Source organism: Budorcas taxicolor, chromosome 11, assembly GCF_023091745.1.
Source record: "Budorcas taxicolor isolate Tak-1 chromosome 11, Takin1.1, whole genome shotgun sequence".
Taxonomy (NCBI): Eukaryota; Metazoa; Chordata; class Mammalia; order Artiodactyla; family Bovidae; genus Budorcas; species Budorcas taxicolor.
The window spans coordinates 36,524,480-36,585,427 of NC_068920.1; the positions used below are offsets into that span (position 1 = coordinate 36,524,480).

Below are 60,948 nucleotides of genomic sequence, written 5' to 3' on the forward strand. Positions count from 1 at the left end.
TCATGGTAATTATTGAGGATGTGTTAGTTGTTATTGGTCTTAATATACTATGTATATAAACAACGTGTTTAGTAAACCTGGTTGAATTGATAAGGGTATGAATAGAAAATGCTTTCACCCCTTCCACCGTTGTTTTCAAACGTGCCCTGATAAAGGCCATCAACCTTTCCTTCATTAGTAGTGGTCCTGGTTATGAGATTACTGTCACTGCCTCACAATGCTTGTGTTCAAGGAACTTATTTTACTCAATAATGATCCCAAAGTGCAAAAGTGGTGATGCCAGCAATTTAGATATGCCAAAGAGAAGCCCTAACGTGCTTCCCTTAAGTGAAAAAGTGAAAGGTCTCTACTTAATAAGGAAAGTAAAAAAAATGTATGCTGCTCTATGGTGGAAACTAATTTTCTATCCATGAAATTGTGAAGAAGGAAAAAGAAATTCAGGCTAGTTTTGCTGTCACACCTCAAGCCATCACACCTCCAAGTTACAGCCAGAGTATCTGGTAAGTACTTAGTTAAGATGAAACAGGCATGAAATTTATAAAAAGAAAGAGACCACATTCATACAATTTTTATTACAATAAATTGTTATAATTGCTCTACTTTATTATTAATGTTGTGCTTAATTTAAATTAAACTTCAGCAGAGGTACATATGTACAGGGAAAAATATAGTGAATGTTTCAGGTATCTACTAGCAGTCTTGGAACATATCCAAATGAGATTCATTTGGATAAGGGGGAAGTACTACATATATCTATATGTATTTGGTCATCTAATATTTAGATGCCCAAATGATCAAACATATATTTCTTATAAATCACAATACCAGAACTATAGACAGGGTGGTTTATGAACAACAGAAATTTATTTCTCACAGTCCTTAAGGCTGGAAATCCAAGATCATGACAGACTCAGTGCATGGTAAGAACCCAGTTTCTGGTTTGCAAGTGACCTTCTTCTGGCTACCTTCACATAGTAGAGGAAACAAGGGAGTTCTTTAGGGTCTCTTTTATAATGGCATTAATCTCATTCATGAGGGCTCAACCCTCATGACCTAATCACCTCCCAAAGTTGCCACCTCCAAGTACAGGCAGAGGGAGGGAACATTTTCATTCTACAGCAACGCCTCCAGTGTACTTGTTTGATTCAAACAATGCTTTTCGTCTGTTTTCATTTGAATGACTTTAAACTAGGTATGACTTTTCAGGTCAGCACAGTCCCATCACTCCTGACTGCCTCACGTGCCTGCCCACTTCATTAATTTACATTACCTACCAAATTATGGACTTCCCTGGTGGCTCAGAAGGCAAAGACTCTGCCCGCAGTGTGTGAGACCGAGGTTCCATCCCTGGGTTGGGAAGATCCTTTGGAGAAGGGAATGGCAACCCACTCGATTCCTGGGTTGGGAAGATCCACTGGAGAAAGGTTAGGCTATGCACTCCATTATTCTGGCCTGGAGAATAGTCCACAGGGTCACAAAGAGTCAGACATGACTGAACAACTTTCACTTTCACCAGTATTCTTGCCTGGAGAATCCCACGGACAGACGAGCCTAGCAGGCTACAGTCCATGGGGTCACAAAGACAGACACAACTGAGTGACTAACAGTTTCACTTTAACCAAGTTCATAGAGACTTTTGGGTCTGCAACTCCTTCCAATCAACCTAATCTCATTCCTGTCCTTGACCCTCATCCTTTAATCAATGACTATATTCATCTTTCTTAATCTGGTACATTCTCCATAGCCTCTTTTCTAGGTCAACTGCCTTACTCAAATCTAGCTCAAGACCTAGCTTGAAGCCTTCCCAGGTTAATGGCAGTAAACAATAGTTTTTCACATCCTTTGCATTCCAATGGCACTCAGTGGCTGTGGATTATCCACTCGCTCAGATGCTTCATTAAAGTATACCTTGTCTCTCCTTCTTCCCAAGCAAAGTGTAAATGTAGTGTGATTGCTTGTTTGATATGTCAGCTTTGCTAGTCTATAGTCCCCAGTTATTCAATCAAATGTTGATTATTGCAAAGGGATTATGCAGATGTATTTAACATCCCTAATCAACTGAGTTTAAGTAAAGAAAGTATGCTGGAAAATCTGTTAAGAAATGGGTCAGAGTTAACCATCTGGGAGGCCTGAAAATAAAAGTTAAAGATTCAGAGACAGAGAATAATTGAGTCTGCCTGTGGACACAGCTCTGGCCGATGCCCACTGAGTACCACCCTGACCATAATCGTCCCTTCATGACTGCCTCCCCTGCAGATTTTGAAATTGCTTAAGTCAACCTTCACAGTCATGCAGGCCAATTCTTTATAGTACACACACACACACACACACTCTTCCTACTAATTCTATTTCTCTGCGTGAATCCTGATACACACAGAAAGAAAGTGGAAAGAACCATCTCTTCTTTTTTAAACTCGCACCATATGTAACATACAAACACATATACACTTAAACTCCTATTTGGGAACCCAGCTGATATCACTGAATAAACCTAACACATTAAAACTGTGACAAAGTATCACATGCACAGAGAAATATGCAAGATAAACTAGATGAACAAATGCTGAGTAATAGAAAAAATTATAGGAGTAAGCCATTAAATCACAGACCACTTGGGAAAAAAAATTTTTTTTAATAAACTCACTGAGTAAGACTTGAAAATAGGCTGGTAGTGATAGGCGGCTTCCCTGGTGGCTCAGATGGTAAAGAATCTGCCTGCAATGCAGGAGCCCCAGGCTCAATCCCTGGGTCAGAAAGATCCTCTGGATAAGGGAGTGGCTACCCACTCCAGTATTTGTGCCTGGAGAACTCCATGGACAGAGGAGCTTGGCAGGCTACAGTCCATGGAGTCACAAAGAGTCAGACTGAATGACTGACATGAACGACTGAATGACTAACACTTTCACTTTCAGTCTAGTAGTGCTACCAGTTTGAAGAGACCTTACAAATAGCTGAGAAGAGAAATGAAAGGCAAAGGAGAAAAAGAAAGATATACCCATTCGACTGCAGAGTTTCAAAGAATAGCAAGGAGAGATAGGAAAGCATTCCTAAGTGAACAATTCAAAGAAATCCTGAATATTCACTGGAAGGACTGACGCTGAAGCTGAAACTCCAATACTTTGGCCACCTGATGGGAAGAGCCAACTCAATGGAAAAGACCCTGATGCTGGGAAAGATTGAAGGCAGGAGGAGAAGGGGACAACAGAGGACAGATGGTTAGATGGCATCACAGACTCAATGGAGATGAGTTTAAGCAAGCTCCAGGAGATGGTGAAGGACAGGGAGGCCTGGCGTGCTGCAGTCCATGAGGTCGCAAAGAGCTGGACACAACTGAGCGACTGAACAACAACAACAACAAAACCAGTAGAGAATGAAATGAGAAAAATGTGTATATCCATGTTATTTATTGGAAATTTTTTAAATAATTAAAATGCAACAAAACACATTTTATCTGTCTAGATTCCTGACTTTTTAGTTCATTCCACCAAGTTGTCATTGTGGTGGCAATAATTGATGTTTACCATTTTAATATTAAAGTTTTTTCACTAAGAGTATTAGATATAAATGACTTTGATTTGTGATTTTCCCCCAACACTGTTCTTTTAGAATGCATGACATGATTATTTATGAAATGGGAATTGAAAACTCCCTTAAAATCCATAAGCATGTATTTATGCAGTCCTTAAAATTTAGAGTTATGTAGGGTGCCTAAGCACTAAATTCGAACATTCAAATATAAGCGATTATATATATATATATAATATATATATATATTCATACATACATAATACATATATTACATATATATATATATATATGGTAATGGTCCCATAAGTGAAGGAATTGCAAGTAGCAGGGAAGGAGCAGTGAGTACAGAAGTTCAAGGTTACAACTTTCTGGATATCCCACCATCTACAGAGTATAGACATTTGACTCAGAATTGGCATACATCATCACTAAAACCAGAGGATATGCTTTTGGTTTGAAAATTCGTTTCTTGTATCAGTTAAAATTCAGAAACACATTTGCTACTCCATGCCAACCTCATTCTACAGCACCACTATAATTTAAAATTATTTTAATCAAATGAAACTATGTGCATCAAACTTAACTTTTCACCAAGTTCAGTTCAGTTGCTCAGTCATGTCTGACTCTTCGCGATCCCATGGACTGTAGCATGCCAGGCTTCCCTGTCCTTCACCAACTCCTAGAGTTTACTCAAACTCATGTCCATACAGTTGGTGATGCCATCCAACCATCTCCTCCTCTGTCATCCCCTTCTCCTCCTGCCTTCAATCTTTCCCAGCATCAGGGTTTTTTCAAATGAGTCAGTTCTTCACATCAGGTGGCCAAAATATTGGAGTTTCAGCTTCAGCATCAGTCCTTCCAATGAATATTCAGGACTGATTTCCTTTAGGATGGACTGGTTGGACCTCCTTGAAATCCAAGGGACTCTCAAGAGTCTTCTCCAACACCACAGTTCAAAAGCATCAGTTCTTTTTTTTAAATTTTTTGTAAATTAATTTATTTTAATTGGAGGCTAATTACTTTACAATATTGTAGTGATTTTTGCCATACATTCACATGAATCAGCTATGAGTGTACATGTGTCCCCTATCCTGAACCCCTCTCCCACCAAAAGCATCAGTTCTTCAGTGTTCAGCTTCCTTTATTGTCCAACTCTCACATCCATACATGACTACTGGAAAAACCATAGTTTTGACTAGACAGACCTTTGTTGGCAAAGTAATGGCTCTGCTTTTTAATATGCTGTCTAGGTTGGTCATAGCTTTTCTAATCTAAGGAGTAAGCATCTTTAAATTTCATGGCTGCAGTCACCATCTACAGTGATTTTGGAGCCCAAGAAAATAAAGTCTGTCACTGTTTCCATTGTTTCCCTATCTATTTGTCATGAAGTGACAGGACCAGATGTCATGATCTTAGTTTTCTGAATGTTGAGTTTTAAGCCAACTTTTTCACTCTCCTCTTCACTTTTATCAAGAGGCTCTAAAGTTCTTCACTTTCTGCCATAACGGTGGTGTCATCTGCATATCTAAGGTTGTTGATATTTCTCCCGGCAATCTTGATTCCAGCTTGTGCTTCATCCAGCCCAGCATTTCTCATGATGTACTCTGCATACAAGTTAAGTAAGCACGGTGACAATATACAGCCTTGATGTTTGCTGGCATATTGAGTGAAGCACTTCACCAAGTTACAAACCCTGAATGCAAGATGTTGTAGAATAGAAATATTGATACTGCACCAGGGAAAGAAGAGGCAGTCTTATATTATTTTAGGAGCTACAGAAAGAGCTCCTACTCTAAAATATTAAATTTAAGTTCAAATTTGATTTAGCAAACATTTAAGTGTCTATTTTTTACCAGATGCTGAGTTGACAAATATGAATAAACACTGTTGTTGCCCTCGAGATGATCACTGTGTAATGGAAAAAACAGCCATGAAACATGTGATAAGTATAATAACAGAGATCTATAGAGAGGATTTTAGGACCAGAAAAAAGGGTCTCCTAGCCTTCTGGAAAGGACAGGAGTGTGTAGGATGACTTCCTAATAAGGTTACCTCCAAGCTGAGTCTCAGAAGATGAGCTGAGATAACCAAGTAAAGACCAGAAATGAGAGCCTTACAAAGGGGGCCTCTGGAGTACAGCAAAGAGCGGAGCCAGCATGCTGGGTTTAGGTTACCATCCATAACTCAGGGTTGTTGGAGCCTAAGGAGCAAGAATAGGAGGGGCAAAGGGTAATAATACCAATACACTGATTTATGTCCATAGCGGATTATACATCTGATGAGTAACAAAGACTTTCTAGACTGAGTAGCTGTACTTGGCATCTGAGAGTGTGGAAAAAGGGAAAGCCATACCAAAAAGAAGCTTAAGACATTAAAGACAAACATTGCCCCTTTGTAATTTTGGTTAGGCAGAGCCTAAGCAGTTGTAGAGACAGATAAACAACTCTACCACTAACATCAAAAAACCCCATCCACAGATGGTTAAGCTTGCCTACAACATAAACAACGAAGCCACAAACACACTCAGACAATCTCAAAAATATTGGCAATGTTATGATTAATCAAAACATTATTTTGACAGCTGTATTCATTCTCATTACAGAAAAAATATCCAAGGCATATAATATCTCACATACTCTTAAGTCTTTATAATGACACATAGCTCCCTAGAAATTAGATTTGCTAATAATTTTCCATGTAAACAAACAAAAACAATGACAATGGACGTAACAAGTAATGCTTTCCTCCAAGAGACCTTAACTGTTACATTATGTCTAATAGCCTGGGAATTAGCCCAGACAGGACATAATGACATTACAGTGTTTATAAAAGGTGCCATTAGAGATCAAAACTATGCCTGATAACTAAAAATGTGTGATAGTTTTACTCTTACCTATCTGCTAACCCACCTCTAGAGAGGTGGGTTTTGCATAAACATTTGATTATCATAAGGAAAATATGCAATATAAGCAAGCACTACAGCCTTACATTTAACAGATAAAGGCCTGGGCAATCAGCTAGACCTGGATTAAAATCTGTTTTCAGTCTCTAATAGCCCCGTGACCTAAAGAGATAGACCAAACTTCCTTCCGTAAATCTGGAAGATAATGAAAGAGACATTTCACAGGGTTCCTCAAAAGCCCTGGCAGGATGAAGCCCACATCATCCCTGGGTAACCAAACTATAATGCAATCTACTGCAGTCTTGGGGCTTCCCTGGTGGCTCAGCTGATAAAGAATCCGCCTGCAATGTGGGAGATCTGGGTTCGATACCCGGGTTGGGCAGATCCCCTGGAGAAGGGAACAGCTACCCACTCCAGTATTCTGGCCTGGACAACTCTGTGGACAGTATAGTCCATGGGGTTGCAAAAAGTTGGACATGACTGAGCCACTTTCACTTTCACTGCATTCTTGAGTTCACTCTCCCAGTTCCCTACATTGGCCTTCCCTGGTGGCTTAGCGATAAGGAATCCTGCTGCAGTGCAAGAGCCGCAGGAGACATGGTTCTCTCCCTCGGTTGGGAAGATCCCCTGGAGAAGGGCATGGCAAACCACTCCAGTATTCTTGCCTGAAGAATCCCATGGATAGACGGGCCTGGTGGGGTAGTCATGGGGTCGCAAAGAGTCAGACACAACTGAAGTGACTTAGCACGCAAAGTACACACGTTATTAAACCCTTCTCCTGAACTCTGGATCCTTACGATGAAAATGCCCAAATAAAAGACCGCCACCCAAATGCTACCCAAACATCTGTCGCAGGCTCTGCTCTCAGGGGAACCCAGGACAGTACCCTAACGTGACTAAAGCTTAGCTTAGGGACCTTAACTGTAAGAGTGAAGTCAGAAGTTTCCAGTTTCTCACCACATCAGTTTCCCAGGGAAACAGGGTCATTCTTCGACTGACTGGAAAGGAGAGCGCAATTCTGGATTAGAGACTTCTTATTTCTTTCAGGATATTTCTTTTCCTCCAGACATTCCATAGGGGCCAGGAAAAGCCTCTTCCAGCAGCGCCTCCAGGCATTCTCATCCCTCGCCACTCCCCACGAGGGGTGTTCAGGAAACATGCAGCCTCCCAGGCAGGCATGCCCCTCAAAGTACATGGCAATTACCACTCCACAGGCAACTCCGGATCCATGCGGTAGGGAGCTAGAGGGCACCCTGCTCTCTCACCTCCTAGCTGCACACGGTTGTGATCATGATTGGTTCCATTACACACCCTTTTCTGTCTTCCTGATTTCTCACCTCCCAGTCCCCCGCTCCTTTTCCTTGGGTTCACTTCCCCATATAATGACCTCAATCAAGTCCTTTCTCAGTCTCTTTAAGGGAGATCTAGGCTAAGGAAGAAGAAGGCAGTGGCACCCCACTCCAATATTCTTGCCTGGAAAATCCCATGGATGGTGGAGCCTGGTAGGCTGCAGTCCATGGGGTCTCTAAGAGTCGGACACGGCTAAGCAACTTCCCTTTCACTTTCATGCACTGGAGAAGGAAATGGCAACCCACTCCAGTGTTCTTGCCTGGAGAATCTCAGGGACGGGGGAGCCTGATGGGCTGCCATCTATGGGGTCACACAGAGTCGGACTCGACTGAAGAGACTTAGCAGCAGCAGCAGGCTAAGGAAATGTCTGTCAGTGGATTGGAGGACAGCGAACACACCCTGGAAGCAAGTCGTGGCCTCAGGCTGTCCTAGGGGAGATGAGGGGGAGTTGGCCTGTTGGTTGGTTGGAGCCCTAAATGGACAGGCCCATGAAGTGTCATTCTTTCATTAAAATACATGCAAAAAGCCACATATAGGAAAAACCACAAATTCATTTCACGCACAACATGGGAACCATATTCAAACAGTTTATAATTGAATTATGTCAGCCAGATTTATACTGAAGGCCTCCAGTCTTCATCTATGTTAGGGGCAATCTGTTGACCCAAGTAAAAAAGTCCCATCATAGGTAGCTTTAATTTGGAAAACACCTGCCTGCCTCAGTGAGATATCATCCCTCCCGCCAATCACCACATCAAACCCCTACCCAGAAGACTGTGTTTAAAAAGAGGAAACAAGAAACATAAAATTTAAAAAGAAATGGTACCAATATAATTCTATAGATATTATAGTTTGTATATTGTTTTATGTATTTATAGTTATTAATATAAAAGTTAAAGACTAATAAAATCTTTAATTAAACAAGTTAGACAACAGAGTGAAGTTTAAATGCAGAAAAAGTACAAAAAAGGTTATAGTTTAGCGGGTAGTGGGTTCTGTGTTAACCCTCCAAACCGTTCATTGAAGGCCACTTGGAAAGAGTAACCTTGCTGTATAACCAACAAGAGTTGAGTTAGTTTACACTCAGAACAGAGATCTGTGGCCTGAGTAGGCAAAGTAGAAGAGGCAGGTGCTAATAAGAAACAGAACAGGTGGGAGACATTAGGGGCCCTGCCCATGAAGTTGGGAGTACCACACTTCAGAGCCAAATACAGCTGCATTGCTTACACACTACTAGAGTCACCTATTGTAGAGGGAACACAACTCTGTTCATGTGACTACAGTTCTTAGTCAGGGGGAAGGAGGGATTGGAGTAGGGGGAACTTGCTAAACTACCAATGATTTGAATTCTGTAATCTGCCAGGCATCGTGCCGAGTGATTTATGCTGCCTACTCACTAAACTGTTCAGAATGTTTCTATTAAGTAAATACTATAAACCCATTTTGCAGATGAGAAAGCTGAAGCATGCGTTTTATGTACTTCTCTCCAAGATCTAACAATTAGTAAGTGGTGGAGCCAGACACGCCTCTCTGACTCCAGGGTCACTGTTCTTTTACACTACCCAATGCTGCTCATCTTTCTTTTTGTGTGAGTCAGAACAAATTATTGCCAAACTTTTAATCTACAGTTTTCATTTCCGGAGAAGGACAGCTTTTTCTTTACAAGATGCCTTAAGTGTTATATGTAACATCTAGCTAGCTTAGGAACAGAAGAACAATTCTTGTCGGTTCCAGTACTGACACCTACGTTAAGAAATGTAGGCTGTCTTTCAGAATTGAATTACACAGAAATTGCCTATAATAGGCCTGACTTTTTGACTTTTGAATATAAAAAAATTGAAATTAAAGAATTACAATTTTTAATTTTATAAATCAAAGAAACTCTTTGAAGAGAAATTAGTAGTCAGGGCTGAAATCTTTCCTTGAAAAGAGAAAAAGCAAACACAGAAAAAAGAAAGGCCATTTCCAGTGAGAAACTAAGCAGCGAAGGATGTTTAAGTGCCAAGTCTTCAACGCTTCTGACTCTAAGACCACTCTCCAGAGGATAATAGGGAGAACTCTGGCCACATCTCTTCTGAGACCACTCTGCATCTTACTGCTCAGCTGCTTCCCTTTATAAAAATGTCTCAGCTTGTCTTTCAAATACATGACATTAAGATGCTATTCTGCCTTTTCTCTGAACAGCAGTCCATAATTACTCCCTCTACCACCACCCATAAACCCCTAGAATGTCTGCATGTATAATATATCATGCATGTGTTCAACAGAATATGGTTTTTCTGCAGAGAGAAAGTCTTGGAAATCTGACAAAGTCTTCAAGTTTCTATAACAGAATTTTAAGCACAGTATCTTTTTTTCTACATTTAACATTGACCCCAGGCATCCTTCTGTGGCTTTAAAGTCTACAAAATTATTATTCAATTTACATTCTTCGAGTTACATGAACACAGTTCCTTGCAGGCATTGTGGTTGGCTTGTCCTGAGATACTCGAATTGCTTTATCCCCATTTCTCTTGCAAACTTTGTCAAGATTTTAAAAGTCATTTTGATTAGAATTGGGGATGTCATGTTTCATGGAGTGCTTCATCCATGGTCTGGAGTTTTAAAGAATATGCACCATCACCTGCATCACTGACAGAAGCTACTCTGCTTAGGGTATTGACCACTTGGGAAAGTTCTAGGTAGAGAAGAATTTGTCACAATAGTAATACAGTATGAAACGTGAAAAGTAAAGGTCTTAGTCTCTCAGTGATGTCTGATTCTTTGTGACCCCATGGATTGTGACCCACCAGGCTCCTCTGACCATGAAATTTTCCAGGCGAGAATACTGGAATGGGTAGCCATTCTCTTCCTCAAGGTCTTCCTGACCCAGGGATCAAACCTGGGTCTCCTGCATTGCAGGTAGATTCTTTACCACCTGAGCCATCAGGGAATATAGCATGAAGTTATTTGCAAAACAACATATTACAACAGATAAATAACCACCGTGGCTTTCAGGGTGGATTAGCACTATATGTCATTTAAAGAAAGAAAACCACTTTGTAATAGGAAAATTATTTTTATATCTCCAATCTCACCTGCTGCATTTCCCTTCCATTCTGCTGATAATTTCATACACTTTTATGAAGAGCAATTCCAGACTCCATTATTGTTTCAAGCTCTGACAGTCTTGTAGAAAATGAAAAACTGCCATAACCTTCCCGCCTGCTCATAAAGACCTCGAAGAGGTGGATCAGACCAGAGAATCTTCTGACTTAGGGTAAATTTTTTATTCTTTTACATAAATCCCCCAGGCAGGAATAAGGAAGAAGTATTTCAAACCCAATTCCAAATATTTCACTTGGAATCACTCCCTGAGAAGAATGGAGCAGCTGCCAATTAGCATATCTGTAGATCTTCTGAACAAACTCAGTAATATTTTCATTAATAAGCTGACAGAACAGAGCCCCCAGCTGTCACCTGGGTACATACCCCAACAGGGGAACTAAAAAGTTAAATAAAATAAAGAAGGTCAGATGATTATTATTTCTTAAAATGCCTTTGTAAGGTATAGCGAGGCAGGGTGCACAGTCCAACTGGTCAAACCCAGCTCTCTCATTTTATAGGTGAAGAAACTAAGGCCTGAGGAAGTTAGTAGAGGTTTACCAGGTCAAGTAGCTACTTAGTGACAGAGCCAGCACTGATGCTCAAGTATCTTGACCACTAGTCTAGTGTTCTTCTCACACTGACAAAAAAAATCTCTAATGTGCTGTTTACCTATTTTCATAGCTTAGAGAGATAACACAGCAATTTGTTCTGGCTTTTTCAAAAGCTTAATTATATCTAGTAATCACATATCATGGTTCTTTCTGATGTTCATTGAAACAACTGTTATGTTGTGCTCAGCGTGTGTACCCAGTTGTGTCTGACTCTTTGCAACCCTGCGGACTCTAGCCCACCACATTCCTCTGTTCACGGAATTTTCCAGGCAAGAATACTGGAGTAGGTTGCCATTTCCAACTCCAGGGGATCTTTCCAACCCAGAGATCGAACCTCGGTCTGCTGTGTCTCCTGCATTGGCAGGCAGATTCTATACCACTGTGCCACTAAGCCCCCATAAAATAAACATGTTTTGGTTCCATTTCCTTTTTCATTTTTGTCCAAATATGTTATTAGGATGGTTTTCTACTGATGTGATTCAGGGTACTTTCAGTGTTTTTTACCTTAACTAGTCATAAAATGGTCCTCTTTGGAGCTGCCCAGGGCACAGTGAGTAGCCACGGCTCCCTACTTCCAGAATACCCATGACAACAGGGAGAAACCAACAAACCAGAGTATTCACCTGGCTCTTTCAGGTACCCTCAAAAATAGTACCAGCTTTATACTCTGGGATTCCTAGGACATCTGAAACTTGGGTTGAGATCAAAACAAGCCAGTAGCCAGGGGTAGGCTTTCTGAGCCCCTTACATGAGCCAGGGAGTTAGGCACAAGCTGGTGAGATACAATGTCTGAGGTATAATTTACCCATATTAGAAGGAAACATTGATTTAGGCCCAGGTTAAAAAGTAAAGGGATTTCTCAGAGAGTGTCTTAGCTCAGTCAGCTACAGCCAAAAATATCATAGACTGTATGGCTTTATAAACGACAGAAATTTAGTCCTGGAGGCTAGAAATCCAAATTGGATGCCAGCATGGTCAGGTTCTGGTGAGATTCTTTTTTATGTTTCAGACTCCCGGCTTCTCCTTATATTCTCAGAGAGCAGAGAGGGGAAGCATGTTCTCTCTCATCACACATATAAAGGCACTAATTCCATTCATGAGGTCTCTACCCTCACAATCCCATGTAATCCCAATACCTGTCAAAGACTTCACTTCCTAATAATATCATTGGGGGTGTGGATAGAGTTCCAATATATGAATCTGGGAAGCGGAGATACACAAATGCTCAGTCCATAGAGGGAATGTTCGCTCAGTTACGCATAATACAATATGAAAGTTAAAATGCTTCTCATGAACTTCACCTTATTAGTTACTTCAGTTCTTTCGGGGAAAAGGAAAATCTCAGGAATTAAATTATCCATTTCAGGAAAAGAATGTAGTATTCCTTTGGGTTTCAGTAGATTTCTGTTTGCCCTCTGCACTTCAGTTTTAAAACATGGCCAGATATCATTCTTAGCAACTTCAATCATATGAAATTGCCCATCATCTGCTCCAATTTTAAATGCTCTTACATGTCAGCATAGACAGAACTTTTTATCAATAGAAGTTTTCCTTTCTTTTTTAAAATGCATTTGCACCTCTAGGACAGAATCTCTAACATATTCTATGAATCCCATAGAAATTAAAATACGATGTGGCCATTACCAAAATCTAGAGAAAGGAAATAACATTCCACAAAATTTCAACCATTTGACCATGATATATACTTTCAGATTTAAAAAAAAATTGTATCTGTGAATTCTAACAGTTTCCAAATTACCCTTTGATGACAGGCTTCAGAGACCGATTCAATTGGGTTTTAGTAGGAGTAGGTACTAAGATGCTGTGTTAACAGGAACAGTAAAGTGGTCCCCTCTTTTAACAACATCCTCCCTTTTAACTTAGTGCCAAATAAACACAACTCCTGGAATGAAGATTTAATAGGGGAAAAAAAGGGAAAATTTCTCAACAAATAATAGCAGCAGCACTTAAAGCACATGAGGAATTAAGATACATCTCTGCCACCAGATTAGTAACGAATAAATAGGGCCCACTAATTTTTACTGTGCTTGCAGTAAAACAGACCACACAGGCCTTCTCTTCTGGAATTTGTAAGTAGTGCTTTAAAATCCTTACATGACTTCAGCACCTGTAATGACTTAGGATGTTCAGGGATGTCTAAAGGAAAAGGCACTCAGCATTTTCTTACACACACACACACACACACACACACACACACACAGTTAAAAAAAATAATTTCCTGACTGTTAGCTACTGTGACTCAGAGGACAACTTTAGGCCCAAACATCAGGGGCATTATTTTCTACTCACCTATTATCTAGATTGGCCCCCCTATTTTTTTTTAATGTGACTCATCAATTACCCAAGTAGAAACTCATCCTCCAGCCCTAACGATTGATATAAATGTTCCCCATCCATGAAAACATAATTGACAGTACTAGCTCCTTTCATCTATGATTCTACATAGGTTTTGGACTGGTACTAAGATCCCACATCACTTTAATTTTTCATATTGAATTCATTTCAAGAGCCGCACCCCGGGAACCCCTCACATGACATCTCATTTTCAGGATAATCTATAAACACTTTGACAATCTGTAAGCCAACCTGATAGCAGGCTATGTTTATAGAGACCCCAAGGACCTGCTGCTGCTGAAGGAAGAATCGCTCTCACTGTGTTGCTGCCCCCACATTTGTGACAGTTCCTGCTAATGGTGACTGATGCTGGCACAGAGCTAACTCAGAGATAGCAGAAATTGCTCAGGTGGACGCTTCAATAGTCGTACCCCCATTAGCTGTCTGAGAGCAAGGCAGGGCTCAGAATGTTTATAGAGAGGCAGAAACATTCCACATTCCTCCTTTCTAATCCCCAAATTCCCATGTCATTGTACTACCCGGATGCACCCTTAGTTATGGCAGAAATTTGACATTAAAAAAAATTTCAGGAAAGCCCCATGGATTCTGTGCATTTGCCACGTTTTATTTCTTATAGCTCAATTCTAAACCTGCTAGTTTTAAAAACAGGCCTGTCTTTAAAGATTAAGACTTCAATCTAGAACCTATGCCGTCGGAAACCTCATTGAGAGCACTTGGAAGTGTGGGTATATGACATTTTCAAGTGGGCATGAAACAGTTAAACAGTAAAAGCCTGTCAAGGGAGCCAGTGAACAGCTTTTAACCAAAGGCTGCTGATGTCATGGGGGGTCGTTGATAGCAAAACACAGGAAGTAACAATAAAGTAAATGACTTCTGAGTAGTGGGGGAGACTTTTTTTTAAACAGTGCTCAGCCTGAAGTTTGTTCTGTTTCCCACTCTTACATCCAAGAGAATTTTTAAAACTTTTCCATTACTATTGCAAAGAAAACACATTTATTTCCAGTCAGCTATAGAATAACTAAATAAATACCAAATGAGAGGCTAATCATATGTCCAGGATTTACATGAACCCATACAGTAGGAGATGGGCTTCCCTTGTGGCTCAGCTGGTAACGAATCCTCCTGCAATGCGGAAAACATGGGTTTTAATCCCTGGGTTGGAAAGAGCCTCCGGAGAAGGGAAAGGCTACCCACGCCAGTATTCTGGCCTGGAGAACTCCATGGACTGTATAGTCCATGGGGTTGCAAAGAGTCGGATACGACTGAATGACTTTCACTTTCACTATACAGTAGGAGATAGGAAGCAAACAGCTAAAGCCATGCAAATCAGTAGATGAGGAGTTTGCACTTCAAATGCTCAAGTTTGTTGTAGAGGAGCTAAGAATTCTCCATAATTCATGTATCATTTCTGACACAAATAAGTGGCTATGTCTATATGGGCCACTGTAATATGGAATGCATTAACATGGGGCATGGATCAATGTCACACCAGGTGATAACAGAAAAAAACAACAAGTGACCAGACTTGAACCAGGGCAGTTGGGTGTTTTTCAGGAGTGCAGAGCACTTCTCATGCATATTATCCTTAGATTTGGGTTTATCTGATGTTTCCTCATGATCAAAATCAGATTATGCATTTTTTGCAAGATATCACAGTCCACAGCAACAATATGTCATTTTCTTCTTCTCAGGGTATTACAATAGGAGACTCATGCCCCCTGATTAAGACAGTTAAGGCTAGGTTTCTCCGCTGATGTATTAAGAGGCTCCCTGATTTCCTCCACTCATTTTCAGTTCAATAGCAACTCCATTCCATTGTCAAAGGCACAAAGGATATTTATAAATATTGGGTTAGCCAAAAAGTTCGTTCACATTTTTCCATAAGACATTACAGAAGATCCCAGAGAACTTTTTGGCCAAACCAATGCTCCTCTTATATCCAAACAAGAAATAAATTGAAATCATCCTTTATACTTTGATTGAAAATCATCCATACTATATACTCTTTTACCTGCACATTGTCATTTAAATTTTTAAATTTGTAGTAGAGAATTGAAAAACTGTCTGATGGGAAGGAAATTTCTGGCATCCAAAACCAAGTAAAAGAGATCTTAAAAGGGGAGGAAGTCTCTTCTTTTCTCAAAGTCTTATTAAATGTCTGGCCAACTCTAATTTAAACATAATATTTTAGTAATCTAAATATCAGGCTTTCCATGAGAAAGAACAGTGGTATTATTACCATCTCACTAGCCCATTCCTGAATCCAGTCTTTCCTTTTTTTCTTATTTCTGTCCTGACATCTTGCTTTTCTTTGTTATCCTTATATTCCCTTAATTTCTTCTCTCTGTGGATAATCATTTAATCTACCTTTCGTCCTCCTGTGCACAAAGCCCTGATAATTAGAGGCCAGAAAGCACAGATACTTCTCAAAAATCAAAGCCCTCTCTTTCTCTTTGTAGCACTGCCCTTGACCTGAACATCTCTCTCCTTAGGAACTAGATGATTGGAAACACATACATACACACTGAAAATTCACCTAATTCATTCTTTCATTATTCACTTATATTACTGTAGTTGAACTGATAAGTGATTTTCTGTTGTAATTTAAAGGACTCTGGTGTAGCAGTCTCAAAGAAGACTACCAGAGAATCAGCTGAAAATCTCTTCATTTCTTGTCACTGGACGAACCCTATTCACTCTCAACGACTTCCCTTTACTCAGCCAACTCTGTGCAGTTTATAATATTCCAGACAACTTGCTGTGGAAAGTTAAATGAAACACAACATAAACTGTAAAAACCTAAATAAATAAAAACTACTACTTTCATTATACTTTTCCACAAAAAGCTTTCCTTTGAATTTGTTTAAGTCACCAGTCTAACGCATGTGTTACGCAATGGTTTTGAGGATACCAGTTAAAAGAAAAAGACATAGTCTCTCAAGTGGAATGGTAAAACTTCAAGACAGAAAAGAACGTGAGATTTCCCCTACATATATCCTGAGAGTCCTATATCTGAAAATGAAGACTTGGTTGTGAAGACTCAGTGATCTAGTCAAAGGAGAAGGGGAAGAAGGAAAAGAAGATCATTTGGTACTTCTATCTTTATGTCTATCTGAGATGAGGAAATAAAGAGCAAGAGAGGAAAAGAGAAAGAGGGGGATTGAAAGAGAGAAGGAGTGAAGATCTAGGCTTCACTTATCAAAAGAAAGAAAAGAAAAGAAGAAGGAAAAGGGAGAACACCATGGAACAGAATATCCCTGAATCTGGCAGGTCTGACTGAACACTCCGAGGATTTCTCCCTGGGGGACCTGATTCTAATGCTACTTCTACAGGATGCCTGATGACCAGTGTCTACTGATGAAGGTTAATTGTCAAATTGCTTTTCCTTCCCTAAACAGAGAGGCAAATGCATTGCCTGTGCTGTGCTTTCCTTAATACCACTCTTGTGCGGGTATTCTCGCAGCAAGCAAGAGAAATGGCTTGTGGGTATTGAATGCAAAGAGGCAGTAGGTTCCAAACACAGCCTCCCAAAGACAAGACCGTCCTTGCACCCTGCATGGGATGGAATGAAACTGTGTTTTGTCCAAAATTAAAAAGCCTGACCTGCGGGTGCTCAAAAGAGAAAAAGATTTCCTATGAAGGTGACATCTGGACTCCCTCCTTGCTTCTACTACTACCGCTGTTTTTACCACCATTTTCTATATTCCCATTTCTTTGCTGCAACTGTCAAAAGTTAAGTTTGAAAGTATTTTATGCAGCCCTCTTATACTAAATTCAGGTGAGGAGGGAAGTTTATGATTTCTCCAGTGGATATATTTTAAAAGGGTTTAAAGGCTCCACCATTTCTTCCAGAAATTTTAATAAGCATATAGAAATAGCCAGCTGGCTAATCCTGGGAATATCCCTTCTCCCTGTTCATTTTATAGAAAGATCCTGTGGTCAGGAAATATAAAGCTTTCAACACATTGACCACAGCTAGGATTATAGCCTCATATGGTAGACCTTTTTCCCACTGTCTTTTTCTGGGTGTTGGCAATATCCAGCCATTCTTTCATGGGTGTCGAAGCCACCTTCACCCTTCACTCACCAGGGAGAACTTCAAGATTGACTGCACTAATGAGGGAGTCTGGAATTGAGACATTGCATGTAAATCCATCAGTGTGATTAAACTTAGCATGCACACTGTGTATGCTCGGTATTTTCAAAGAGCCTGGCTATTAAATGGCTTCATATTTTTATACCTTTTGGCACCCTCATAAAAGGACTTAAGGAAACAGAATTTTTCCTCCACTGCCACAGATGGACTAAGGCAAATCTATGCTAAGACGCTATAAAATAATTTGAAATGTCTCAGGTTCATCGGTAAATCAAGTTGGTAGCTCTGCAGAATATTTTTACATGTATAAAAATACATATATTAATAAAGTTATAAGTGTATATAAAAGCAGATATATGGTGCAAAACTTGTTAAGTTGCAAGTAAAGTAAAACCTCATTAATTCAGATTCACTTAAATCAGAATTTCTGGCCTGACAAAGGTCTGGCTGAGCAGAAGTTTTCTTTACCATATCAATAGAGAAAAGACGTGCTGAACAAATGGCCAGTGTAAACTACAGATTACAGGGAGAGTACATAAAGTGTATAAGAGAATACACTCTCTTTAGTGCTCTTGAGCACTTGAGGATATCCGTTTGTATACAAATAATTGATAGTACAGTTATAAAGCTATCTTATGCATTAATCAGTACTCTAAGAATTTCTAAAATGATTCTTTAATTATTGCAGGTCCACTTCTTCTGTATACTTGAAAGAGGTAAAGCTGCATCCTTTTAAAATATTCTATAGTTCAAACCTCTTACAAATATATGCAGCTCTTTGTTCAGTCGATATAAATTAGCCTGTGTTGAAATATATACCATGCTGTTATACATTAATATGCTAGCCTTGTTGTTTTTGCATTTCAAGAACTGTAACAAAACAGTATTTGCATATTTCTGTGGTTCCTGCAGATACATCATCACATTAAGTATGGCAGTATGGAATAATAGAAAGAGCATGGATCTTATCTGTTCTCTGATTACCTGTAAGGAGAGCTTCAGTCTCAATCTGAGCCTAGGTTTCTCACCTGGTAGAATCAAAAGAAGTGCCTTTGCATCCATTTTACATCTCAGATTTGTTGCAAGAATCAAATTAAATGATGTTACTTCAGTCAATGAAAATACTTCAGAAGGTAAAATGCAAATGTTATAACTATTTTAGCTATATAAATGATACTTTGATTTAGAAGGAAATGTTGATGAGGCGTACCATATTAAGATATCCAGATATAAATTTCAAATTCATTATTACCTGAAAAATAGACTATGTCCTAGCTTGAGGTGAAGCCAGAGTGAAGGAAACTGGAACAATCTATAAATACATGGGCTTTGCTGGTGCCTCAGCTGGTAAAGAGTCTGCCTGCCAAAGCGGGAGATGCAAGAGACTCTGGTTTGATCCCTGGGTCAGGAAGATCCCCTAGAGAAGGAAATGACAACCCACTCCAGTATTCTTGCCTGGAAAATTTCATGCACAGAGGTGTCTGGTAGGCTACAGGCCATGGGGTCACAGAGCTGGACAGAATCGAGCATGTGCATGCAGGCATAAACACTCGTTCTATTTACCATCTTGCTCGCTGGCTCACCATCTAGAGTGCATCAACAGGGATTGAAACCACAAGCTATTTTAGCAAGGCATCATCTTTCTCTGTCATGAGCTTCAATCACATTCACACTAAGTTATGTTAACTTATTGGCTCACAGGTAAAGAATCCTCCAGACAATGCAGGAGATGTAGGTTCAGTCCCTGGGTCAGGAAGATCCCCTGGAGAAGGAAATGACTACCCAATCCAGTATTCTTGCTTGGAGAATCCTATGGATAGAGGAGCCTGGCAGGCAACAGTCCATGGGGTCACAAAAGAGTCGGACACAGCCTAACAACTAAATAACAACAGAAACACTCACTCTTATTTAAAATAAGTGAGCAACCTGGTCTACCATGTTAGGAGGGGAAAACTATGGAGTTCTTTATCTGATGATCCTGACCCTCCAATCCCAACTACTAAGTTGGAGAAACAAATTTCACCCTCTTTTTGAAACTAATACAAAAAATTGTGATGCCAGAAGAGTATCTATTCTAAGGGATCTACTTTTAAAATACTGTACTTCAGTCCTATGGGATCAGAATTTGTTAAGGCCTCTTCTTCAAAACTACTGAAAGATATGTAGAAAAACAATTTGATGCTATTATCTAAACTAAAAACCAAAGTCCTAAGAACTTCTATAGAGGAAAGGGCACTTTGGAACTAAAGTTCTAATGGCAGTTCTGCCAGGAGCTACATGCATGAAACTGAACAAGCCGTTCTCTAAGCATCTGTAAAATGGAGCGGTCAGGCTGATGACGTTAAAAGAAACGTTAACATGTTAACATTCTGTCTTTCTTTTAATTCAACATATTAGCAATAGTTTCCAAATGCATCCAAGTCAGGCAAGAGAATATCCTGAGGTAAGAAAAGGCCAAGTCTCCCCTAGTGCTTTCAACATTTGTTTACAGATTTTGACATTAAAAATCATTTGAGGTTTGATCTCACCACCCCATTTGCACAGGTTCTTTTATGTGGACAGGTTTATACTTAAGTGGACAGGTTTTTCACTTAAGTATCTTAATACCAAGGCAGTTCTACCCTGACCAAGTTCTGAAAAATCCTGGAGATGATATCTATATTACTTTTATGAGTATAAGCAGCCCATATGGACTTCATTGGTCCTTAGAAACTGCTTCCTACACAGCAATTGTTCATCTAAATGAAAGAGTCACAGCTCATGTGCTTTATTTCCCTATGGAAAGTAGGCTATTCGGGCAGTAGAAGGCAACATACAAGAAGTACTGTTAACATTACTGTTTTCTGTCTCATCATACTTACTCAGGGACTATAATGCAGTGAATAAAAAAGATGCATGAATAGAGTGACAGGATGGGTCAGTTCTGAAGACAGTCATATGCTCCAATAAAAATTTTAAAAAAATTTAAAAAAGACAGTCATACTTTCAGACCCACCACCAACGAATCCAACAAGTATATTCAATACAACTGTTCATTTAAAAGTCTCACAGAGCTAGAAAAAATTCATGACCTCCCTTGCCTGTATAAACTCAAAAAAGGTGTTTCTGGGGAACATAAACTTTCCCTTCACATCCATATATTTCATAGACCTTTCTCTCATATTAATGAGGTTTTAGATATTACCTACAGGATCTCTAAAACCCATGCTATATGTACTTTTGTGGCCAGATGCTTATAGAGCCAAAATCTTGTGAAGAAACCAACTGGACAGAAAGGAAACTCAACATGCATTGGATCAGCATCATGAATTATCTTATTAAACCAACCCAGGGTATGAATGATGGCAGGTCCAAAGAAGAATTAAAATCACCCACCTCTTCCCTATAGCTGAGAAGGGCCACAAAGGACCTAACTGATTATGAGGTTAGAAATTATGTTTTCAAGTTCCCATCTGGAGGCATGTTTGTTTCTTGCTGTGTGAGTTTGCTCCTCAGTTCTTCAATGGTCTGTTTTAAAAGGGTGAGACTGACTGAAACAAATGCCTCTGTCTTCAGGACTTAAAAAAAAAAAAAATCACTGAAAACAATGTAGGGATATAAATGTCTGTGCCCACAGCCAAGATAAAAAATGCAAAGTCTGGGCCACCTTGCCTTTAATTTTCTAACTGCTGTTTTGTAAGGCTGTGTCATGCTTCTCAGTTCAAACACGCTTTGGCTCTTTATTATTCATGGACCTTTTTCCCAGTCAGTGGTGTTGAATAATAAAACAGCCCAGGATCAAATGGGCCAATTCTCCACGCCTGACACCAACTGCTACTGTTCGCTGGGCTCTGCCAAGCGTTGCCTCTGATAATGAGTGGGATTTGGTTAAACAGTAAATTAATGAATAATGAAATATCCAGGTTGATCAGTTAGAGAGCACGCTTGCTTTGCCCTGGGCTAAACGCTTGGGGCAGAAATTACTCTCAAACGGCACTTGCCTGGCTGCTGGTCTGGATAACTATTTTACAGCCTATTGCTTGACAGAATGCTGGGGAGGGGGAACCAGTGGGGGAGAGGAAAGGAAGAAGGACAGAGTTATTAAGAGCAAAAAATGGGGGAGAGAGAGAGGAAGAATAACCTAGTTATCACCTTGTAGGTTTCTAAACTGCATGTGTGAGAACAAAGTCACAAATATGATCTGGAGAAGTCTGAGTTCCAAAATTCCCAACACATGTTTAACATCAAGGAGAAATGATGAATGAAAACAGTCTTCTGTGTGTGCCTGTGCACATATGAGATTAAATGCAGAATGATTCCACTGAAGATGCACGTTCCTGTGTACATGTTAGAGTGAGGACATGCAGAGAAGGCGTTCAGTGTCTACTTGACAAAAAAAAACTCTACCCTTATTTTAAGGTTTCATGCTCTGATTCTTAGACGTACCCCCCTGTACGAATTTTAGAATATTAAAAATAGGGCTTTTCCAAAGAACTCCCTTAGGAAAAATGTTTCACTTCAACTGAGCTTTCATATCTGTGTGTGTGTGTGTGTATGTGTGTGTGTGTAGTTTATCACTTTTCAACTTTAACTTCACCCGAGTCTTGAATTGTTATGTAGTTTTATGCATGCATGAGTAATAGGTTTTTCTCATTCAAGATCAGCTATTTGTCCTTTATAAGGAACAAACTTTGGATCATGAAAAACCCACAGCAGAGTGCCACGAGGATACCATGGACTAAGAAAATGTGTGATTTCACTAGACATTTGTTCTGGAGATAACTTTCTCTAATTGGTCATCTCTGGAATATCTTATTCTTTCAGAACTTGAGCCCCTTTCAAATGGCCTCAAGATGGGTGGACTTTGAAGTTTTACACAGTAGAAGCTGAAATACTTTTCAACAAACTGATTAACATGCGGTGGGTATTGGTGTTTTGTCAAGTCGTTTGGGTTGGGCTTTGAGTTAGTTTGTTCTTAGGCGCAAGTGAGAGAAGGGCCTTCACAAGAGTAGGGGGGAAGTGAGGATGTGTTCAGGAACCTCATTAACTGTTGTCAGTGCTGGAAGCAAACTCAGAGCAAGGCTAGGGAGAGAGAGGTGGACATTGTCTTCTTCTGGTGCATAGGTGACAAATGATGGGACTGTAAGGAAAGACTGCCTCATCAAGAAAGGAGCAGTATGAAGTACCTATAGCTTCAGTGTACATCATTACTACACTCAACTCCTCAGGGCCTACAAAGCAGCCAGGCCAAGTGACCGCTGCTTCCCTAGTTTCATCCCTAGAGCAGTATCATGAGCAAAGTTTTTACCTCTCTACGCCAACACCCAAACCCCTCTCCCTCAAGAAAAAAATAAAATGCTCTAATTGTCTTTATTACTTTCAGACACTGGCCACCAAACACAGATGTTCACTATTGAGAATTAAAGGAAGGGCAAAGGTCACAGGGACTCAGATCAACTTGATCCCTCTTTGGATTATTTGACCCCATTGTCTGAAATGGCCCTTATCTTTGAAGAAGAAAAGAATATTTAGATTGCACATAAAAGCAAATGAAATCATTCAGTGGGTCTATTTTGTTGATATGGCTCCGGCCTGTGCTCTCCTCTCTTCCTAAAAACAGCAAAAGGGAAAATGTGTGAAGACAACCCAAGCCAGAGTCAACTGTGCTTCTGCCTCAAATCTTGGTAGTTTCCTATCTTTAGGAATCTCTGGCCAAAAGAAGTCTCTTAAAAGTCCCTAAAACCTAAAAAACAAAAGCTAACAAAAACCACCAAAAAAAAAAAAATCTTTTCTGGGTTCCCTTAACTCATGGGACTCCTGTGCAAAAGAAAATTCACATTGGTAAATGCTCTTTCGTTGTGACTTTTTGTAGTCCTACTATTAGGGGAATTTCCATATTGTGATATCGTGTGTATGCGGCAGTAGGGTATGGGTGTGTGTGTGTGTAACTACAACTCTCCCCCTACCCAGGTCTCACATGTCGTTTCTAGTAGAATTATTTATCAATGAAGATAATGTATACAGAAAATTCAAACTGGTCCAAGATTGATACTTCGTTCTCAAAATTAGCACTACCACCTTTTGACACAGGGGTGGTAAAGAGGAGTTGGCTAGTGGAGCACAAGATTTGGTTTTACACTTGTTTTCTTCACATTGACTGGCATTTTCTCAGTCATTCTGTTCAACCTCTCTCCTCTTCCGCCCAACCCTACATGGGGTCAGTCTAGCAGTAAAATCCACTGCTGTGTAGAAGCTATCTAGAATCCCATTTCTTTCGACTCTCAGATTATAGTCGCACTCACTTTGCCCACCTGAACAGCCGGCTCACCAGGTTTTTCCAAGCTGCCTGGCCTCAACTGGCACTTCTGGACGCCAGGTTCTAGCATTCAGGACCTGGTGGTTCACACAGGGAGTGCTAGAACTCATTGGGTTGACTCGATCCGGTCCTCCACCTCATTCTATGTAGTGTCTGATTTGGGTCCGAGTTTTTCCCCCAAAGTCTTGCAGGCGCTCCTTCCACACCCCCGTACCCCACTGCTCATGTGCCAGCTTCTTTTCCCCAGTCATTTGATAAAAGTCTGCACAGGAAGGGACATGTGACTGTTACAGAGGGTAGACTCTGACCTCCCCAGAATATTCTATGCATACACGCCATGGTGGTACCCTCCTTCCAGTAAAACGTGTGGGCTAATGACATTTTACAGCCACATCCTTTAAACGTTTGCAAATACGTCCGCGAACAGGCACGTTTCCGACGTTAACTGGTGGTCCAGTCACAGATGACTGCCAAGCCTGCCCTCCGTGTGGCCCGAGCAAGTCACTCTGTGCCAAGTCCATTGCCTATTATGCGGCTTTTTTAAATTTTTAAAGAAGCATCTTTATGCAGAGGCCTCTCCTGGCAGCAAGTGTGACCCCTATTTGGGTCTGGACGCCTCTCTCTCGAGTCAGCTCCAGAAGGCAGCAGCCCTTCTGAGAGAAGAGAAAAGGCGAAGAGCAGCACGGTGGGCAGGAACAAATAGGTTCCGTACAAGGCCAGAAATCGCGACCTGATCTTGCTAGTTTGGAACCAGCCTAAAATGTGTTGAACTTGTGTGACAAAACGGCCCCCTCAATCTCAACATAAATAGTCTGAAGAAAGAAAAAAGGGTTGCCAACACTGCGGCAGTTCGCGAACTTGACCCCAAGGGCGCGCAGCAGAAAGCCTGACGGTCAGACTGCGCCCTGGGCAGTAGTTGGGCCACGAGATACGCGCGCTGGGGGGAGGGCCGCAGCGCGTGCGTGCGTGCGCGTGCGTAGGCGTCCGCGCGTGCGTGCTCGTTGACGCTCGGCCCTGGCCCTGGTAGAGCGTGCCTAGACGCGGGCCGCGGCGCCGCGTGCTTGCGCTCAACTTGGGCAGCGGCGGCGCACGCACGGTACGTGCACACGCTGACTGGGCCCCGGGTGTGAATATCGGAGCGCGGACGCCCAGTTTCCGCATTGGCGTCTGCGGCTGTGTCCTGGAAATGTGGGATAAAGGCGGTGGGAGAGCGCCGGCCTGTGACCTGGGGGAGGGGCACGGAGGGACCCGAGCCAAGAAAGTGGACCCGAGGAGGCGATTGACTGACCTCCTCTTCTGGAAGCGCTGAGATTATTTATGAGGCCTGATTTAAAAGTAGTGGCTGCCAGAGAAGTGAAAAAGGAGCTCACCCCAAGCTATAAGAGAAGTTATAGTCGCGAGAATGCTGTTTATGACAGTATAAATCAATGTGGAGCTTGTGATGGGAAATATGGAGAACGTGAGTTTGGGATAGACTCAACGAAACAAAGTCAAGAAGGAAAAATGAGTTTTCTCCCTCCGTGTTCTGCCCTCGCGCAATTGCTTTCCAAGGAGCCCAGGATTCCTGCCGGGAAGCTGGGGCGGGGAGATCCCACTCCATGGCCAAGTGTCTTCCCCAGCTGAAATGAGGCTCGTTGGAGGACGAGAGAATACATGTAAATAAACAACGTAGAAGATTTATGGGAAGGCGTTCAATTTTATAGGACTGTATTTATAGAGCCAGCGCTGGCTCACTTATAAATAGATTAATGGGAAGCTAAAATTAATGGACTTCTGAGCCGCACGTTTAATTTCTGAGGCTTCGACGTGACAGGTAACCGCCTTCGAAGTCCAGGCGTGGAAGGCAGCCTTCGTTGGGAGTCATGAGCGCCCCCAAGAAGATTACACGTCCCATCCGTGGTGGCTTTAAGCGCTGGTGCCTGCGATCCCTGGGGAAGGACCCCCATGGGACTTTTTTGCAAATGAAGAGAAAGAACGTGGCCGCATTAAAAAAAAAATAATCGGTTCTTCTTCCTCCTAGCATTATTTTTAATGGGCCCATAAGCCTTTAATGCGGGCGGGCGAGCAGGCTGACTTCGGGGGCACTGGAAGCCTCGCACCCGGGATGGCTGCCTCCAGGCAGGCTGGGGGCGGCAGAGACACCTCCTTCAAGGTCACCCAGGACCCCCGCAGGGCCCGTGATCAGGGTCCACGGCCTAGCGATTCCAGTTTCCCTTCTTTCCTTACTACTTCCGCGGCCTGGTTAAGGCAGTAACAAAAGCACGGGAGGAGGAGCTGTAACTAGCAGCCCAGGGCCATTTTTGTTAGGCAAGGCTCTTTGGCTGCCTACCTCTTCCCTTTCTTCCAGTTCTTTCCACACATTCAGGCCCCTCAGGACTTTGAGTTTTGCCTAGTAAAGGTGATTGTCTTATGGTGGTGGAAAGAGAGGATGATTTGGAATTTACCTATGGAATAATAGATGGCCGGTCTGTTTCTCCAGAGCTGGTGTTAACCCTTCAGTAGGTAAGTTTGCGGTAGGATATGGAAATTACTCATCACTGCCTTTGTGAATTCCCAGTAGTAACCAACCCTTCGCTGGCCAAGAAAGCAAAAGAAAACGAAACTCAATATACCTGAGGCAGAGACAAAGGCATATACCTATTTTCTTTCTAGATAAATGCATTGCAGGCCCTCTTAATCACGCATTTTTTTTTTGAAATTCCTTCTACTTTCCTTCTCTTGATTCAGTCATTTATAGTTCTAGCCATGATAATCCCCCTTTTTTAATTAGTAAGGAAGCCAAGAAGTGGAAAATCTCACAGAAAGCAGATTCCATTGTCCCTTCTGTCTTTCCCTATAGGGAAGTCCAAGTGGGAATGAGTCATCTGAAAAACAGAAAATTGATATAGAAGGCATATTATTAATTACCTGAGTACCAACTATATGCGAAGCACTGTCCTAATCTGGGTTTACCAGTTACCTAGGTTTAACTTTGCTAGTTACCCTTAAATATATATACATGTTGTTGTTCCTGCTGTCTATAATTAAACCTAGACAATGTTGGAAAGGAACTTTACAGATAGAGACTTTGAGGTCCAGAGAGAAACAGTGACTGGTCCAAAGTGTGCAACAGCTTGGACAAATTTACTTTCCTAGCCTTAGGGAAGACACCAAGCCTTGGGATGCAATACAGATTGAGAAGATGTTTGATTACTGCAGCCCATTAACCCAAATGAGAAATGCTCTGGCTTCTCTGGTCATCCTCTGAGCCTAAGGTAGGAACCCTGTTTCCTCCTCTGGTCAAGGGAGCTTTTCCTCACTTATTTACGGAGGGCCTGGCACTGCTGGTGAGGTCAGGGTGGGGTTCAGTCCTGACATGAGCCAGTTAACTTCCCCAGATCCCAAGGTGTAAGGCACAAGAGCTCTGGTCTGGTGGGCTACTCTCTTACACCATCTCCTTCAAAGAACATCATGCCAGAATGCCATCTCACTAGCAACAAGAGGGGAGCACCTTCTTTGACTTGGACCCAGAGATCCATAGTGCCTGGGACACAGAGTCTTTTAATTATCTAGAAAGTAAATAATTTGACAACTTGATTTTTTTAAGGGCAAAATAAGCCAAGAGATGCAACTAACAAGAGTTTTTATTGCAAATTCGGTGAAAAATAGAGAATAGTGTCAATTTGGAATTTTAAAAAGTCAAAAACACCTAGTGAAAACAAAAGTGTCCATTTTTCTGAGAAGCAAAATTTATTGTATTTATTGTAAGAAAAACACTGCCTGTGTTTATATGATAGAGTGGGGGACAAAAAGGAAACCTTGGCTATACTCTTTCTGTCTGTAGAATTAAACAGTATGTTCAAGAAACTGAAGATGAAAACACAACAAAAACACAACAATCTTTTATTTATGTAAATCAGATCAACACTGGACAATAAACCAATTTCTACCCATTACCATAACAGCTTGTCTATAAAGAACAGAAAAATTCAGAGAGGATTCTACCTAGGGTCAAGCGGTTTTTTTTTTAAACCACCCATTCACAGAGGTATAGATTCACAGATAAATAATCCCAAACTACTTGCTCGCCATATTTACACATTCCCATTAAATTAAGCATAAATAAATATATACAAACTTAACATGGATACCCTCCAGAGCTCTTCTCCTGAAGAGTCAATAGATTGATATTTCTCGATTGTGTGTCAAAAACGTTAGTGAGTGAGAGACCAACTCAACAGAGGAGTCGATTTTGGCATTTCAAGAATGGTGGTCATTCTACTTTTTAAAAGAAAACAAAATGAATTTTGTTATTTTTTTTAACCCTATAATTTAACATACATCGGCACAGGAGTGGGGGAAACACTGTTTGGGCTCTTGAGGCAACATCAGATGGTTTAAGTTTATTTCCTTTCCACATAATGTATTATGCATACAGAATATCAGATGTGATGACAAGTTGTCTATAAACACGCTAAGTAGGAACGAATTGCCCTTTTAGGTAAGGCTTTGTACCGGAGGAACAGCGTGTAGATAAGTTGGGGGTTTCAGGATTTCCATTCGAACAAAGTTTTCATAGGATCTAAAATAATTGCTTGAGAGAAAGTGGTTTCCTTGGCCAAAGAAAATAAAACAGCCATGTCTTTGAAACTTTGAAAGTGGAGAAAGCTAAGGATGCGGTGTCAGAGAGAAGGAAAAGAAAATGCAAGCTAACTGCGAGGGAGAAAATTACCTTCCCAGTTTGGGAGAGAAGTTAACGATCACTTGGATGATGAAATCGTCACTCAAAACAGCCCTTCTTTTCTCTCTCTCTCTCCTTCTCCCAGGAGAGCCACCATATATATAAGAGGAAGCAGGATTGGACAGACGTGGTCAGAAAACCTTTAGAACCTCCAAAGGAACTTACAGAGTGGAAAGTGTGAAGGCAGCGCTGCCATATCCTGACTCTTCCTTCCTACCTTTAGCTCTTACTTTGGGACAGGGCACTTAAGAGGTTTGGATACAGTGTCTTAAGAGGGCAGGGGTGCAGGGGAGAGCTGCGACTCACCTGTTTAGTTTGAAAACAAGGCTCAAAGGGACTTGTTTTAAACGTTTCCCTTGACTTTAAAGACAAAGCCTTGCGTTAATCCCACTGTTTATTGATTTATGGGCCCAAGGAAACCAAATCGTTTAATAACTCAATTATCAGATAAACGTAGCAGGCCTAAGGAAAGCAAGGAGGCGGGAGTCATACATGAAAGGAGAAATGAGGGAGGGAAAGGGGGCAGTGGGCTCTATCCACGTGTGTGTGGGGTGGGGTGGGGAGTTGCAGGGAAGGGATGCCAAGGGCTCTGTTCAGCCCGGGAGGGAGGAACGCGCACTGAGAGGGGCGAAGGGCGACGAAGGAGGCTGCGCAGCCCAGTAAGACAATTCCTACCCATGACCCGCCTTTAGGAGCCTGAGGGTGGAGAGTTTTCATCCTGGCAAAGGCGGGGGAAGCTTCCGATCCCCTGGACATTTCTAGGCCACTCGCCCTCGGGGAGCAGGCGCCCCGGGCAGCCGCTGGCAGTTAGGGGCTCGAGCAGCACTGAGACCCCTCTAGCCTGCAGCCCTCGGGGCGCCGCCCCATTACCTACTGGAGCACCGGGCTTTCTCGGTCGCCTTAGCCCTTAGGGTGAGACCGAGAGCGGGAAGGGCCCGCGCGGCCCGCGGCCCCTCCAGCGGCTGATTCTATGTCCTCAACACGACTGGGCGCGAGTGGCCCCCACGCTCTCGGGACCTGCACAGTAAGAGCAAGGCGCATCCATCGCGTCTCTCGCACGTCACACGCGTGGGGCGCGTTGCCCTGCAAGGAAAGGAGACGATGGTTTTCAGTGGTTTCTCCTTTCTGCCTTTGGCAATCAGAATACGTCTTATGCAAGCGGCCAGGCCCCCGGACAAAGGCGCAGGCTTCTAAGCTAGGAAGAGATGGAGCATCTACACGCTCCAAGAAGTCTAGCTCCCGACCTTTGTACTCGTATCAACTCATCTATGTTTGGGCCCTGCACATCCAGAAGTCCTCAAAGGAGCTGACAGTGGATGGACTGGGGTCTGACATCAACCGTTGCTTGGGCCCTCCTGATGACCTAAAACCAGGTCCCTAACTCCCTCCCCCATAAACATGTCAGCGCAAAACTTTCATCAGGTTCCTAAGTCCCACCCTTCAACCTTCCCCCTCCCCAGGCCAAGGCCCCAGGGGTGCCGGCCTAAGAGTCCCAGTGGGTCCTAACTGTAAATTCTGCAGAACAGACCTCTGGAGCTTTATCTTCAAGAGATGCTGCAAAGCTCCTAATGCCTACTTTGGTTAAAGAGATGCGTTCATTCACATTCTATTTTAGAGATCTCACCCACTTATACCCCTGGGGATTTCCCACTGCTTTGGGGATGGTGGGAACAATGGATTTCAGATTTTATTTCATGATAATGCTCAGGTAAAGCCCAAGAAAGGAGCTGGGCTGCCAGAAGTGAGAGATATTAAGTGCATGAGACTTTATCCACCGGGAATAGCCCCAGTGTATCCAGACGGTAACATTCAAAGCTGAAGTACATCTCCTTTCACTTTGCGTTATTTTACCATTATTGTCAAAACAAGTGCATGTCTTGGGGTGGGGGGGCATTATAAAGCATCTTGTAAGAAAGTAATTGCTGCTGAAACACAGGAGCTTGCACCAAGCTTCTTCCCAGGACCACTCAACCACCCGCAAAGCTGCTGCTTTTCCCAAAATTGCCAAAGAGCCCAAGGAAATGGAATCCATTTTAAAGGCGAGTCAATAATATTAAAATATTGGGCTCCAAGAACCCTTACTCCTCTCCGCTAAAATTCACTTAGCTGCTCCCCACTCCTCCAGAATTCCATGTTGAAGTATCTGTTAACTACTAGACTCAAAGCTGCTTCAATCTCTTATTGGCCACTTTCTAAATTATTCCCTTTGAGCTTCTTTAAAGAAGTGCACCTGCAGAATTCTGACACACAGGCTTTGATTAAAAAGGGATCGGATTTTTTTTTTCTCTGTACCTTATAGATTGTGTAGGAAGCCCAAGTCCTCTTTGAAGAAGCTCATAAACCATGCGGGCAAAGCTTTGGAAAACAGAAGAGAATGAAATGGTACATACCCCTCCGAAGGAATTACATAAATCAACGTATTCATATTGTGTTTTGCTTTTACTATTTTTCTTAAAATTGGTAGATGACACAAATAGGATAACAAATGCAAGATGCTCTGTAGGCAGATGCCAGCAAGGCTGGGAACTAGTAAGGTTTCTGAAAGCAACTGATGATGAGTCTGAATCAACTTATTGGTCCGGATTTTCCTCGGCCGCGGGAGCCTCCGCTCGGCCGGACGGCCAGCCCCAGAGCTGCAGCCACCGCCAGCGTCCCCGAGGGCCTCCCGCCCCGCCCGCCCTCGCCCTCCCTAATTATGCAAACGGCCCGGGACCTGGGGCACCGGTGAGTTAAGGACGCTGGGCGGGGCGGGGGCATCGAGGGGACCGCAATCACCGTGCCTGGGGGCTAACCACACGCCTTTTCATCCCAGAAGATTCCCGTGACAGCCAGAGGGAAGAAGGGCAACGTAGAAAAGGGTGGCTGGGAGAGGGGTGAGGTGAGGTGGGAAGGCGGGGACTGCCAGTTTCCTAAAAATATATTAAAAATTTAAAAAGTTCGTGCGTCTCAGTCAACCAGCTCTCAAAGCACTGACACCGACAAGGTTTCTCCGATTTTCTTCCAATAAGTTAGCGTTTTCTCATGTTTAGTCTTACGTTTATTTTCCAAAGGGAAAAAAAAATCATGTTTTTATTATTATTATCAGTATTACTAAGCTCGAAAGAACCGAAGTGGAAAATCCGGACGGTGGCCTCCAAGTGCATCTTGAAATAGACACTGAGAACCGATACTGTTGCTCCGTGGTACGCCTCAGTTTTAAGTTATTTAGTTTTGTTTTTTAAAATTTTGATTGTATGTGTATCTACCTAATATAATTCTTCCAAAGCCAATCCAATATTTTTAAAGCTAAAATTAAAATTTGTTTCTGTTTTCCTTTTGTATTTAAAACATTTTTCCTTTTTTTAAATTTTTCATTTCCTGTGTTTCTCCTCCTTGTCGCCAGTTTTACTACCTGGGCCTTCCCCAGACGTGTGCCTGTTAGTGGTGGTGTTGTTCAAGAACATCTTGTCCATGCCTTTGAGCGCCTCGGTGAGATAGTTCTGCAGGGCCGTGAGCGCGGCGCAAATGGCTGGGGCGCCGAAGCCATGCGTGATGAGGCTGAAGTGCGTGAGGCAACTCTGGATCCCCGGCTCCAGGATGGGGCTGGGCCGGCTGTTCCCGATCGGAGTCCGGTCCTGAGCCAGCAGATCCGTAAATTCTTTACAAAGTTGCCTGTAAATGGGGCGGGAGAGGAACAACAACCACAATAACAAACAAACACACACCACCCTCAGTGTCGTTGTCATTGGCATTAGAAAGGAGACTGCTCACACAAGCCCAGAGGCGCCCGGTCACCGGAGAGCCGGGGAGCGAGGCTAATGCGGGCGATTCCGCTCTGTTTCCTTTCCCAGCGCTCGGCCGGCCTTCTCGAGCAGCTGGGACTGGAAGGAAAGCGAGGGTGGGGAGGTGAGGCACCCCTTCCATCCCAAAGCCTGGCCTTTTCGGCAGCCCCCTCCCCTGCCCATTTCCCACCCCCCCCCCCACCCCTTCATTATGCAGGAAATTGCATAAACCCCGCTTTGGGAAAATCGCTAGGCTTTTAGCATTTGATTTGGAATATTCAGTCATTTTTAGCTCTTACCTGACAGTTCTTTTTAAAGCCCTTTCCCCCTCCTCTCTCCTGCCTCTCCAACCTCTTGGCGATCAGGCTCAGAAAGCCCAGGAAGATTTAGAGCCCTGGGCCACAAGCCTGTCCCTCTCACAGAAGCAGATTGCTGGAGCTGTGCATGGCCCAGGGCAAGCAACTGTTTATTCCAGGAGAGAATGCTGATTCCATTCAAAGCAAAAAGCTGTTTACCTGCAGTATTTGTGAAGGGAGGTATTCCCACCACCACCACCTCCCCTTTTTTCCCCTTTCTTTTAAAGTGTAGGCTATGGAAGATCTTTGTACAACAGGACTGTTGTCCATATAAAAGTAGTCCCACATTGTTTAAATAAAACCTAAAGCTAGATGGTTAAGACTCCAGGGAGGGGAGATTTTTATTTGTTGAAGGTTTTTAATTCCTCAAGGCACCCAAATCTCCCAGCCTTAGAAATCTTGCATGCCTAACTACGGACTGAACTTACTTGAGAAATTTTTAATATAGGAGATGGACAAAAGGATTTTAGCCCTGAAGGCCCAAAGGCTTGGTTCACCGTGGTCAGAGGCGTGGCATCCCAAAGGTCATAGCCTTTCACAGACTGGCAGGCTTCCGTCAGCCTTCCTCCACCTGGTCTCCAGGGTGGTGAGAAAAGAAAAACTAGAGAACTCCAACCCCAGGCCTCCCTGGGATGGTCTGACACTTGGTGACACCTGGTCTGGCCAACAGATGAATAGGGCCAGTGCCTGGAGGCTCATGTGAATGACTCTGGGGCACCTATTCCAAGGGGATTACTCCCAGGAGAAGTAACAGCCAAAGGAGTGGAAAACACCTCCTCCCCCACCTGCAACAGCCAGAAAAGGCTTTTGGTTTTAAGACTGATGGGTAGAAGACACTACCAGGCATGCTCTCACTGGTTTCTCTGTTCAAAATGCAGGCATACATCATCCCAACCAGGAAGAAACAGGTAACAGTTTTGACCTAAATAGGGCAGTTTCTTAAGTCAGAAGTTCCTCAGAATCACCTGTGGGGTTCAAACAAACACATCCAGGCCTCCACTCCCACCCTCACCCTCCCTGAATGGGTTCCCATTCAGGGAGCCTGGGGCTAGGTCCACCAATAATTATCTTGGAAATGCTCCCCAGACAATTCTGATGCTCACCTCAGGTTAAGAAATGCTGGCCTAAGAGAAGCCACAAGCACTCCTCAGGGAAACCACAGAGTTGTTTGTGGAATCCTGTTATCTAATTTATCCAGTTTGGCTTTAGTTTTTCCCCAAAGTACCTTTACTCTTTTATAAAGCACCAAACAGTTCCCCTGCCGCTAGCCACCAAGGGCAAGGGGTGGGAGGGCAATTTACTGACAAAGATCTATTATATTGCTAGTTAGTACATCAAGGAAAACCTTCTAAAAAGAGGTGGGTGCCAGGTTTTGATCGTTGGAAGGGATGGTTAAAGGCTTTCCTGAAGTTTGTACTCATTACCAATGTGCCAAAAAGGAAATTCTGAACTGCGGAGAACAAATGCTTAGAGTCAAACATTTTAAATCTTCAAAGCCCAAACTGGGGTCTGTAAGCAATTAAAGTTCTGGGACATTAATATTTTTTGACCCTGCGGAAAGGGGCAATCAAATTCCAATCACGTCTCAAAAACATCTGGACAAATTTGAGCAAATGATTTTTCAGCCTTCCATATATTTCTTTAAATTACGCTGTCAACGGAACAAACCGCGTCCTGGAGCACTAAATAAATGAGCGCCGCTGCTTCGGCCGCGCCTGAGAGAGAAACGTGCGGGCGCACGCAGCGCCGCCCACTGAAGGCCTGAGCCGGCCATAAAACACCAGCAATATGACATCGAAGCCAAAGACAGGAGTAAATCAAATAAATAGAAAACCCACTGTAAAAGTTCAAATGAGCTCTAGACCTAAATTTAGCCAGAGATTTACTAGTTTCCCCTCTGGAGTTGTAGTAAATTCTACGTCTGTGGAAGATGCCAAACAGCAACGTTGGAAAGAGAGTAATTAGAGCTGAGGGTAGAAATGGGTACACGTGGGTGACATACAGACACCCTGAGCAGGCACACGTGGCTGTGTGAGGAGGACAGGAAGATGTGCAACCTGGGCAGAAACAAGCATCCAGGGATGCAGGAAGAACTGGAATAAGGCCCCCACCCCGCAAAGGTCTGCCTGTCACCCCCAGGGCTGGAGATGTGAATTGTTAAAAAGCCTGGATTCTAATTAATAAAGCCATCCTTCTCAAAATCTCGGAAACAGAGAAGACTGACACACACACACAGCCCCTAATCAACGCTGAGGGGTGGGCACGCGCAGCAGGGTGGAGCTGGGAGGGCTCCCTACCAGCAATCCGAAGGCTTTTGCCACTGAGCTGGGAGCTCCCACCGACTCCTCCCAAACGAGGTGGCTGCGCAGGTTGGGAGTAGGGATGAGTTTAGGACACTCACTTGGTGGCCAGCAGCATATTCTTCCTGGAGTGCAGGTCACTGGGGTCCGTGTGCTGCCGGTTCAAATATTCAGAAACAGCTTTGGCGGGAAACTCCGTTTCGCAAATATACCCAAAATCCCGAGCTAAATGAACAGCTTCTCCTGAAAAGACAGCCGCAGAGGAAATAATCAGCACCCAAGACCTTCCCAAGATCAGGAGGTGTTTCCTGGTCTATTGTTATTGTTCACAAAACAGGTCTTGGGGCAGTAGCAAAGGTGGTACAGACGCCCAGATGAACATGGTTCTCAGGCCATGATTAAAGTTGATGGAACAAACTATTCCTGCTGCTCCTTCCAGCCCCTCCCTGATCACGCTTCCAGTCAAATCCTAGCTAGGCATCCCCTGAATAGTTTCGGGTCTCCCACACCCCAGCCCTAAGGGAAAGGTGGGCCACTTTTGGAAGCCACCCTGCAATTGCACCTAGACACAGTGCTGAACATTCAAGCCAGATCTGCCCCCCACCCCTTTTTTAAGCATCTAACATGTTAACTCCTGCTTTAAATAAAATTTAAGTCTTCCTAACTTTTGTATCTTCCTATAATTAATACATACAAATATAGATCCCTGTGTGCCTATGTCCACATATATTAAAGAATATGTAAATCATATATGGATCAGTGTCTATCCAGCAATGAAATATTTATTCTCCTTGTCAGTTTCCTGCTAGGTAGGTTTCAGGTTTCTCCTCTTCAGAGGTTCCTGCCATCATTCTCCTAGTTAAGGACTTTCTACGGCACAAAGATGACACAGCAGCTATAGAAAACCTGGACAGCTGAGAGACTCCTCAATTTACGTGGAAACCCCTTTCGAATAAAGCATTATTACCCTTTAAAAACACAGCCTTAGGGGTTCAAGGGAAGATCTTAACATAAAAAAGAGATGTGCTGAATTATCCCATAGCCACATTATTTGTAAGGAGCATGACTACTTTTAATCATCATTAGCATAGTAACCAAACACTTCCAACTTACAACTCATAACACTGAAAACTGCCAATGGAATATTGGCATTTCAGTGGGTTTTCCAGTTCCTTTCCTTTTCCACCCAAATCCCTGTCTTGGGCTGAAATTACCTTGACTGCTTTTCAAAACGAAGATTGTGATTTTAGCAATATGCTAAAGGGCAAAAAGTAAAACTCCCAGGCTGAGAGGCAACCACTAATAAGTGTGGTCTGGAAATTTGGTCACCTCTGCCTCTAGAGGATAAGTTTGGGCCAGGCAACTTTGCCTGAAAGATGGCAAAGTGCAATGCCTGTCAATATGATGACTTTATGGTTGCTGCCTAAATATTCTAAGATCCTCTGCTCCAAAAACTAACTTCCTGAAGGAATGTCATAATATCGTACCCATATAGAAGAAAAAACCAAAACCTACATATTAGACTCTAGAGAAGATTCTACAACTTCCTCTATTAGGCCCTTCTGGCTGTCTTTCCTGTGTCTTCCACAACCCACAAATTCAAATGCAGATCCACTTGTTCTAGATTCTGGAGAAGGTCCTGTTTATTACATACCATAAATATCATCTCCAATCCCAAAATGATGAGCAAACTAGAATGTGCTTGTTATAAGCATGGGCCTTTAAATTTACAACTGAAGATCATACATGACTCCCCTCCATGTTTCCTAACTGCCCTCTCCCATTTCCCTCATCCCCAACCCATATTTCTCCTAGGTCACTGGTCTTATGAAGCTCTATTTCAATAAATCCCAGGTAATCAGCGGGAGATAGGGGCCCTGGAAGTGACATGAGTTTTAAAATAACCATTAGAGATCATGAATGCTACAATAATTTCACAAATCAACAGTGTGTTTACTACTACTGAGGATTCGGAGGTAAAATTTGGGAAGGAGAGGAGTATAGAAGGGATTGCTGGTTACAGTTATTCTTGAGTTTGTTAGAGGTTGTTTCAGGTACCATGTCCTGCACCTGGAGGCACCTGCACTGGCTTGGAGGCCAGACCTGAGCACTCTCCAGAGCTCAGGGACCCGTGCACACATCCCTTGGCCTCTGGACAATTGCCACTCCCTCTAAGTAAAAAGACCTTTGAACTTTTCAAGCAAACGCTTGACATCCAACTCATAAGGGCACAACAATTGCAATGATTTCCAGTTAATCATGAAACGTGTAAAATGTCAGCTTTCAGCCAACAGTTAAACTCTGCCACTTCGTGAAATGGCCACACGTCTTGCTTACCTTCCACCAGGGAGGTGAGTAACGTGACATTTGCTGCTTTGCGTCTGCCAGCGGGTAAATTCAAACCGATTTTTTCTAGCCTTTCTCGCAAAGATCTCCCTCCATTTTTCGATTTGGCTCTGAAATTGCAAGAATTAACATTCTGATTAACCTCAGAGTGCTCCTGAAACAAAGTTTAGATTTAGCAATCTAAAGCCCAGTGGAGCTTGAAGAGGTTTTAACTTGAGGTTAGCACTTTTTTTTTTCTCTTCCTTTTGGTTATTTGCTGATAGTTTGCTGAGGTTTGCTTAATTTCTGCAATACAGAGCATAAAAAAAAAATCGAGTCATTCTTTTATCTCATGAGAATAAAAAATGACACCAGATGGGAATAATTAGGGTGTAGGTTGTGGGTCCAGAGAGGGTAGAAGTTGCACGTGCACAAGCCCAGCTCTTTCCTGGTCATGGAGCCAGAGGGGTGAGCCAAAGCCGGCAAGTACAACCTTGCCGAAAGACGGGAAGAACTGGGTGGTTCAGAAAGGAGAAGGCTCAGCCTCAAACAGGTGGGCTTTGAGAGTAAGAGGTCAAGAGTCACAATAAAATGGAGCTGGGTTAAAAGGGGAAGGAAGACTGAAACATGAAACTAATGATGATGTTAGCAATCATAATAACAGTAAAACTAGCACCAGAGGAGTTTAGTTGCATAAGCACTTTATATTGATCATCTCACTTAATCTCACAGTAAGTTTCATACACACACACCCTCAATTCCTAGGGGTGATTGAAAGAAACTTCTACACTGTAGGGCTCAAAGGACTCATGTGAAATTGAACTACAAAGTAGAGCAGAGCAAAAGGACTCAAAGTGAAAAGAGTCTGTGGGTCACACCCTTACTTCTTCCCAGTTGATCCCCCTTTATGTGCTAAAATACAAGAAAAAACCTACTCTGACTTCTTTTGCTGTGCTGTTCACCCGGCCACTTTTAGGGAAGAAGGGGAGGGAGTTTCAACTCCAAAGATAGGCTAACTTGAAAAGTTCATGTCATGCAATGTCACACCTTCATATCAGAGGCACTAAGAGAAGAGTTCAGGTGTTGGCAGGAACTTTTGGGGAGGCTTTGAATCTTTAAGATAAAAGCCAACTCCTCCCCCAGTTCCACAAGGAGTCTATGGATTGTCTTTCTCCATCACTGGGGAGCACATGAAAGGCCCCAAGGAATACCCGTCTATACTTCTAAAATGGTGTCATTGTTATTTTTGGTAGTGGTACTGAGGAAAGGAAGTCACACAAGTCTAGAACAAAGCTTTTCAAACCGCGGGGTACAATGCATTAGTGGGACAGGATCAACTTAGTCGGCGCCAAGTGCACTTTAAAAGAAAATAAGAGATCGGAGCACATTGCAGGTGAGGAGGGGGTTGCTCCACGATACTCCTATTTTAGGTAAGTGTGTGCAGATTTTGGGTCCAATTCAAGGTAGAGAATGCCCCGAAGTGTCCTGGGAGTGGGAAGAGGGGCGCCGGGTACAGGACGGGGGAAAAGTGGAAGGTCCCCAGGCCCGCAAGGCTGGCGGGAGGGCAAGGCAGCGAGAGCTGGGCGCGGAGCACGCGGCGGCGGCTGTAAGCTACAGAATTCGGTTGCTAGGCAACCGCGCGGCATTAAAATGTGGTTGGGGTGGTGGGTTACCTTCTGAGGACGCCGCCGAGGAGAGACGCATTGAGGCATTCGGGGGGCGACAGCCGTCTCTGAACTTCTCCCACAGTTACTTTATATTTTGAAGTTGAACTAAGCAGAGACAAACGGCCTGGGACCGAGCAAAACACCTCGCCGGTGTTGACGGACATGCCTCCTAAGAAGCCATCTTTATTCATCATCAGAGAAGTCACAGATTTGGGAGGAACCGGAACTAGAGAGAGAGAAAAAAAATATGCCATAAAGGTGACCGGGTTTCGATCCTAGTGACCGCCAATAGAATGAATGTGTCGCTGCCTGCGCAGGGGGAGGCCACCGGCCAGGCGCCAAGAGGAAAGCTGCAGGAGGAAGTGTTTGTTCCCATGGTTCCGCGGTGCGTTCAGAGCTCTGTGTACAAACAAAATGCAAAAGCCATCACCTCTGGAAACTTACCCCAAGTGTGTGGACATGTGAGAGTGGCTTGCCACAGTCCCGCTCACTACACAAATCAGGAAAAGCACGCAACCCAGAGTTTGGATTGTGCTGTGAAGCCAGACAAATCCAATTCCATCACGTGTTGGCTGTGTGACCTTAGACATCTCACTAAACCTCTCTGAATCTTAATGTCCTCATCTGTCTCCTGATAATCACATTTGGTGCTGAAACCTGAAGGCGATGCTCCCTATCAGTGATATAAAATAGTAACACCAATGGTCTTTATGGGAACCCTTCCTCCTCTCCTATTTGATACAAATCTATGGTCATCACTGGCAAAGATCAGGATGGTGAGCCCCATCAGTCACTCTGCCCAAGAACAGCCAAGTAATAATACCATTAAATTGGGACAGTTGGGCCCAAAAGAGCTGCTCATTTCTCTACAGTGGATCCCATTCTTTGCTGTATCCTAACAACAGATTCATTTAGAAATGAACCCAAATGCTCCTCTCCAGTGAAAGCAATTCCGTGGTGACATGAATTTTGTTTACAAATTAACGTAAAGCACCTGACTGGTGATTGTTTGGAGCAGTTATGATTTACAACAGGTGCCCTGATCAATCAACCAATCACTCTAATTCATGTGAGCGGCAGTCTTGCCTTGCCCCAGTTGTTTCATTTCGGCAAGTAATTGATAACAAACCGCACTCAAGGTATGTTTTATGCAGAAGTTAATAAGAGCTGACAGCTGGTTGCCACTGCTACCCAGGCGCATTCAGGCTCTCCAGCCTGTATTTCTGTTTAATTGTGTTTCAGTGTCATCTGCACCTTAGGAAGAGGCGGGGCTTGGTAGAACAAGAGGCTGGGAGCCAGGAACAGTGAACGGTCAGCTTCCTAGTCCCCTGGCAGTCTCCCTCCCTTGGACTTCTGCACGACTGATGCCCATTTTCTTTCTGCAGGCCACTGGGCAGGTGACACTCCCTGCTGGCTTGCCTTAAACCTTAGCTTCTTCCATGGGGACCTCAAGCACCTCTCCAGTGATCACCAGGCCAGGGGACTTATTGAAACATACAATATTTCTGGCATGAAAAAGAATGCTTCCATTCTTCCTTTTTATAAAGACTCTGTCTCACTCTATAATCCTGGTAAGAGAAAGATATGCTTTTTCTACTCCCTGGAACCTAGAACCCCACATGTCAAGCAAGTTATATAACCTCCCTTTACTAGAACAAACTAACCACCCTGAGTGTTCTCGAAACAGCTGATTCTCTCTACCACAGATCCCAGCATTCAGACCTTCATGATATTTTAGGGACTCCTAAAAGGTAGGTCTCAAATCTTCTATTTCCTATGAATTGCATTTGGCTCTTTACAAACGCCTGGAGAAAGGGTTTTCTGAAGAAAGTGGACAGGGAGACAAGCAGTCCCTTTTTCTACTTCTTAGTAGACATTTTAGAATTTCTGATCTGTCTATATAGTCTCTCCCAGGGCTGAATGAATGATGTCAGGTAACCAAGTGAATATTCTGCACTGTTACGGTGGTGGGGCAGTTACAAAGTGGGCTTTCTTCTTTCTGATTCCCTTCATCACAGTGAAGTGCTTCCCATTTGAGGGAAATGTGAGTAAAATACGGATTTAAAGTCACTTAAAAAATAATGATTGGGGTGGGAACACCCTGTCATTTAATTATCTTACACAATATCCACATCTATTTCAATATGTCTTTTTTTTCAATACTGTCCTGATTTCTGTATTTCAGATTCATATGCAGGCACTATAAACAAATAATGTATGATCATGGTAACCTTGGAAAACTTTTCTGCAAAATACAGATGGCCCTTTGTAGTTTTAATATGGTATGAACTATAGAAATAAGTTGTATAAAAAGCCTTGTCTTTGATATTCAGCAACACTTAAACATTTAAATTCTACTGTATTTAGAAAGAACATTTTAACAGAACCCCCCCCCCCACACACACACACAACCATCCCCCACGGCCAAGCAACTTGAAAATAGTAAGTTAATTCCTGTTTACCATACTGGATCACCGAATATCTGCTGAGAACTGGAATTCTGCCTGCTTTTCACAGTCCCAGGTGCCAAATCTCTTGAAAAGCCAGGCCTTTCGAGACATTTTATAGCCTGCCCTCAATTTCACTATTGTTAATTGCCTGATTTACCTGACAAGAGCAGTTTCCTTTGGGGAATGTCCATAGCTCCCTCTCAAAGGCTGTACTTTTTGCATATACATTATCACCTAAATATCACCCACCCAGGCAGCATTCCTCAGCACTCTGCTGTCTAGGGGGAGAAGGAAGGGGAGAGTGGTGATGTTTTTTCACTCCCCTTCTCTCCCCACCCCCGCCCGACAAGACTGTTTGAGCAGAGGCACTTCAGGTTATATTTCTATTTTTGAATTTAAGTATCAATCTTGTTCATACCCTCCACTTTCTCATCCTCAGGTGCCAAATGCTGGCCTTTGAATGGTCTCCTAAACTAGACTCTGCACATGTCTTGTCTCACACTCTTGTAAGTCCAGCCTACTGTTAAAATCTACCTTCCCCTCCACTCACACCTGCTTTCCTCAGCTGATTAACCCCATATTTTATTCTCTTTGTCTTTTCCCTTCTGCTTTCCTCCAGCTTATCAATAAACCCAGGGAGCAACAGGGCCCGGTTGATTTGTTAGTAATTATGAGCACACTGCTCCTGCTCACGGAACCCAGAGATGACTAAGATAGGTTTAAAGCGACAGCAGGAAATGGTAAGGAAATGGAGCATAGCAAAACTCAGCGTGAAGCTTTCAGTTCTTTACATGTTTACAATTTTCTGTGCATACATTAAAACTGGGTGGGATTTTTTTTCTCTTCAGTTCTCAGTTGGATAGCGTAGCCAACTTCTGGATGTAACACCCACAAAACTTGCCCCCCTCCCTTTTAACTTGCATTATATGGGGGCAGAAGAACAGAGGTTTAAAAATCGATCAATATTTCATTACAGGGACTGGAGTTTAATTTGAGAGAGTAGAAGGAAAACCGATTGGAGAAAATCTTATTCATTAGTGGACTCTATAGAGCTAAAGTGTTAAATAAGGTAGCGTTTCATCTTTACTGTTTACACTTAAGTATGAAATCACAGCTCTGTTTTTGTGTTTGACTGGAGGCAGGTCTTCTGTGGTTCTGATCTGTTGGTGGGAGAGAAGGAAGAAATGAACCCATCTAATGGACTGAAGCCTAAGTCCCTCTGAAAGGTCCTCGGACTTAAATATGGCAACCTCTGCTATTGGCGGTATCTTTTGGGGCTTCCCTGGTGGCTCAGAGGTTAAAGCGTCTGCCTGCAATGCAGGAGACCTGGGTTCGATCCCTCGGTCGGGAAGAGCCCCTGGAGAAGGAAATGGCAACCCACTCCAGTATTCTTGCCTGGAGAATCCCATGGATGGAGGAGTCTGGTAGGCTACAGTCCACAGGGTCGCAAAGAGTACGACTGAGTGACTTCACTTTCACTTTCACTTGGTGGAGCATTGCTTGAAATAATTACTTCTCACCAGCAGATCACCCTTTTCCTCATACTTACATTGCTTCTCATCTACCTGAGGGCTAAATGTTATTCCATATGTATATAAGAGCATGTGTATAATCATGAGCACTGAAATCCTAAAGAAAAAACATAAAAGGATTCTCACAGAGAAAGCCAGAACATAAGAAAACTACAAACATCCAGTGTTGGCATCCTTTAGGAGCAAAGCCTAAGAGGCTGGAAACTGGGTTGGATCCCATCATTTAACTCAGTGTGTGGGACCTTGAGAAAGTCATTTGTCTTCCCTCTGTCTCAGTTTCCTCACTGGAGGGTGGGGGTGGGAGTTGGAGAAGAGTGTCTAACCTTTCCAGCTGAGAAATTCTATGAACTCTGATTACTCCCTGGGTGGCTGGAATGTAGCTGAGAGTCTCTAGTTGAATAAAGGCGGATGGGGACCCAAGTCAGCTCTGAAAACGTGAACCTCTCCCTTTGAGAGGAAACTCAGCCTTCTCAAAGGTTCTGACAGACTCTGGGTGCTTTGACCTCCCAGGTCAGAAGGCGGAATCTCAACAGAGCCCCTTGTAATTGAAATTGGCAATTTCTCTATCTCCCCTCATACCCAGAGAAAATTCACACCAATCAAAGTGTTTATGTGGGGAAGGGGCCAGAACTAACAGGAAAAAAGTGGGAGAGAACCAAGAAGCTGAACTGAAACTAACCAAACAGGATATCCCTAAGACCAATGAAAATGCCCCATAGTCACAACACTTGGACATTGGACTCCAGCCCTGCCAGTCATTCCAAGAAATCCCAGCATCTTTTTCTGCTGTCTAAGATGTCCAGTCGATTGCATATTGGCCTCTAATTGCACCAAAAACTTTTTCTGAAAGCCTAGGTGAGCCTTCTTTAGGCTGGTAGGAGAGTGGCAGTGATCATTTATAGAAGCTGGGCACCACCCCACCCCCTGCCCGCCCAGATTCCTAATCTGAATGGAACTGAGAGTTAAGAATGATTTTTTAATGTCTCGTTGGATTTTTAGACTGTTAATGTACCGAATCCTTCTCATTATTACTTTATTGATTGCTCATTGACCAGCCCCCTTCAAATCGTATTAACCACCCTCTGCCGGTTTAGATTAGGAGAGTTTAAAAAGCACCTTTCATTACTCCCCCCGCCCCCAACTCCTGCCATGGAGTTGAGACTCGCTGGCTTAATGGGAGCTCTAATGGGGCAGCTAAGAGGAGAGGGGCCCCAGTCCCTGCCGATTGCATTAATAGCTCAAAGGGGGCCAATACAGAAAATTAGCCGTAAACGAGCTCTGGAGATCTTCAAATGAAAGAGCCATTTATCACGTTGGCTACCTTCACTCCACTCGTTTGCTCTCTCTACTGGGAACAACTCATTTCCTCTTAACTAAATTACTTCAGAAATGTCAGCTAAGCCCAGATAGCAAACATAACAAGAGAGCTAGCCTACAATCAATGGGGTGATATCAGCACCGGTGAAAAACTGGACAGGGTTAAATTTTAGGACGGAGACCTTGCATAATTAGAGAGACACACGCGCGCACACGCACAGAGACATATATCCTTTATGTCTAAGTTTTCTCCCTTAAATACACACAGAGGCGGAGAAACCTAAACCTGGGCAGGTTGCTGCCACTTTATTAATAAGGTAGACCTTTAGAAATCTCTCTAAAAGCCCATTAGAAAACAAATAAAGCAACCAGGTCCCTTGCCAGTTGTTGAAATTTAGAATATTTCGTCCAGGAAACGTTCTCACCTCCTCTTTTATGAAATTAATCTCTTCCTCATAAAGGTGGGGGAGGGGCAAAGACGGGAGACCAGAGAGCAGGGAAAGAGCTAATGAATCCATAACCTTATTTTAAGTGGTTCATAGTGATCTAGAAAAGTAAATCAACCATTTATTCCACTTTTGCCCATGGCTCTCTAAAGATAAAAATATAATATTAGGATCTTTCCGTCATGTAATAAAGCAAATACCTGAAATATTAAATAATGGACTTGACCTCACACTTCATATTCATACCACACTCCTTAAATCAATAGAACGACCGGGGTGCCACTTAGATGTGTTAGGCTGTGCATTTTTAAAACGGTTTGCGGGGGGCATGAAAAGTAGTCCATCTTTCCAAAACCAGAAACCGCCACGTTAGTCAATATTCTCCTTTTCTTATTCCTGGAGATCCTCATATATACATACATATTCACATTTCACTGACAAACATATCCAAGCCCTGAAACCAAAACATCCCACATCTAAGAATATTTTCAGCTCCATTTTGTTAGGCAAGTTAAGTTCCAAATATTTTTATTGGCCTATTAATAATATTTCTAATTGGTCATCAGATGGATCTGCCCCACCGCCAGCCCCGATGCTGTTTCAGCCCCCATAGAGAACTCTGAGCTAAGGGATTCTAGCTTTCCATGAAAAGGGACAGAAACTAGAAAAGAAACCAAGAAAGCCAATGAAGAAGCGGCTCTCCTCCTCCCCCATATTAACCCCCACCCCCCATCCCATCAACCAGCAATTAACCAGAAGAGAAGACCCAGGAGGGAATGGTGAAGTGAGCTGTCAGTGCACTTGCAAATCAAAGCGCAAGCCCAAGTGTCCCAGCAAACCCAGACCCTGGCATTAAAAATCCGAAATGATACTATCTAAGGAAGAGTCGGAGACATTTGGAGGAACACTTAAATACTTTACCCCAAACCCTACTAGTCTTCTTCAGGATATTACATTCAAAAGCCAAATGGCATAATTTCAAGTACAGCCTCCCCTCTCCACCTCCCACCTCTCTAAGTGACTTTTTCTGCTTTTCTAAGAACAGAAAATTGAACACACCTCATCTTGCTTGTAATCCTTGCTTCACAACCCTCATACTCTACCGGCTTGACTCCGCATTACTTTTCAAACCATCCTTTCCCTTTTAATTGTTTTTGTGAATGTCATCTGGCTCAAATGAATCAGAAGTGACTGCAGCTAGGGATTGTTGACACCAAACAGAAGGACAGGCCTTCTCCAGCATCGATAAAAAAAGGGTTACAGTAGTTAAAATTGTAGCTCCAAATACCGGTTCTTGCGATAATTAAAGATTGCACTGTTTACACATTCAAGCTCCTAAATTTGTGGCATGTGAGTGACATTCGGGCCTTTTGGCAGCCACACTAATCGCCAGGCATTCTCTCAGTGACTGTCAGAGAAGAGGGGGAAAAATTAAGCAGCTGCAATACGCCCGAAATGAGTTATTGTAATTACATTTAATTAGTTTAATTAGTTAATTATTTTGCTTACAGCTGTACAAGAGACTGCAAACATTTGTTAATATCACATGCCCTTTACCAGTATGGGGTGATTCCACAGTCACACTAAATCATGAATGCATATGTAGGAAGATTGAGAAATGTTCAGAGGCCAGCTCAGTTTCTCAGGAAGAGCATATTTAGCGACACATTTGGCACAGTTAAAAAAAAAAAAAATCTGAAGAAACAACTCGTAAAACACGGAGAACTGGGAACAAAATTACCACCCCAAAATACAAAAGCAAGGAGAGAAGGAGCTGCCCTAATGGCATAGGGTTTGGCTCAACAAACTCCAGTTATCAATGAAATAATTACCTCATATTTTTGAAAGCAGTGTTTCCCAAGCATACATAATGGTAGTTCAATTATTTATGTGTATCTAGGACTGCTAGCAAATGTACTGTGAGAAAAATGGCAATGGTCTCTGTCTCTCTCATCAGGGTTTCTGCCTTCAGTCCCTACCCCCATCCCTTCTTCCCAACAGGCATTTTCATCCAGATAGCCACTGTCCTATGATTGTGAACAAACACTGGTGTCTTATAAAACAATGAAGTCCTTCAAAGTGAAAACACATCATAAAGACATGAATGCACAGGAAAACTTTGCTTACTTTGGTGGGGGGGCAGAGAAGAATCCATACCTTTTTTTATGACAGACTGGTCCAATAGATTCATGCCGCTGTTATTGGCATCTTCAACTGACTGTGAATATAAAAACATCACTATTCAAATCGACTGGATATTAAAGAATCGCACACATAAATCATGTCATTCCAAACTGGAGTTTCTGTTATTTCCATTTATATTAATTCACAAAGGGAGGTTTTATTATTATTATTATTACCTCCAAATGGACACAAAAATGAAATTCACCCAAATTATAAATTCTTCCAATGGAAGAAGAGGAAAGAAGAAACTGTAGAGGCATCTGGGATGCAGGATTGGTTTAGTGATTATATTAAACATAGATATTACATAGACACATAAACTTATATTATTCGCTCTTATGAATTGTGAAAATTTGGCAGCCGCTGAAAGATTTCCACCAATATTAGTCAGAGCGATGTCTGTTTTCTATGCTATCCCAGTGCATCTTAACCCCAGAGTCATTTTACGAATACATAATAGTTTACATTATAGGATTTTAATTAAAGTCTGAGCAATTTGGAATGGAATGCAAACAGCAACACATAGGAACACGTTTGCAGGCCGTCAGGACCGCACACCCACTGCAGTTTACACACATCTCAGTGCTGTGTGAGCTTCCTGCTGCAGGACAGTCCCTCCGAGGAACCTGACAATCTGCTCCCCCTGCCACTGCTGCTGCCCAGCAAGAAGCACACCTGTTAGGAAGGCAGTAACTACAGACACGCACGCGCACACACACACACACACACACACAGAGGATCTCCCTGTGTGCAGCACCTGGGTCATGGCAAAGAACAGTCACCTTCCTTGCCAGTTACATTCCAGAGAAGGAAAATTTCGACCCTAGATGTTGGCTGCACTTCAGAGGGGAAATGGCTGTTAGAATGATATTCTTGCTGTCAGGATGCACTAGGCTTCTAGCTGTGCATCCCAGGGCATCCAAAAGTAGTGGATTCCCACCCTCTACTCCCCGGTGAAAATCAGTCTTAGCCTTTCCTGCAATGTCCAGCCGCTTTCCTTGATCCTTACAAACCTAAGTTTGGACCAATCTGTCACCCTCTCTACAGAGCAGTAAAAAGCAAAGGGCTTGAGAGGGAGGTTGTGTTTAGACAGCACCTCCCACCCACTCAAGCTGCATCCCCAGACAGGGTGTGTGTTCATCACAAGGAAGAGATTGTCTACCCCAAACAAGCAGCACATTAGAAACGAGATGATCTAATCACGGAGGGGCATGTTAATTTGTTTCTTTTCGTTTTTAATAGCCTCTCCTCTGTTCTCAGAAAGATGAGGAAAATTGTTATTCCCCATAAGAACCATTTTCCATGTTGCAACATGCCATCTCCATCTTAAAGAAATAGTAAAAAGAAAAAGCTTAAAAAAAAATGCTTCATGTAACTTGTTCGGAACTCCCAGGAGACCCCCACCATGCACACCGGGCGCGCGCACACAAGATTCACGCCTTCCTGTGCTCACGTGTCTACAGTGGCGACGTGTCCACGCAGGACAGAAATATTCGCCTGTGTCTGTGGACCGGCAGACCCGCGATCTTACGGGCCGGAACCGTGCGCCCCCACACCTCACCCTCACGTCGGTACGTAAATATGTATATACGCCTCATCAGCGACGTGGGGTAGTTGTGGTAGTTAATGAGAAGGCTCTTGTCTGATTTTCTATCTAATTACGGCCGCCTGCTGGGTTTTTGTACAGGATATTCACGCAGCATGCTGGCGCTTAATCGTCACAGGGAGGATCGTAAAGATTTAATTAGGACTGCATGCGGAAGCTCGGAAAAACAACTCAGACTCGTAATTACTAGACTTCTTTAGTTAAAAGTGATACCAGGGGTTGCTTTAAGACAGTAGGGTGTGTTTGAGTGTGTGTGTGTGTGTGTGTGTGTGTGTGTGTGTGTAGGGGCTTTGACTTAACATCCTCATATGTTTACACTCAGGTAGGAGAGGTGATGAGAGGTTAGAGAGCAAAGACCAGAAGAAGGAAAGAGGTGTTCACAGCAAATGAACAAACTCCAAACTAAGTATCATCTCCAGCTCTCTTTCTTTCTGATGCTGTTTTTCTGAGTTTTTAACACTGTCCCCACTCCCTGCGTGCCTGCCCGTGCGCGCGCGCAGGCGCGCGCGCACACACACACACACACACAAAATGGGTGAAATGTAGCATACCAGAACCCAAACAGCGATTTGCTGGTTTAATAGCCCCTGTGAGTAAATTGAAATAGAAATTGACAGGGTTTTATAGTTTCATTTAAAAAATATTAGAAGCATTTGGTTAATTAGCTCCTCTCCTTTGCTTCTTTCACGATCGGGGCGGTGGCCCCGCGTGTGTGTCTGGGTCACACAACATCTTGCCTGGACCCTGGGCCAGGTGAGGACCCTTGGCTGAGAGGCCACTCCCCCCTCCTTGGCCTGGCAGCTCCCTGGTATCTGCCGGATCGCGGCTGGGTTGACATAGGTCCCGGACACACACTAGGCCCCTGAGATGGGACAAGTGACTGGGGTTCAGGCTGAGGCACCTCTGGTCCCTTTTTACAGATGGGGGGCGGGGCGCAGCCCACCCATACCGCAGAGGCAGGAAATGGGAAACGCTGAAACTGCCAGCCGCTGTGTCCCCTGCACTCCTGATCCCTAACTCAGAAGCAGAGCCTCTGGGATGGAACAGAGGAGGCGCAGCCTCTGGATTCAGGGGTCTCATCTTTGGTCCATCTCCTCCCGTGTCTTTCTTTGTCACCTGCCCCGTGTCTTGTCAAGCACACCCGGCATCAGGAGGCCTGTCATCGCGTGGGAGACAGAGATCCTCCCTTTCTCCTGGGAAGGCTCAGGGTGAATTCCTCCTGACCTCTGACACCGAGGGTCGACCCTGAGAAAGTCTCCCGGGCCTCCCCACCTCACCAGGGGACCTGCTGAGATGCTTCCCGGGGAGGGACGGGGAGAGATGGGGTGGGCGGGGAGCAGCCAGGGCCCCAGGCCTGCGCTTTCTCTGCTCTGGGCTCTCTCCACCTCCCGGGTCTCAGCTCCAGCCGCAACTTCAACAAGGGTATTCTCCCAAACACACACCAACCTGACCTATTTTATTCTTGCCTCTTGCATCTGACCAAACCCTCTAAAGTTCTCACAATTCTATCTTTAAAACACAATAAAATGACTAAAAGCAAAGAAATCTGTTCCCTCTTTGGGTGCAGTCTCTGGGTTTAGTAGCCTGACCACTCCGCCTGCAGAGTGGTAGTGACACAGCCAATGTAGCGTTGCCAACAGCAATGCTGATGAGTTGATCCACTTTCATTATCTAGCACTTTGAACCATACCCACAAAGGTTAATTTAAAAACTTTCCCCCCAGACAAGTATTACCCCAATGCATTAAAACACACACACACACACACACACACACACACACACACACTATTGAATATTTCCTTTCTCATATGATATTCTGAAATGAGCAATATCTCCAAGACAGAAACAGTTAAACTTGGTTAAATCAACAAAACTACCACTTATGACTATGGGTAATCCAGCCACAACTCAGGTGATTCCATTATTTCTGGAAATACTAAATAACTAAATTTCCCTTAAATCAGTAAACCATCACAGACGAGACACAGACAGCATTTAATGCTATCACCACATTTTAACTATTCAAAATACATTTTCTTCAGCAAGGTAAAGAGAAGGGACTGATGCACCCTTTCTCTTTCCCATTTCATGTCCCTTAGCTTTAGAGGTATGTCTATAATGGTGTGTAATACAGACAGCCATGCCAATGAGATTGAAGAATCACTTGAAAACCTTTCAACCATATTTATCTTTTCTAGAGACTATTTAAAGAGCAAAAGATGATCTGCTCGGAATCACCTAGTTTTCAGAAATCATTTCTTTGATGTTTCTTTGTTTAATTTAACCAAGTATTCTCCACCAAATCAGGCTCCATTGTGTAGGTTGCAGATGGGATAGTGATGGGATGGGGGTGTGTTTGGAGCCTTTTGTTTTAAGAAACAAACATGTGATGCCTCTTCAACTGGTGACACTGGGGAAAGGAGGGTACTAGCAGAAAGAAGGACTGGGGAAGGACGTGGAGAATGTTGTTCCACTGCCGTTTCATGGTCCAAAAGGGGGCAAAAAACCTCCAAAATTGTATGTGTCCTCATGAACCCCCAAACAGAATTATGACTTTCTGGGTCTCTCCCCATAAATCTTCCATTGCTCAGATGCTGCCTCTGGAGCTCAATTCTCTTGGAAAAGGGTTCTACAGCTTATGGGACTTTCAAAGTAAGACCTGGCTTGGACAAAATAACACGTTTTTCTTCCAGTGTGCATTGTCATGCCTAACAGAGTCTTTTGCAAATTGAGCAAGAACCTCTGTAGAGGTCCCTGCACCTCCATGCTGCAGCTCCAGCCTCCGGGCAGCCAGGATTCCACCTGCCACGTCAGGGGGCCAGACCCAGAGGTATAGGTTTCGAGGGCACCCGGCCTGGTTACACAAAGCCAAGAGAACAGGAAGGAGTCCCCTAGCTAAGGCAAGACAAAAACACCTAGCTTTGACTCTGATGATCCCAAACTAGCAAAACACATGCACACTTTTCTCCTTCATTCTTTCATTTCTCACACTTCTAGCTTTCGTCATTGAAACCCCAGAAAATGCCACTAGAGAGTCATACAGGTAATACACAGTTACACACATCGAGTCCAGCTGCCCCTATACAAACTACCTTCCCCTCCACCCCCCCAAAAGACAGAGCTGTTCCTCCCCACCCGGCCCCCATCCCTGGGCATTTGTTACTTGTTTATTGTTTGCTTGTGTGCCATTACCTGGACGTCCTCCATGCCGGGATGGCCGAGGCCGTGCAGCGAGAGGCTGTCCCCCATGCCCGCGTCAAGGCCGTGGTGTGCCGAGTGCAGGAGCACGTCGGGCCGGCGGACCGAGTGGTAGTCCCTCCGGGGGTCGAGGCCCGAGAGCTGGGGCAAGGCGGCCCGAGGCTGGGGCAGGAGAGAACCGGCTTCTGAACCCACTTCTTGCCGCTGCCGTTGCCCCCAGGGATGCTGCTGGGGCTGGTGGAGGGGGTTCAGGGAGTAGGGGTCGTTGACGTGGGAGTAGGGGTCCTGGCTCTGGTGATAGGGAAGCGGCTGGTAGGGGGGCGGGAAGTAGGGCGGCTGGAAATCTGACGACGGGGTGTGCGACAGCGGCGGGGCGCTGGAGTAAGGTCCTTGGGACACCGAGCCCAGCTGGGAGAGCCGCGAGCTGTGACTCGGGACGCCATCGTGCCGGTCCTGGGAGCGGAGAGGAGAGAGAGAGAGAGAAGGGGAAGGAAAAAACAAAAAACAAAAAACACAAGCGACAGATGGAGAAACCCGGCTTGGGCATCTTCTTCCCAGGACAGGGGAAACAAGAGTCTGAAACTTAGCCTCCCAAGCTGACTGAGGGTACATGATTTCAGCAATTCCAAACGCGAGACTTTAGGGGAACATGGGGGCGACTCACCCACTGAACCAACATCTAAGCCTTCTGTTGGGGTGCAAAGCTGGCAAAAGGGATGAGAATAAAGTAACAATGTGTATGGGGGAGGGGGGGAATGATTAATTCCCTAATGAAAAATACAGGAGTCTAACACACGGTATTTGTTCTTCTGGGTGTTTTAGACTGTTTTTCTAACTCGTCCAGAGGTCCAGAGCATAACAAATAAAACTTCCTACTATTTTCTGTGCGGCTCCTCTCGTTCAAAAGCAAATTCTGCCTTTCTGGCAACCCAGCCTGCTGGCCAGGAGTTCCCCAACACCACCTGGTCATTCCAGGACACCCGGGAATCTGCCTGATCTGAGTTTCCAGTCACCCCTTCCTCCCCAAGAGGAATTAAATAATTTATGTAGTGTTGGGTTGAAATGGATCTCATTCAAAAGTCATATCCTGAGTCCGTCTTAAATTAAGTTGAACTGTGGTTCAAAGGAGTTCTTTCTAAGATTGCTTTTCAATATCTAATATTGTCCCTACTTCAGGGTGTGAAGATGAAAGACCTGGGGTTGGGAGGGGCGGGGGAAACCAAAAAATAAAAACAAAAGGCCTAGACAACTTAGTGTTGGTCCTAAGTGGACTGCTGAACTCAGTGAAAGGGGTAGGTGTGTGTGAGTGTGTGTTTCTCCCTCTCCTCTCTGGAAATGCCATGGTAAAGTCCCCATGGTTCTTTCTGGAGAAATAGTCACCTAAGTTTCCCAACTGCAATGGCAAATAAAAAGTTTTTCTGTTCGGCCTCCCCCTACTCCCCAGCTGACTCATGGAGCTCAGACGAACACACAACGCAGAGAAGCAGCTGCAGCCTCGTCCAATTATGGTGCTAAATTACCAAGCCAAAGGCGCTCGAAGGAAGACAGAGACGAGAGAGAGTGAGACGCACACACAGGAGACAGAGAAACAGTGAGAGGAGAGAGCATGCAATTCTGGTACAACGTGAATCCAGACTCACCATGGATGAATAGGTGTGGACTAACATCTGGAAAAAAAAGCCTGGTTACTGCTCAAAATCAAACAATGATTAAAAAAAAAAAAATCAAGGAGTCCAGCAGAGAAACGAGCTGGACACAGGAGCCGAGCTTGAGGTGTTTCCAGGACAAGCCATCAAAAAAAAAAAAAAAAAATTCCCCCCCCCCCCACCCCCAAACGAGATTGGCGACGCCTGTCACACACAGACAGAGCTGTTCATCGGCCTCTTGCTTGTCTTTTTGGCCTTTTTTCTTCTGCGGTTCTTCGGGGCTCCAGGAGCAGTCCTCTTCCGCCCGAAGCTGGGCTCAGACTGCTCGGGCGCCCCTTCCTCCCTCCGCTTGCCTACACCGCCTCATAATAATTGATATTCATGACTATTAATATTACACGAGTACTTTAAAGGGAGAATGGAGGACAAATGGAGCGTGAAGCAGCAGCGGGCGCAGAGCTCCCCTACTATTGTAAATGACGTTCATTCAGTGGAGAATTACTAGATGTAATCAGACGAGGGGGCTGGCAAAGGCAGACCGGGGGAAAAAGTTTAGCAGGAAAGAGGCAGAACTTCAATTAACTGAGCCGGGGACGCGCGTAAAGCAGCCCCTGCTCCCCTGGACCAGACGGTGAAGAAGAGAGCATCCTTGGGGTCTTGTGCTGAACCGTAGGTGTCTAGGTTCCTGGAGAGGGACTTTCCTAATGGGAAGAACTGATCGCCCTAGGTGCTTGGCGTGCAGATTAGAAAACAAAATAAAAAGGCGTTGCCTCCCCCTTTGGAGGGGAGAGCAAAGGAACCGGTGGGCCCGGCTGTTTACAGTGACGTTTACAGACTTTCACAGTATACTGGAGATGATTCTTATTTATTAAAGGACAGAGGAGAGAATGGGGGGCTTTCCATCCCTTGTGTAGCCTTTCCCTCGGTAGTGCTCCTGCAGTCTGATTTTTTAAACTTCAATTTAAAATATATGCAATCAATCTTCAAGTACACTAAAGTTATCCTTTCCAGGCAAAGCCAGGGGCAACAGAAAACCTTTTTGGATGTTTCAGGAACCCGTTCAACTGGCCTGACTGCCATTTCTGTTAAAGTTCAACCTTCCTCCCGACTTAAATAGCCTCCTTCCACCGGCTTCGCGTTCTCTTATATTTTTTTGAGCAGAAAAATTAGGCAGATAGGAGTACCTGCAGTATCTCTTGTCTCTCTCCGTCGGTCTCTTCTCTCTCCCACCCTCTTTATTCTCCCCTCTTTCCCCCTTCCACTCCACCCCTCCCTCTTCCTCCCTCCTCCTCCCATTTAGCTAGTCTACTTTGGGACTCTTAGAACGAGTTTTATCCTGCTTACTTTTCGGAACCCAGTGAAGCCCCGCTGTATACCCGGAGCTATTTACACCGTGGTCCCATCCCAGCCCGCGCCAAGCCCACTTTAGGCGCTCACATTCTTTAGGACTGTTCTAGCGCCTTCGACTGACCATTATCCCGGCTGTTAAAGAAAGAAAAGGAGGCCGAACGGAAACAAACCCCACCAGGCGGAGGCGCGGCTCTCTCGTTACAGTCAATACACAACCACAAAGAGGAAAGGAAAGCCCCAAGTCATCACTGCGCAGAAAGACGAATCTCCTCTCTCCCTCTCTCCTCTCTCTCTCTCTCACGCACACAGACACACACACACACACCCCAAAATCAAGATTCGGGGCTGGGCAGAGCTGGGAGATTCCTGGCGCGGGCGCCGGGCGCTGCCTCTGAAACTCCACCCGTGGCAGTAAGCCTCGCGGCGGCTCCTCGGAGCCGCGGTCTGGGTCGCGGGGCTGGGCCGGCGGAGTCGGGAGGAGCCCACTCCCAGGGTCCGCAAGGCGGCTCCCCGTCCGGCTTTCTGGGATCGTCCCGGAGCGGGCGGGGTGGCGTGTCCCTCGCGGGGTGGGGATCCTCTGCGTTCCACCGCGACCGCTTCGTCCACCCAGCGCTTCCCGCGCCCATCGCCCGAGCCTTCGCTTCTCAACCTCCCCTCTCCGACTCCCTCCCGATCTCTAGCCACCGCCCGCTCGCCGGCTTCCACCTCCCCCTTCCCCAATTCCTCTGCCCCTTTCCTTTCACCTTCCTCCAAGCTTTTCTTTCTCGCTTCCCTCTCTCGACGTCTCCTCGGAATCTTCGCTTTCCCTTTCCGCCCCCCAGCCCCTAATTCGGGGGCTCCCCGGCTGGTGCGCTCGGAGCGAAGTTCCGCGGGCCTGGGCCGCTGTCCCCGCTCCTTCCGGCCGCCCGTCCCGCGCGCAGCCCCACCGCCCCGCCGCTCCGTCGGCGCCCGAGACCCGAGCGCACGGCCCGCGCGCCCGGCCCCAAGGAGGCAGACGCCCGCCGGGCTGCAGACAGCATCTCCATCCGAGGGGGAGTCCCCTTGGCCTCAGCGCTACCGAACCGTGCGCACTCAACCCGGGTAGAAAATTTCGTTAAAAATGCCAAGACATGGGGCCGTTTGTACGCCCCGAGTCTCAAAGAAGAGAAACATGAAAGAAAAAAAGAAAATTAAAAAAATTGTCTGCTACGGCTCCTTGGCTTGCGCTCTCTCTACATCCATCTATCCGTCTGTCCGTTGACCACCCTCTTTCTAATTTTTCGTGCGCTACTTGGATCCGTTTGTTATCGATCTCAAAATTTTTATTAAAAATAAAAATTCAAAGCCCGAGTCTGTTGCGAAGGAGGCTTGAAAGTCTACTTCTCTCCCACACTCAAAACGAGGAGCCTCTGCCTTTATTGGTCTCTATTTTCTCTGCCCACATTCACTAGCACCCGTTCCTCATCAGATCCTGAAGGAAGTGGGGGGCGGGGGGCGAGGAAAAGGGAAAGAAAAATAAAATACCAAAAATCAGAGAAATCTCCTAGGTTAAAGTAGTCAGATTTCCACCTTAAAGTCCCTTTTCAGAATGTCGAAGTCTCCCCAAGCCAGCTTTCCGAAAAGTTAGAGAAAGCTGAGAAAACCGGCCGGAAATCTACAAGCAAATAGCTTAAAAATATAGATGAGTTGCAGTGTCAAGAAGCTCAAATTCTCTATCTGCAAAGCTCTAAGATGCATCTGGGGGTGTCGGCTCACCTCATAGATATCTTCGTACTTGACATTCTCCACGAGCTTCCAGAGCATGATGGCAGCCTGGTCTCTAGGAGGTGAGTGCATTCATGTGAGGAGCAGATGTCTGGCTTCTCAGGACTCCGCTGTCTGTAATGATCCATCTATAATTGGAAATGGGGGATACACACCAAATCCGACGCTCCTCTCCCATCGCAACTTATATCTGTTGTCTCAAACAATAGGCTGGAGAAGTAAGCCACAGCTGAGAGAAAAACATGATCACACACACTGGAGTTAGATGCAACCCACAGACACATATATTCTAAAAAATCATAAACACATATTTACACCCAGACACCCACATTTAGTTATATAAGCACCCCTGGGTCACGAAGAGTCTACAGACTCTAAACATGCATTTAAAGGAAAGAGCGAGTTGGTCAGCATGATTAATATAAATATACACATTTTAAAACCTCTATATTGAAAATGATGAATCATTGTACCCACTGATTTAAAATCTTTACAATTCATTTGGGGAAACCAGGGTGCCCACAGTTCCCCCATTTTCTTATGTAGATTTAAAAAGGGGACCATTACTGAGATTTTCAAATACAAAAGCTCCTGTTCTTGTTTGTTCAGCAGGAGGCTTTTGAAAGCTGGATTTGGGGATTTTAAGGGTGATCTCTCTGTGTTGATGGCTACACAACTTTTTTTTTTTTCTTCACTGTACCTTAGTCACTGTAGAACAAAAAAGCCGGCTCACCACAATGACCATTTCTTATATTTTCCTAGTCATTCTGCCCAACACATTTAAAAACTTAAATACTGTATAATCACCTAAGTCTGTCCTACTCATCCTTTACGGGTTGTTTGTATTTTCAACGGATTCCATGTGCCATTCTTTCTTTGGCTGAAGTCTCCATTTTATGAAGTTTGTTTTTTTTTTCAGATGTCGGAAGCAACATAGGTGTACAATCGCGCAATGTTATTTTCAAGCCTTCTTTGCAGAGGGATGGGATATTTTATATCTGCATTTGTTGTCTATAACTTTTAAGTGGTTTTAATCACGGAGAATCAAGAAATGGTCACCTGAACCTTTGGAAGGTTTAAGCAGAATGTTTTTCAAGAAGATACTGAAAAATACTTTAAGATATGTGGGGGTTTGTTCGTTTGAGTGTATTTTTTCTTGGTAAGGTGATTTGTATAGCCTTTTTTTTTTTTAAGAAAAACATAAACATCAACAGGAACAAAGTTAACCGAACCTCGAAAATGGGCGCCCTTTAAGACACAGGGTTTCCGAATTTCACCGAAGGGAACGCTCACCTCCTTGCCCCCTTCCCCACCCCCTCTATTTTTCTACTACCGTCCAGGGTGCGGAAGGATTCCCACTGCCAGAAGGGAAGTCCAGTGGAGGCTCTCTGCCCCTGGGGCAGAAAATAAATGACAGGAGGGAATGAGGAGGGACCAGGGCAATTTGGGGTGGAAGTTATTAAACCTGATAAGAGTGAATCTGCAAAGGGCGATTGTCTCTAAACCTCTGGACTGCCAAGCGCTGCCTTGCGCTCGGAGGAGAGGGCTGCGGACAATCGCGGTGGATATCGATTCGATCAAAACCGGGGAGACGCTTCATATCGTGCAGAATGAACAAGTCTGCAGATTTTTAATTTATTTTTTAAAAAGATAAGTCACACGAAAGAAACTCGAAGAAGGTGCATCAGAAGGAACTTCAGAAATGAACCCTTTCCTCATTTCCAGTTTAATTTTTATGTTGTCTTTCCCTCCCTGCCTCATCTCTCCTTCCTTTTCCCTCCATCCTGTCTTCCTTCCTTCCTTCCTGACTCCTTCCCCGCCACTTCCTTTCTCCCTCCTCTTCTCTACTTTAAACATTAACACCTTAAATAATACAAAATCTGTACAAATCTTCGGCTAGGAGCCTGAGCGAAGATTTCCTTCTTTGCTCCCTGACCTAGTCTGGACATGGGCAGGCATTCCTCCTAATTTTGTTGTGTGGTGGGACTTGAAACGGGCTTTTACCTTCTCTTTCCAGACTTTCCAGAACTAAAACCAATCTCGGATCAATATTGTCCGAGACAAATATTATAGACTTGGAAATTCAAATTCTCTAGACAAAATTTATTAATGGGAATGGCTGTTTTTTCCCTTTCAAGTCAATAATTCCTTTATCTGTTTTACTTAAAGATCATTCCAACCCAAATAAAAAGCACTTGGAAAAAAATCTTAACTTTTCTTCTCTAAATGCTTTTAACACCTTTTAATCTCTTTTTGGTATATCATGACTTAGTCTAAAATAAATAAACTCTAAAGCTTGAAACAAAAAAGCCTGAGAAGGATACTTTTATATAAACAACTACTTAAAAATACATAATACGTTGTTAGGGTAACTATTTTACATAGCCGTATATAGAGAATTTCAATTTTTCCATGTGTAATTTTATTTTGTGGTACAATTGTGTATTTTAAAAATTAGAAATGTCTTGAAATATTTGGTTGGAATTTATGTAAATTCTTCAGAAAAACGGAAATCTGGTTTATTAGGAATGAAGCATAAAATTTAAAATATATACATATATGTAAGAGATACCCAAAGAAATACATAATTTATCATTAAAGTCCGAGTCAATTTTTCAACATGGGCATTATTCAAAAAATCCTTGAAATTGCAAGGGAAATTTTTTTAGGAAGCCTTCCCTGAGTCATTGAACGGGCAACAGCGCCCTCTGTCGGGGTTTTGTATAAGCAAATTCTGCACGAAAGCATGATTTTTTGTTTTCTCCCCCCGAGAGATTTCTTTCGGTTCTTCAAAACCTGTTATTACTAAGGACATTTAAAAGCTCAAGTCTTATCATATCTACTAATTTTAGAAATTATTTTTCCGCATCTAAAAATTCCAAATGCCTCAAGTATGTACAAATAAAAGCTTATTCTCTTCTAAGAAAAATTTCCTAACTTGAGCCAGCTTCTCTCTAACTTTCCATTGCATTTCGCTTTAACCTCCAATCACGTGATGCAGGAAAAGCTTCCCACAAGGACTCAATAAATGCAAAACAAAATAAAGGCAAAGGCAAAACAAACTCTGATTTCGAAGGAAAGATAAAGGACCCAATATATGTATTTTCATCATCATTTCGTTTTCCATTTCATCATGCCTTACACACACACACACACACACAAATATATATATTTGTTTTTGTTACTTTTTCAAGGCTGGCACATGCTAGTCTAAGTAGAAGCGCTCTGGAGACATCCCAGATTGATATTTTCCACTCTCACTTAAACTTATTTCCGTGTTTAACAGCAGAAAGGACGGTTGATATTACTCCCCTTTCCTCAGTCTCAGAGAGAGGGACTATTTTCCGATAAATGTAGGAGCCACACATGGAAGTGAATGCTCTTAGCATGGAGCCCTCTGCTGGCGGTTTTCTAGTAGATTTCTAACCTTTTTTTTTTTTTTTATGTCACCGAAAAATATAGTTAAATCAACTATTCCCCCTCTAATGTCTCACTTCTTTCTTCTAAAAATCTAATTAAGAATTGTCCAAGTTTCTCCGACTTCCTTCCTTCCCCTATTACTCACCTTGGCACCTGTGATTTAAGGTTTCATAAACTCTCTCTCCCTGTAGCTCCCTGTGACTGCCTTTTCTTTTACACAATACGCTGTCGGCCACAAAGATAGTAAAGTGGAGGAACACCAAGATTTAGGATTACCGTGTCACTTTAGGACCCGGATCCCTTTCATCCTGGGTGTTGGAGTAAGCTATTTAAGAGCGAGCGTACTGAGCTGTGTAATGGGAATGCATGTGAGAATTCGTTAGGATCACACATGGGAAGGAATCCATTCCATACTGTCACTTTGCAAAACAATTTAATTTCCCATCCTCAACTCAAGACTGGGTGTAAAGAAAATGAAGACTTTCATCAGCTGGGGATGTGCATATTTTCCTGCTTAGAAAGTAAGGGTGAGAACCCCAACCTAGATCTCCCGCCTATGTACATACTCAGCACTTTCTCCACACTGCTATGACACTGTCTTTCTTCCTCCTACCCTTCTTTCCTCCCTTCCTCCTAAAATGAAGGAGACAATATTTTTGGACTATCACTTTTCTCCAGAGTT

General features: G+C 43.6%; 1 protein-coding gene across 1 annotated transcript; it reads right to left on the minus strand.

Moving 5' to 3' along the window:
- Window positions 1–31,258: 31,258 nt before the first annotated feature.
- TFAP2B (transcription factor AP-2 beta) lies at window positions 31,259–56,918 on the minus strand. Its single transcript, XM_052648936.1, has 9 exons — window positions 56,838–56,918; window positions 53,748–53,774; window positions 52,102–52,560; window positions 47,277–47,337; window positions 39,381–39,600; window positions 37,720–37,838; window positions 35,484–35,625; window positions 32,357–32,616; window positions 31,259–31,320 (listed from the first exon to the last, which is right to left on the minus strand). The coding sequence occupies exons 1-9, from the start codon at window positions 56,916–56,918 to the stop codon at window positions 31,259–31,261; spliced, it is 1,431 nt and encodes a 476-aa protein (XP_052504896.1).
- Window positions 56,919–60,948: the final 4,030 nt, after the last annotated feature.

Coding starts and splice junctions, on each gene's coding strand:
- TFAP2B (XM_052648936.1), bottom strand. CDS start 56,918: ATGCACTCACCTCCTAGAGACCAGGCTGCCATCATGCTCTGGAAGCTC. Junction 39,601..47,276: donor CCAGTCTGTCATAAAAAAAG/GTATGGATTCTT, acceptor CTCTCTCTCTAG/TTCCGGTTCCTCCCAAATCT. Junction 35,626..37,719: donor ACTCACCTCCCTGGTGGAAG/GTAAGCAAGACG, acceptor CTGTCTTTTCAG/GAGAAGCTGTTCATTTAGCT.